Source organism: Rhineura floridana, chromosome 5, assembly GCF_030035675.1.
Source record: "Rhineura floridana isolate rRhiFlo1 chromosome 5, rRhiFlo1.hap2, whole genome shotgun sequence".
Taxonomy (NCBI): domain Eukaryota; kingdom Metazoa; phylum Chordata; class Lepidosauria; order Squamata; family Rhineuridae; genus Rhineura; species Rhineura floridana.
This window is the reverse complement of record NC_084484.1, coordinates 114,243,862-114,315,950: the sequence shown is the minus strand read 5'-3', so window position 1 is coordinate 114,315,950 and position 72,089 is coordinate 114,243,862. Positions and strand designations below refer to the sequence as shown.

The 72,089-nt window shown below is 43.0% G+C and overlaps 2 protein-coding genes across 4 annotated transcripts in view; one reads left to right on the top strand and one right to left on the bottom strand.

The window, feature by feature from the left end:
- Positions 1-27,178: 27,178 nt before the first annotated feature.
- On the bottom strand, positions 27,179-53,511 carry LIPI (lipase I). 2 transcript variants are annotated; one of them, XM_061627927.1, is made up of 10 exons: positions 53,015-53,509; positions 51,273-51,649; positions 49,086-49,194; positions 47,280-47,381; positions 44,018-44,107; positions 41,838-42,005; positions 37,844-37,939; positions 36,268-36,379; positions 35,386-35,559; positions 27,179-28,639 (listed from the first exon to the last, which is right to left on the bottom strand). In XM_061627927.1, exons 1-10 carry the CDS (start codon positions 53,100-53,102, stop codon positions 28,552-28,554), a joined length of 1,404 nt encoding a protein of 467 aa, XP_061483911.1. In that variant the 5' UTR covers positions 53,103-53,509; the 3' UTR covers positions 27,179-28,551. The 2 variants fall into 2 exon arrangements, with proteins under 2 accessions (XP_061483911.1, XP_061483912.1); XM_061627928.1 differs by lacking the exon at positions 35,386-35,559 and having other exon boundaries at positions 53,015-53,511.
- A 12,950-nt stretch (positions 53,512-66,461) lies between these two features.
- RBM11 (RNA binding motif protein 11) overlaps positions 66,462-72,089 on the top strand; it is a 10,647-nt gene continuing 5,019 nt past the window's right edge. The window contains exons 1-2 of one of the 2 annotated variants that reach the window (XM_061627929.1): positions 66,462-66,930; positions 70,750-70,912. In XM_061627929.1, coding sequence (XP_061483913.1) covers positions 66,481-66,930; positions 70,750-70,912 — 613 coding nt within the window. In that variant the 5' untranslated portion in view covers positions 66,462-66,480. The remainder of the gene's footprint in view (positions 66,931-70,749; positions 70,913-72,089) is intronic. The other variant, XM_061627930.1, reaches the window with a different exon arrangement.

Here is a 72,089-nt window from a genome sequence, read left to right as displayed (position 1 = left end):
GATTTGACTATCTGTAATCGTAGCGTTGGCCATTAAAACTGAAATATAAAATTCATCTGAATTCTGAAGGAAGTACTGGGGAGATTAATTGGGCTCTTATATCCCTATAAAAAGCACAACATGGCAAAAGTTTCAACTGAGCCACTTTAACAAGGACAAACTCTCAAATGCCAAAGTAGCCTGGTAAATCAACCTCCTCTGACTGCCAACAGCAAAGCATTGAACCTAGCCATTGAAAATGGACACAACATTCAAGATTTGTTTGCTGTTGGGAATCCAGCCATTACAAGGTTGATGCACCCAAAAAGTAAAGCATGATCAGTCCACAAAACTCCCTGCTGATGGAAATCTGGTAATTTATATTTCCTGCATTGATACACATGTAACTTTGATGGATCATGACCTGTCCTGAGCCATAGCAATGTCAATGGCATTGTTTGTTTTTCCTTCAGGATGCTCACCTACCATAGCCATAGTTTCACAGAGTAGTTCTAAACATTCTGTGCTGACAGACTGGGTTTAACTATTTCCTTACTGATTAAACCTTATACATATGGTGTCAAGATATTTTCAAAACAAGAGGAAGAGGCATTCTGAAAACTATGAATAATAATACATGCATTTCTCTTTCATTCTAATTTTAGTTTGCTGTTGCTGTTTCCTTTGTGAAGTGTATTGGTTGCTATAGAAACCACTATGGCATGAGGGTGGGTGAGGTTTTAAGTATGAAGGTCAACACAGAAGAGTTATAAATCCCAGATTATGGTGCAAAATTATTGTAATTTTTTCCTTGTTTGATATGAAATAGTATGGGTGATATCCATTCTTGCGCAGGTGGACTTTTGCTTGCACAATGGGACTTCCCCTTCCTCTCCTTCCCCTTGCGGTCCCCTCACCTCCCAAGTCTGCTTGTGAGGAGGACCCAAGTAGAAGCAGACTTGGGAGGTAAGGGGGGCTTCAAGGACAGGAGAAAGGAAGCTGTGTGAGAGAAAGTCTGTTCCACTTGCAGATGGACACAGCTGGATGTCACTCTATATAATTTTATTTCTGAAGCAGACAAATAGCTGATTTACATCCTCTATGTAGAGATAAATAGACAGAAATGTGTGCATGCGCACACACATACATATACTCAGTAGTGTAGTGGCAAATTCGGAAGTGCAGGGTCCCTTCATAACAGTCACAGCCATGCCCCTTCTAAATTTATATAACCTACTAAGATTATAGAATAACATGGCCAGGCTTGAATACTGCTTTCTGCCTCTCTATCACTGTCATCATTTGACTGTCTTTTCTCACTGTCAGCATTATTGCTTGAATTCAGTGTCTACACATTTATCTCCTGCTGCTACTAAACTGCTTAATGGTGTAGATGGGATACTATTATCAGGATTCCCTGTCCCTTCTTCTGCAGTTGCAGAATTCTCACTCTCCACAACTTGTCGTTTTGAAGTAGGAACTAAGAGGAACTCCATTCATTCTGATTAGCTCCCATCAGCAGGAAAGGACAAGGAAGCAAGTTAAAAGATTCTTCTCAACGGCTAATACATTCCCTTTTCATGCTGATTGACTAGTAGGATGCTGGAGACATAGGAACCCTGCTGGGACCTGGCTCCCATAAAAGTAAAGGATCTAAGACCTGACACTCTGGACGACTACAATCCTGCATATACTCAGCCTAACATACTGCACGGGGTTGTTGTGAAGATAAAATGGGAAGAGCCATGTAAACCACATTCAGATCATGGGGGGAAAGGTGTCATATAAATGTAATATATAATAAATTAAATACAAAATATTTCTCTTGCTGTCTTTCACACACATACACACAAACACAAAAACACACAAAATAAAGTATAATGCTGCTTCTGTCCCTAGCTTGGTTTATGCTAATCCGGTTTACCACACCAAGCTTTCATTGCAGTAAGATAATTCATCTTTTATTCATGCCAGCAATACTTTATTTATTTATTTCCTTTATTTATATACTGCTTAATATTCAGAATTTCTAAGCTGTGTACATAAAATGTAAAAACAAAAACAAAATAATAAGAACAATTAACATTCATCATAGAAATAGAAAACTACTTTAAATAGGAAAGTCTTTGTCAAGTGCCTGAAGTTCAACAGGGAGGGGACCTACCTAATCTCACTGCAAGGGTCCTATCCACATCATCAGGCTACATAAGCTGAAATCTATCCCCTAAATTATAGGAAGGTGCTGCATTGGACACCTTGATTGGACTTGCAAAAACTGCTAAGGTACTATGGAACTCAGTGAATTTATCCACGAAGTGCAGTACAAACTGCTCACAGCATGCTACAAAGTGCTCCAGAGGGCTATGCACAACATCAGGTACAGGTAGCCACTGGACCACCAAAAATAACTGCTGGGCGGCTCATTGAAGATGTGAAGCAAGCCACCTTCACCACCACTGGGTAGTAGGTATGGAAAGAGCTGTCAATTTAGGTTCTCTTCTTTTCTCATTTCTCAAATCTTAAATTCAGTTCACCACATTTCTGCAGCCGTTTGTGGATTTTTGAAAAAATCCTCATGAAAATTCTCCAGCATTTTAGTGCAAATTTCTCCTAAGAAACACATTTTTGTATTCATGGATGTGAAAGTTGGACAGTGAAAAAGGCAGATAAGAGAAAAATCAACTCATTTGAAATGTAGTTTTGGAGGAGAACTTTGCACTACTATGGACTGAGAAAAAGACAAATAATTGGGTGTTAGAACAAATTAAACCAGAACTATCACTAGAAGCTAAAATGATGAAACTGATATTATCATCCTTTGGACACATAATGAGAAGACATGATTCACTAGAAAAGATAATAATGCTGGGAAAAACAAGGAAATAGAAAAAGAGGAAGTCCAAACAAGACATGGATTGATTCCATAAAGGAAGCCACAGACCTGAACTTGCAAGATCTGAACAGGGTGGTTCATGTCAGATGCTCTTGGAGGTTGCTGATTCATAGGGTCGCCATAAGTTGTAATCGACTTGGAGGCACATAACAACAAACATATTTTTGCAAGCAATTTATCATCATATATTTAATGTTATTTTCACCCATATATCTATTTTTATGCACACTTTCCTCTAACATGCAGATTTTTTGTAAACATTGGTTGTTGGAAAACTGCATTGGAAAATTCAAATTAGTGCAAATTTCAAAGGATGGCTGTTTTGGTTCTTACATTGTTTCAGAAAGTGCTAATTTGATAGATTCAGCTTGAAATGTGAACTGAATCAAATTTGTCACCCACCCCTACTTGATAGGCAGAATTCTGTGACATAACAAGTGTTCGGTCAGCTATAGAGTGAGTCTTCCAACACACCTTGGTAATTCAAGGCGCAGTGCAGGCCCTACAGATTAGAGAGGACCCACTGGAGTGATCGTGTCATTAGCCCACTTCATCTCTCCCATCCCACAGTGAGACCAGGGTCTTAACAGGATCACTGGCTCTATCAACTGGGAAATCCCCCAGAGTGTTCAGGAGACTTCCATTAGTGTCCAGGGGTGGATAATCTGAATCAGTCCCCCACCCCTGCAGGGTGTGGTTGCTGCCAAAGGTCCCTATAGTGGGGTTTTACCTCTGGATCCTAAACAATGGTTTTGTCCTTTAAGTTTAGCTTTGGGGGTGACAAAGTCTGTTATCAAATGAACTAAGAAAAAAAGATGTACTCTCACCTTCTAGAATAGTTTTAATCATGCCTCCTACTGAGAACAGAAAAAATTAACAAAAATGCAATATGTTAACAATCAGGTAGATTGAGTTTAATGTATGTAATCATCTCCTTTCCACAGTTGTTTGTGACATATTAGATCCGAATGAATAGAATAATTTAAGGGGATGTTTTCTGCATTGTTTGTTTACAATATATGTGAAAAGGCTGCCCTCTTCTGACAGTACAGCTTTAATTCTTTAAGGAGCCATTCCCTTTCACTTGTCCCTTTTAGTCTGTTTAATTATCTGTGTGGCTTTGTAGGGAAGAAAACATTTTAAAACAAAAGGGTATACTTGGGGGCAGGGACACCTCCCCCCCTCCCCGCAGCACTGTAAGAATCGATATCTTGCTTTCCTTTAATCTTTCTATGTGGCTATTGTTACTAAATATGCTGAATAAAACCCATGTACTCTTTGTTCCTCAGAAGATCTTCCTTTAGAAGATCAATGTCATAAGAACATAAAAAGAGCCCCTTTGGATCAGTCAAGAGGCCTTTCCGGCCAGCATTCTGCTGACAGTGACCACCAACATGCTCATACAAACCCACAAGCAACACAATAACTCTCCAGTTTCTGATCCACAGCAACTGGTATTCTGACGCATATAATCACCATGACATGTATCCAGCAATGGCTATATCCTCCATAAACCTGCCCCTTTTAAAGTTGGTGGTCATTACCACATCTTGTGGTAGTGAATCTGATGGTTTAACTATGCACTGTGTGAAGAAGTACTTCATAATGTGGGGCTGCCCTTGAAGATGACTCCAAAGTTTCAACTAGTCCAAAATGCAGCAGCCAGATTACTGGTGGGGGGTTCCTTTTAGAACTCGTATAACCCATTTTAGAACAGCTGCATTGGTTGCCAGTTTGTTTCCGGGCCCAGTTTAAAGTGCTCACATTAGTGTTTAAAGCACTAAACCAGAGCTTGGAAAAGTTACTTTTTTGAACTACAACTCCCATCAGCCCCAGCCAGCACCATGCTGGCTGGGGCTGATGGGAGTTGTAGTTCAAAAAAGTAACTTTTCCAAGCTCTGCACTAAACGATTTAGGTCCCAAATATCTGAAAAACCGCCTCCTTCCCTACAGACCCTCTTGGGCATTGAGATCAGCAGAGGGGGCCCTTCTGGTAGTTCTGCCACCCTTGGAAGCTCGGGGACTGGTGCGGGAGAGGGCATACTCTGTGGCAGCCCGTAAACTGTGGAACTCCCTCCCCACTGAGGTGTGTCTGGCAATTTTATAGTACAACCTTCGGTGAATGCTGAAGATGCACCTCTTTACCCTGGCCTTTAACACCTGAGATGTATATTTTTAGGACCCACCCCATTTTTGTGATGTTTAGGTTGTTTTTAACTGTTTTAATTATGAATTTTAAAATTGTTGTAATCTGCCCTGGGACCTCTGGGTGAAGGGCAGGTAATAAATAATAATAAGAATATAAAAAGAGTCCTGCTGAATCAGAGAGAAAGTCCTGTTGTGTGAGTGCAAGTCTGTTCTACTTGTAGATGGACACAATTGGATGTCACTCTATATAGTGGCCAACAAAATGTCTATGGGAAGCCCACAAGCAGGACCCGAGCACAACAGCACTCTCCCCACTTGTGAATTCCAGCAGCTGGTATACAGATGCATACCGCCACCAGCAGTGGAGGTAGAACTACCTTTTGTCTGTCCTGAATCTCCAAACACTTAGCTTAATTGGATGACCCCTGGTTCGAGTATTATGAGACATGATGAAGAACATCTTTGTATCCTCTTTCTCCACACCATGCATAATTTTTAAGCCTATATTATGTCCCTTCCCTCCCTATCATGTTCATTTTTATCACTGTTCCTTCTGTTTCTAGTGGTGGCGATCCAGAAGTCTCTGGAAGCTCATTAATGTAGTATGGGGGCAGTGATCTGCCCTTGCTGGTTATCGCCAATAAACCACCTCCTTTTTTTATCCATGCAAACTCCCAAGTTTTTAAAAAGCATATTGAGAAAGTGCAAGAGGATCACAAAGAAACGAAGTAAATGTTGCAATTTATTTTAGCCAGAAAGCGAGTAGGTCAATCATTAACTCAGACATAAAATATTTTTTAGAGAACCCATCAAAGTTTACAACAAACATTGCTTGAGGGAATTCTCATAATGGAAGACAAGTTGGTGAATAATATAATTGGAGCAGAGTTTTCAGTCATATTTTAAATGGTGCTCACCCTGTGGCTGTTTTGAATAATATTCTCTGATGCATACGAGGACCTCTCCTCTTATCCCATAACTGCTAAGCTTATGCAAGAGTCTTTGGTGAAATACTTTTTCAAATGCTTTTCGAAAATTATTCAAATATGTTAAGTCTGGGCAGTGAGAGCTACAAGGGACCCAAGTTGTCTGCTCACTGGATGAGTGAAGACTGAGCTCAGGGGGGTTGTTGATAAAGTGGTGATAATGAAGCATAAGCTAGAGTCTGGTTGACAGTGACCCCCCCACTGAGGAATGAGCCTCTTCAAGGGCCTGACCATGGTAACTGTTGATCTTTAGGCATAGGGTTAATTTTTTTTTCTGATGAACTGCGTCTGATTATATGAGAATCCCAGAGTCCTACACAGCTATAGTCTCCCCTTCCTTCCTGGGCTCAATTCTGACACACATTTTGATTCTTTATTTATTTATTTACTCTACTTATATACCACCCCATAGCTGAAGCTCTCTGGGCGGTTTACAGTAACTAAAACATTAAAACAAATATATAAATTGAAAAACATCTTTTAAAAACAATTTAAAACACAATTTAAAAATTTAAAACAATTTAAAACACATGCTAAAATGCCTGGGAGAAGAGGAAAGTCTTGACCTGGCGCCGAAAAGATAACAGTGTTGGTGCGAGGCGCACCTCGTCAGGGAGATCATTCCATAATTTGGGGGCCACCAATGAGAAGGCCCTCTCCCTTGTTGCCAGACTCCCAGCTTCCCTTAGAGTAGGCACCCGGAGGAAGGCCTTTGATCTTGAACCTAGTGTACGGGTGGATTCATATCGGGAGAGGCGTTCCATCAGGTATTGTGGTCCCAAGCCGTGTAAGGCTTTATAGGTCAAAACCAGCACCTTGAATCGAGCTTGGAAACATACAGGCAGCCAATGCAAGCGGGCCAGAATCGGTTTTATATGTTTGGACCGTCTGGTCCCTGTTACCAATCTGGCCACTGCATTTTGCACAAGCTGCAGTTTCCGAACCGTCTTCAAAGGTAGCCCCACATACAGTGCATTGCAGTAATCTAATTTGGAGGTTACCAGAGCATGGACAACTGAAGCCAGGTTATCCCTGTCCAGATAGGGACGTAGTTGGGCCACTAACTGTTGCGCTGCAGCCAACTCAGAAGGGACAGGAAGGGGGGAGGCATGAGTTTCAGACACCTCCGCAGCCAGAAGAAGCCGAGTTAGGGATTGTTGTGTCTGAGCAGGATCGTGCGGGAGGGGGGCAGCCTGCTCTTCAGCCAGTTCCCACGAGTAACGCCCTTTCCGAGGAGCCGAGCGCACCGCCCCCAGTTGATGCAGAGGACTTGGGGGAGGAAGCTTCAGAGTCAGTGCCAGCTCCTCCTTTTCCAAGCAGTTCCCAGGAGGATTCCAGCGTGGCACCGCCCCCTGACCTCGAGCCCATTGCTCGGGAGCAGGTGTCTTCAGATGAGCTGTTGGATGCACGTCCCCTGTCTCCTCGTTCCCATCGCCACGAGAAACGGACAGGGCAAAGACAGGAATTACGAAGGAGTCAGAGATTACGTTCAAAAACATTTCCTTTATAAGCCTGCCGCTCCCAGTGGGGGGTCGTTGAGTCAACTTCCTTCACACACTGCAGAGCATGTCTAGAGTATAGTTAGGGACTTTAGTGAGTTAGTGTAGGGTTTCCTATGAAGTGCAATGCCTTTGATGTAACCATTACTCTAAAATGTGCAACATGGCAGCAGGAGTAACAGCTATGGGCAAGGGAGTTCCGCAACAAACAGCTTTTATGCGGTAATTTCTCCCTTGTTGGAGGTTACAATGCATTGGAAAATACGGGGTAGCCTCCCCCCCCTCTTATGTCACCACCCTCGGACCCGACCTGGATTCCAGCTATCAGAAATACGATGTAAGACTTTCACCTACGCTGGGCCGCCGCCGCCGCCATTTCCTGGTTGCCGGATCGGAGCTGGGGATGAGCTGCGGCCCTTCGGCAAGCCTGGGGCTGCGGCCTCTATTCGGGAGACAGCGTTGTTTGCCACGGCAGTTTTTCCGTTGGCTGCTGGGGTTGGGGCGCGCCCCTGTGGCCTCCGTTGTCCTGCCGTGCTGGCCTTGTTCGTTTCGCCTTGTGTTGGCCGCGTTTTGCCTCTCATCACCTTTGCTTTTGGCTTCTCGGGGAGAACTTTCCTGTTGGTCGCGTCTTCGTGGGGCCCGTTTGTGCCGCCTCTCGCTGTTTGCTATGCTGGATGCTGGATCCTGAGAGTGAGAGGAGATGCCGCTTTCGGTTTTGCAAATGACGCACCTTGTGGACTATACGGGCCAGAAGCTTTATTGAACTTTACTGTAGTAACCTTTACCTGTTGTTTTAGTTTTATTGCTGTTTTGATGTTGTGATACTTATATATTATGACTTTGCACATCGCTCAGAGTGGCTCGGTTTCCAGCCAGATGCGCGATAAATAAATCGCAGAAATAAATAAAAATAAAATAAATAATAAAACGAGATTTACTTGCACACACACTCCAGCCTCATTCTTTCGGCTCTGAACGGGACAGTTTGACTCAACCACCATCCCTACTCGAACCTGTTCCCATGGCGGATGACATGGACCAGAACGGAGCCAGAGGGGGAGTACCTATCACCATTGAAGTCTTGTATGCCGAGATCCAGAACCTCCGAGTGACTACGCAAGCCCTACAAGCCGAGAATCAAAACCTCAGAGCCGCAATGCAAGCCTTGCAAGTGGATAACCAGAATCTCCATGCCTTGGTCGCCCAAGTCCAGGCGGCGCCTCCCGGGGTGGCCGCCCCTGTGAAGTCTCCAGTGGGGCTACCCGTGCGATACAGGGGCCAGAGTGAACAGTTTGCCACGTTTCTAGCCCAATGTGAATTGTACATTCAAGTGCACAGAGCTGAGTTCCCAACTGATGATGCAAAGGTGGCGTTCATCATCAGTTTATTGGAAGGGGAAGCGGCAAAATGGGCCACTCCGTATTTGATTCGCAATGACCAGATATTGCGCCAGTTTGACGCCTTCAAGAATGCGATGGGGGACAGGTGTTGGCAGGAGCGTCTCCCCCAAGGGAGATAACCTTGCCCGCCAAGTATGGGAGTTTTCAGGATGTCTTCGATAAAAAGGAAGCGGAGCGACTCCCTCCTCACCGGCCCTATGATTGTGCCATTGATTTGGTGCCTGGAGCACACATCCCTGCCGGGCGGATCTACTCTCTATCTGAACCAGAGTTGGCAGCGTTAAGGGAGTTTCTGGACGTCAATTTGAAGAAAGGCTTCATTCGCCCTTCGCAGTCCCCCGCTGGTGCACCCCTGCTGTTTGTCAAGAAAAAAGGGGGGGAGTGTGATGTTCCTATATTAATGTATATATGGTAAGTGTTGTTGTTTAGAAGATACATGGTAAGTGGAGTGAAAGAGGAGGGGGAGTGAATGGGCAGTAGAATGCAAGATGATTGGCTGAGTGTTTAAAATGGCTGAACGTATAAAAGGAAGAGGGAGAGTGGAATCTGGGGGGAGAAGAGAAAGAGTGGATGGCTTGGTGGGGTTTAGAGAGTTGTTTGCCAGGAGAGAGTGGAGAAAGAGGGGGGTGGAGTTCGGATTAGTATTGAGTAAAACCATATGCTTATGTGCCTTAAGAAGAAATCTTGTTAATCTTGTTAGCTTTGTTATCTTTAATAAATACTTAATTTGGTTTACCAAAGGCCTGATCCTTGGCTGGGGTTTCACAGACCAGAAGGGAGGGTAAGGTAATGACCAAGGCTGAAGGGAAACTGTAACAAATGGTGGCAGCGGTGAAGAGAATAACAATACCAGTATTCAGAGTCTCTGGGAATACTAGTATTAGGACGTGACTGGTGGTTGCCTAGCAGGGGGATCTGTTGAGATCTGTGCTAGAGCGGGGAGAGAAAAAATAAAATAAAGGACAGTCCGGACTGGTGGAGTCCCTGGTGGTGCCTAGTGACAGGCAGTAGCCACGCGCAGGTAGGAACCTGACAGGGAGAACCAGGGAAGGGCGTCACATGTAGTGGCAGTAGCGGTGGGATACGAACAACAGAGAATCCAGATACGAATACTAGAGAATCCAGAACAGTGGTGTGGCAAACAGAAATAACAAAACAAGATTTCTTGTGAGAGTGACTGGCAAACAGTGTGTGGCAAAGAGTGAGTGAACTCAAACACCATGGCTGAATACATAAAAATGAAAAGAGAGGAGCTGTTGGAGAAGTGCATAACATTCAATTTACCTCACGAGGGTAAAGGGGTAGATGAATTGAGGGTAGCACTTATAGGATTTGCAACTGCCCAGCAAAAACAACCTGTCAGGGAAGAGACCCCAGAAGGATATTTAAGCAATCCCGCTTATATAGAGTATTTGAGAGAGAAGTTGAGGATGGAAACTGAGAGAATGAGGATGGAAGCTGATGGGAAAGACAAGCAGAGGGAGTTGGAAGCTGAGAGATTGAGGAGGGAGGCTGATGAGAAAGAAAAGCAGCGGGTCTTTGAGGCTGAGGAAAAAGATAAACAGCGCGAGTTAGAAGCTGAGAGATTGAGGATGGAAGGTGCAGAGAAGGAAAAACAGAGGGAGTTGGAAATTGAGAGAATGAGATTGGGGTTTGAGGAGAGGGAGAAGCAACGAGCATTGGATGCTGAATTACAAGTAGAAAAGTTAAAATTTGATAGAGAGAAATTTCACTCTGAGGAGGCAAGGAAAGAGAGAGATGGAGCAAAAATAAAAATTACTCCAAAGGACTTTGCTGTCTATGAGCCTGGTCAAGATCCTCAAATTTACCTCAGCACCTTTGAAAAAGCAGCTCAGTTGTGGGGGCTACCTGAAGATAAATACATGCAGTATTTATCAAACCTGATTAAAGGGGAATTGGCTGAGGTATACCAATATTTCCCCTCAGACAGGCCCGTCACCTATGCTGAATTCAAAGAAGCAGTGTTTAAAAGATTCAGACTGGGGCCTGATTATTTTAGAAAGCTTTTCAGAAACTGCCAGATACAGACAGGGAGGTCTTTCGTGGAGCTGGGGGCAAAACTGATGGACATATTTGGGAAATGGCTGACAAGTGCAAAAGCTCAGTCTGTGGAGGAGGTGAAAAACCTCATGATATTGGATCAATTATACCATCAGTTACCACCAGAAATAAGGCTCCTGGTCAAAGACCGTTCCCCTACATCGGTGCAGGAGGCCGCAGAGATGGCAGATCACTTTGCCTCCAACAGAACTGGCTGGGTGGGGAAAACATCAAGAGATTTTAAACCCAGACCATATAACGCTGGCAGAAGGGATGTGGTACCACAGAGAGTGAGTCCTCCAGTAAAATCTGAAGGGCACAGGACACCCCAGAGTGGATCTGTGTACCCTAAAAGTGAGGAGAAATTATGCTACAAATGTGGTAGACTGGGGCACCTACATTTTCAATGTGAGGTTGCCAACCCCAGTAGTAATCCTGCTCAGACAAGGGCAGTGAAAACAGAGCCCAAGGCATTAGAAACAGCAAAAAAGGTTCAGTTCTGCCAGATAAACTGGACAGAAGTAACAGACCTTGATTCAAGTCTGAGAGAGGAAGTGAGTGTACAAGGGGCAAATTATTGGGCATTGCTTGATACTGGTGCCGCTCAGACATTACTGAGGCCAGATTTAATAAAATCTGAGGTAATATTACCTCAGGAAACTGTGACTATCCAAGGAGTGAGGGGTCAACCAGAAAGTTTGCCTGTGGCACTGGTGGAAATGACTTGGAGAGGCCGAGAGGGCCGATATAAAGTAGGCATTAATGCCCAGCAACAAGAACCAGTAATACTGGGAAGAGATGTAATGGGCGCCCAAGGAAAGATATATGTAGTGACCAGACAGCAAATTGGCAGAGAAAAAGAAGCCATATTAAGGGGGGCTGAAACAAACAGGGTGGAATCTGTTAACCAGCCTCAGGTCACCATAGCAACCACTAGCAGGCCTGCTGAAAGAGACAAACTGTATCAGCTGGTCTCTGAGAAAGAAGCAGAGCAATTCAGGGAAGAGCTGCATAAAGATATAAGTTTGAAGCAGATAAAGGAACAAGCCCTGACCCAACAGATTCCTTTCACTGACAAACTAAGGAATCAAGTTGTGTGTGAGAATGGGATTTTATATAGACTGTGGATGCCTGCTGAGAGAAAGGGTGAATGTGAACCAGTGAAACAAATGATGGAAGTGGTGAAAGAGAATTTGAGTCAAGCACAGGAGAAGCAACGTTACTGGTATGACAGAACAGCCAGGGAACATGTGTATGATGTGGGAGATATGGTTATGGCGTTCATACCCAGGAAACATGACAAATTACAGGCTAACTGGGAAGGACCATATACCATCAGAGAAAGGCTTGACACAGTGACGTATGTGATCACCACAGACCAATTAAACAAAAGCAAAGTGGTTCATGTAAATATGTTGAAGCCTTACCATACCAGGGATGCACAGGTGTTGCAAGTTACCTTATTCCCTGAGGGAAGTGGGCCTGAACTTCCAGATTTGGTACAGGAAAGCAAAGACAAAGGAGGGGTAGATCAAGTGGAATGGTCAGAGGAGGTGAAGGAGGAAGTAAAAGAAGAGATTCTGAGAGTTTTGAAAACCTATAGGAGTCTCTTTAGCAACAAACCTGGCCGAACCAGTATAGTTATACATTCCATTGATACTGGAGATCATGCCCCAATCAGATCTGTTCCGTACCGTGTGAATGGGAAAGTTTTGAATGAGATCAAAAAGGAGGTGGAAGATATGCTGGAATTAGGAGTGATCAGGGAATCCATCAGTCCCTGGGCCTCAAGTATTGTCCTGGTTCCGAAAAAAGATGGAACGACAAGGTTTTGCATTGATTATCGGCTAATCAATAAAATTACTGTCCCAGATGCGTATCCTATGCCTAGGGTAGACGCTATGTTAGAGTTATTGGGGGCAGCAACCATTATCTCTACACTAGAACTCTGTAAAGGATTTTGGCAAATGGAACTAGACGAGCAATCCAGAGCCAAAACTGCCTTCAGTACACCAGATGGGTTATATGAGTTTGTGACCTTACCCATGGGACTAAGGAACTCACCAAGTTCATTTCAGAGGCTAATCAATACTGTGTTGCGAGGCATGTCAGATTTTGCAGTGGCCTATATCGATGACGTGGCCATTTTTAGCAAGTCGGTGCCTGAGCATGTCCAACACCTGACAACAGTATTGGAGGCCTTAAGAAAAGCAGGCCTCACAATAAAAGCTAAGAAATGCCAGTTTGGACTAAAGGAAGTAATCTATTTAGGACATAAGGTGGGGAGTGGGAAAATCACCCCCTTATGGAGCAAGGTGGAGGCAATACAAGCGTGGCCGATCCCCTTAACCAAAAAACAAGTAAGGGCATTTCTGGGTGTGGCTGGTTTTTATAGAAAGTTTGTGAGAAATTTTGGAGAAATAGCAACCCCCTTGCATAAATTGACCAAGAAGAAGTGTTCTGAGCGTGTGGTATGGACGGATGAATGTCAGAAGGCTTTTGATCTACTGAAGCAAGCCTTGTGCCAAGGACCCATATTAATAGCACCAGACTATGAGAAACCATTCATCGTGGCTATAGATGCGTCGGACCTCGCGCTGGGAGTCGTCTTGCTACAGGAGAGAGAAGGCACCAGACATCCAGTGGCGTACCTGAGTCGCAAGCTGACGCCGAGGGAGAAAAACTATTCGTCGGTCCAGAAGGAGTGCCTAGCGGTCGTGTGGGGACTGAACAAGTTGCGCTCATACGTGTGGGGACGAAGATTCACAGTGACTACGGATCATCGGGCCTTGTTATGGTTGCAGACTATGAAAAACCATAACACTATGCTGCAGAGGTGGTCCTGGGCCCTACAGGACTATCAAGTGGACTTCCAGTTCATCAAAGGCAAGGACACTGTACTGGCCGATGGACTTTCCAGGCAAGTGGCTGGGACTGCAGTGACGTGACCTGACGGAGGAACAAAGAAAGACATTTTCCCCATAGAGACTTTTATTTGTTAACGCGACGTATAAATCCTGGAACAGGAATAATACTCTGCCGTTGTTTTAAGGGGGGGGAAATGTGATGTTCCTATATTAATGTATATATGGTAAGTGTTGTTGTTTAGAAGATACATGGTAAGTGGAGTGAAAGAGGAGGGGGAGTGAATGGGCAGTAGATTGCGAGATGATTGGCTGAGTGTTTAAAATGGCTGAACATATAAAAGGAAGAGGGAGAGTGGAATCTGGGGGGGAGAAGAGAAAGAGTGGATGGCTTGGTGGGGTTTAGAGAGTTGTTTGCCAGGAGAGAGTGGAGAAGGAGGGGGGTGGAGTTCGGATTAGTATTGAGTAAAACCATATGCTTATGTGCCTTAAGAAGAAATCTTGTTAATCTTGTTAGCTTTGTTATCTTTAATAAATACTTAATTTGGTTTACCAAAGGCCTGATCCTTGGCTGGGGTTTCACAGACCAGAAGGGAGGGTAAGGTAATGACCAAGGCTGAAGGGAAACTGTAACAAATGGTGGCAGCGGTGAAGAGAATAACAATACCAGTATTCAGAGTCTCTGGGAATACCAGTATTAGGATGTGACTGGTGGTTGCCTAGCAGGGGGATCTGTTGAGATCTGTGCTAGAGCGGGGAGAGAAAAAATAAAATAAAGGACAGTCCGGACTGGTGGAGTCCCTGGTGGTGCCTAGTGACAGGCAGTAGCCATGCGCAGGTAGGAACCTGACAGGGAGAACCAGGGAAGGGTGTCACAGGGAGCTCCGTCACTGTAATGATTATTGGGCCCTAAACCAGCTCACTATCCCCAATAGTTACCCGCTGCCGCTCATTAGGGAAATGTTGGAGAGGTTGCGTTCCGCCAAAATTTTCACGAAACTGGACTTGAGAGGAGCTTACAACTTGGTGAGGATTAAGGCAGGCCATGAATGGAAGACAGCGTTTAAGACCCGTTATGGTCAGTTTGAGTATTTAGTACTGCCATATGGGTTGTCGGGAGCACCTGGAGTCTTCCAAAGTTTCATGAATGACATCTTTCGGGACTTTGTGGACCGCTTCATGATAGTTTATCTGGATATTTTGATTTACTCAGATACTCCCGAGGAACATGACTCACATGTGCGTGCAGTGTTGCAGAAGTTACGGGAACACCATCTTTACGCGAAACTGGAAAAGTGTGGGTTTGACCTAACCACGTTGGACTTTCTGGGGTATCGGATATCGCCAGCAGGAGTAGAAATGGACCCAGAGAAAGTTCGTTGTGTACTCACGTGGCAACCCCCCAAGACCAAGAAGGATTTGCAGCGCTTCTTGGGCTTTGCGAATTACTACCATTGTTTCATAGCCAACTACTCCCATCAGACCGCACCGCTCATGGATTTCCTGAAGGGCTCAGGACCTTTCCACTGGACAGAAGCTGCACAAGAGGCTTTCGAGAGCCTGAAGCGAAGGTTTGCTACCGAACCCATACTACAGCATGCCGACCCGGCGCTCCCTTTTGTGGTAGAAACGGATGCGTCGGACGTCGCGATCGGAGCGGTTCTTTTGCAACCGGCCCAGAAAGGGGGAGAACTGATGCCTTGTGCTTACTTTTCCAGAAAGCTAACTGACTCTGAACAAAACTACACTGTGTGGGAAAAGGAGCTATTAGCCATTAGGGATGCCTTTGAAGCCTGGAGACACCATCTGGAAGGGGCGCAGCATGAAATTGAGGTGCGCATGGACCATCGTAATCTAGAGAGTCTTCATACCGCCCGTAAACTCAACCAGAGGCAAGTGCGCTGGGCTCAGTTCTTCGCACAGTTCCATTTTAAAATTCATTATATCTCCCAAGCACAGAATAAGCGGGCTGATGCCATCTCGAGGAAGCCAGAATTTCTGAGGGATCACACCCCAAGACCGTTACAGTACATAATCCCTCCCGAGCAGGGAGTAGTAGGGGCCTGCCAAGATTCTTGGGAAGCTGAAGTGCGTGATGCGCAACAACAGGATCCTTTCGTGCAGGAGCAGCGGGTCGAAGAGGGCACGTCACCTCAGGCAGAACAGAAGGACCTTATATGGAAGGATGGCATACTGCACCATCAGGAAGCTGTTTATGTGCCCCCCGGAGAACTACGAGGGAGAGTACTACATCAGTGCCATGACGCCCCCACGGCAGGCCACTTTGGGGTTTTTAAGACCATTCAAGCTGTCACTCGGGAGTTCTGGTGGCCGAAGTTGAAGAAGGACGTAGAGCATTACGTTCGCTCTTGCCCCACTTGCATGAGGGCTAAACATGCCACCGGGAAGCCACTGGGGCTACTGGAACCCCTCCCTACCCCAGGAGGACCTTGGCGAATGATTACTATGGATTTTATAACAGACCTTCCACCTTCGCAGGGGAAAACCACAGTTTTGGTGGTCGTTGATGCCTTCTCGAAAATGGCTCACTTCATTCCGTGCGCAGGGCTCCCAAGCGCTCAAGACACTGCCAAGTTGTACATGCAAAATGTGTATCGGCTGCACGGTCTGCCAGACAGCCTGGTTTCTGATCGGGGCACACAATTCACCTCGCGTTTTTGGCAAGCGTTGTGAAAGTTGCTGCAAAGTGAGTTGAGATTGTCGTCCGCCCATCATCCCCAAACGGATGGGCAGTCCGAGAGGGTCAACGCAGTGTTGCAACAATATTTACGTTGTTTTGTGGGATATCAGCAGGACAACTGGATGTCCTACCTGCATTTAGCAGAATTTGCCTATAATAATGCTGTGCATTCGCACACGCAACAGACTCCTTTCTTCGCCAATTTGGCTACCACCCCCGAGCCTTCCCTGCCCCAAAGGACAGTCTCTCAGTCCCAGCCACTGAGGATTACTTGCAGGAACTCCACGCTATGCAACAGCTACTCCAAGAGCAACTAGAACAGGCCAAAGCGGATTACAAACGTGCAGCTGACCAGCATCGGAGAGAGGGGGACCTCATACGAGTGGGAGACCAGGTCTGGATCTCTACACGTTTCCTAGCTATGCCTGGCCGGTGTCGTAAACTGCAGGATCGGTGTGTAGGGCCCTTTGAGGTGGAGGCTCAGATTAACCCAGTGGCTTATAGACTAAAATTGCCACCCACCTTCAAGATGCATCCAGTCTTCCACAGGGCATTGTTGACCAAGGACGCTGCCCCCGACCCTCACCGTCCGCGAGTGGAGCCTGCGCCGCCGTTGTTGGTGGAGGGGGAGGAGGAATACGAAGTAGAACAGATTTTGGACTTGCAAAAACACCGAGCACGTCTTCAGTACCTGATTCATTGGAAAGGGTACGATCCAACTGAACGTTCCTGGGAAATGGAGGAGAATGTGCATGCTCCGACTTTGGTGAGAGAATTCCATGAGGCTTATCCAGAGAAACCTAGACCTCAGGGGTGGGAAGGGTTAAAGCATGGAGGGGGGGATTATGTTGCGCTGCAGCCAACTCAGAAGGGACAGGAAGGGGGGAGGCATGAGTTTCAGACACCTCCGCAGCCAGAAGCCGAGTTAGGGATTGTTGTGTCTGAGCAGGATCGTGCGGGAGGGGGGCAGCCTGCTCTTCAGCCAGTTCCCACGAGTAACGCCCTTTCCAAGGAGCCGAGCGCACCGCCCCCAGTTGATGCAGAGGACTTGGGGGAGGAAGCTTCAGAGTCAGTGCCAGCTCCTCCTTTTCCAAGCAGTTCCCAGGAGGATTCCAGCGTGGCACCGCCCCGACCTCGAGCCTGTTACTCGGGAGCAGGTGTCTTCAGATGAGCTGTTGGATGCGTGTCCCCTGTCTCCTCGTTCCCATCGCCACAAGAAACGGACAGGGCAAAGACAGGAATTATGAAGGAGTCAGAGATTACGTTCAAAAACATTTCCTATATAAACCTGCCGCTCCCAGTGGGGGGTCGTTGAGTCAACTTCCTTCACACGCTGCAGAGCATGTCTAGAGTATAGTTAGGGACTTTAGTGAGTTAGTGTAGGGTTTCCTATGAAGCGCAATGCCTTTGATGTAACCATTACTCTAATAAAATGAGATTTACTTGCACACACACTCCAGCCTCATTCTTTCGGCTCTGAATGGGACACTAACCAAAGTTGGTAGAAGGCACTCCGTGCCACAGAGGCTACCTGAGCCTCAAGTGACAGACATGGTCAGAAGAACCACCCACTAGCAGCCTCTCAGTCTTGACTGGATTGAGAGTCCAGGGTGCTGAGCAATGTTCCCCAAGCACCACCTTCTGGAGGCGACCTGCCAAGTAGGAGCAGAACCACCGCCATGCAGTACCTCCCACTCCCAACGCAGCCAGTCTCCCCAGAAGGATACCATGATTGATGGTATCAAAAGCCACTGAGAGATCAAGGAGTATCAGCAGACTCACACTCCCCTGTCTCTGTCCTGACAAAGGTCATCATACAGGGCAACCAAGGCTGTTTCCATGCCAAAACCAGGCCTGAAACCCGACTGAAATGGATCCAGATAATCAGTCTCATCCAAGAGTGTCTGGAGCTGGCCCGCAACCACTCGTTGAAGGACCTTGCCCAGGAATGGAACATTTGCCACTGGCCTATAGTTATGAAGATTTTCTGGGTCCAGGGAGAGTCTCTTCAGGAGTGGTCTCACTACTGCCTCTTTCAGGCAGCCAGGGACCACCCCCTCTCGCAGGGAGGCATTAATCATTTCCCTGGCCCAGCCAGCTGTTCCATCCCTGCTAGCTTTTATTAGCCAAGAAGGGCAAGGATCCAGCACAGAAGTGGTTGCACGAACCTGTCCAAGCACCTTGACAACATCCTCAAGCTGCACCAACTGAAACTCATCCAAGAAATCAGGACAAGGCTGTGCTCTCGATACCTCGCTTGATTCACCTGCTATAACACTGGAGTCTAAGTCCTGGCGGATGCTACAGATTTTATCCTGGAAGTGCCTAGCAAATTCATTACAGCGGGCCTCAGATGGTTCTACCATGTTCCTGGGGCCAGAGTGTAATAGCCCCGGGACAATTCTGAAGAGCTCCACTGGGCGGCAGATTGATGATTTGATAGTGGCAGCAAAATATTGTTTTTTTGCTGCCCTCACTGCCCCTAAATACAGCTTACCATAGGCACTTACCAGTGTATAACTGCATCCACTAGGAGTTCATCTGCACTCAAACCATCTCCTATATTGTTTCATCACTCTCAGCTCTGGGGTATACCATGGAGCCGTATGGGCTCTACACATGAGAGGGCGCTCAGGAGCAATTATGTCAACTGCCCGGGTCATTTCTGTATTCCACAGTTCAACCAGGGTTTCGACAGGAGCGCCAGCCCTATCAGGCAGAAAACTCCCCAGAGCCCTTTGGTAACTATCCGGATCCATTAGTCTCTGGGGCGGACCAACTTAATAGGTCCCCCACCCTTGCAGAGGGGAAAAACCACTGTAAGTCTAAACTTCAGCAAGCAGTGATCTGTCCATGACAGAGGGACTGATGTAAGGCCTCCCACATTCAGATCACCAACTCCATGTCCATTTGCAAAAAACAGATCTAGAGTATGCCCTGCTATATGTGTTGGGCCAATGGCATATTGGGACAGTCCCATAGTTGTAATGGAGACCATGAATTCCTGAGCCACCCCAGATAAGGTGGCCTTGGCATGGATGTTGACATCCCCCAGAACCAACAGTCTGGGGGATCTCAACAGTACACCCGAGACCACCTCTGTCAGCTCAGCTAGGGAGTCTGTTGGGCAGCAGGGTGGCCGGTACACCAACAGAATCCCCAGTCTGTCCCGCTGACCCAACATAAGGTGCAAACACTCCAGACCAGTAGTCACATGGACACGGTGCTTGGAGAGGGAGAGGGAGCTCCTATAGACCACAGCAACCCCCCTCCCTGACCCTCAGGTCTACCTTGATGCTGGACCAGGTACCCTGGTGGACATAGCTGGGAGAGACTGACTCCTCCCTGCTCACCCACCCAGGTCTCAGTTATACATGCCAGATCAGCTGCCTCATCCACAATTAAATTGTGAATGAGGGAGATCTTATTATGCACTGATCTGGCATTTAGGAGCAGCATCCGGAGGCCTGAGAGCTGGCTGATAGGACAACCAACAAACCTGCGGGTGTGGGGAGGACCGGAACAAGGCACAGCTGTTAACTGCCTGGGCTGCATTCCCCTTACCTGGCAAGTCCTCCTCACAATGCCATATCTCCCTCTACCCGTCACTACACTAATTGGGGGCCCCTCAAATCTCCCCACTTGGCTCTGAGTCCTCTCTCCCAGGCACATGACTCAAGACCCACAAAAAGGCAGGTAAAGCAGGAGCCGCCTCAGCCAGCCTCTTTAGGAAGGAAATCCTAGCTCATATGCTGTGTGCCACAAAATGAGGCCAGGTGTGGGGTACCTTTGGCCCTCCAGATGTTGCTGAACTACAACTCCCATCATCCCTAGTCATTGTCCATACTTGCTAGGGCTGATGGGAGATGTAATTCAGCAACATCTAGAGGGCTAACCTGATCCACACCTGATCTAGCCTGATATAATCATGCCACACTGCCTACTCCTTAGAGTGAAGAGTGTGATATAATTATCCTAATATATTCCATTATGCTTAATTCCCTTTCAAAGCCAGTTAACACTCATTAACCAGAGAATAAGCTTCTTCCATATGTCTTGTGATACCTTTTGCTCTCTAATTTGCTATAGGAAAACCTAGGTTGTCTAAGACTATTTTGGATTCATTGAGGAGGGGGTATTGACATCAAAAATTTAGTTGCAATAATATTGTCAGATGTGTCCATTTCCACTTCCTTGTAAAGTGTTAAATATAAACGTTGCCAAGCCCCCTAGCATATGGAAGTAGAGCAGGTTTTAGTACAATAAATATGTGCTAATGAGGTCTCTTTGTTATCACTGTAATAAACTAGCTACAGATTCCACATTTACTCCTGGGATACACTTTCTTCAGATGAACAGACACTTTCCATCATGGTTAAAATGGAACACAACTTCTTTAAAAAAATTAAGACTTAGAGCTGCTGCCAAATTCCAGTTTTGCTCTAGACAGAGCTAAGGTTTTGCTCCTTAGATTGTGGGTTGGAATTTCAGTAAAGTGGGACAAATTCCCAATATTGACCACACTTCCACTTGGCTCTGCTCCTGGGCTATGCATTGTGAGTCCACCTGACTCTGAAGAGATAACAAAGCAAAACCTTCATCATTCAAAACCCACACCACAATCAGGAGATGAGGGATGTGTACAGTTCTGCAACAAGAAAAGGTTGCCCATAGGAAGCCTGTTGCCACAGCAACACTCCAATATAGAAACACACTTCCCACATTATCATAGCTAGATAGCATAAGATGTCAGAAGATGAAAATGAGCATTTGCAAGCCACACAGGGTGACAGACATGTTTAGGGCTCTCAAGTATATTAGACCATTAATGATCTTCTCCTGACCGCACCTGCTAATCAGTCCAGAGGCTTTGGCTTCCAAACCAATTCTAGTGGTCCCTTTCCCAAACTTCTCTGTTTCTTCTGCTCTGATTCCCCCCCACCTCCACATACCACCTCTTTTGTTTTCAGGTTGCCCCAAGTTGTTTGCCCATGGCTGGTACAGAGCTTGGTAGAGTACACCAAGCATTTGTACACCAGCATTCTTGTGTCCTCTGGGAATTGCCCTGTTTTGTTCCTGGCTGTCAAATGTTTTAAGTGTAACCAAGATGAGCTATATAATTTCTCTGACCCTTCTCTTGTAGCCAGTCTAGGGGGGTTGTATCTACAAGACTCTGGCCTTTACCTGCATGCGTTGACCCAGAGAAAGAAGCTGTAAGATAAAAGCAGTTGTCTTAAGAAATTCTGTTCCTAAGGACTGTAAAGCTGAATCAAAGCAATTAAAAGGAGTGTGTGGGAGCAATCTGACAGAAGTAGAAATAAAGAAACTCAGTTGCCAGAGTAGAAGATTCAGCCAGATCTAGGGTTGCCAGGTCAGAAGCATCCCAAATCCTGAGATTTCAGGGGCGGGCCCTAGTGAAGTCACAGGGCGGGCCCTAGTGATATTAAGCACGATACATTAAGCATCAACCACTGCTGCTTGGAGCATACCATTCAAATAAAAACATTTCTCTGATTAGAAATTAAGATAGAAATCTTAGCTAAAAGATTGTTCCCAGGTCCAGCTGAAGTGACAAGATCATTCCTTCTCAGATGCTTAGGGAGCCTGGGTAGAGAACATTTAAGCTAGCCTACTTGTGGCTAGCAAGAAGGGTTTAAGTGCCGCCAGGCCAGGCCAGGCCAGTCACCAGAAGGCCATTGTAGGAAGAAGGGAGCCTAGTGTTGTGGATATGTTAGATAGGAACACTCATGAGTAAAGATGGATGCCACTGAAGGCTGCAATTCTAACTCTTACTAAGGGACCCACAGAACTCAATAGGATTTACTTGTGAGTAGATATGGTTAGGATTCTGCTGTCGGTAAGGCTTGACTAGGGATCCTCTGCAAAGATATCCACATGAAAGATGTGAAAGTTGGACAGTGAAAAAAGTGGATAACAGAAAAATTAACTCATTTGAAATGTGGTGTTGGAGGAGAGATTTGCAGATACCATGGACTGCAAAAAAGACAAATAATTGGGAGTCAGAACCCAGAACTATCACTAGAAGCAAAAATGATGAAACTGAGGTTATCATACTTTGGACACATAATGAGAAGACATGATTCATTAGAAAAGACAATAATGCTGGGAAAAAGAGAAGGGAATAGAAAAAGAGGAAGGACAAACAAGAGATGGATTGATTCCATAAAGGAAGCCACAGATCTGAACTTAGAAGATCTGAACAGGGTGGTTTATAACACATGCTACTGGAGGTCACTGATTCATAGCATTGCCATGTCATAATTGACTTGAAGGCATATAAAAACAAAAATGTTGTAAAAAACCACATAAATAATTGTTAGAGTCACTGTGGTCCTTGGGTCTCTTTCAGGAACAAAGAAATCTGCCTTATACTGACTCAGGCTATTTGGTACTATCTAGCTCTGTATTGATGACATGGACTAGCATTGGCTCTCCAGGATTCCAGGCAATAGTCTTTTCCGGAGATTGAATTTTGGACCATTGCATGCAAAGCATATGCCTTACCACTGAGCTACAGCCCTTCCCCTATTTAAAAAAATACCTTTTAACATTGTTCTTTTCCATTCTCTAATGCAGCCTTTCCCAACCAGTGTGCCTCCAGATGTTGTTGGACCACATCTCTCATCAGCCTCAGCCAGCATTGCCAATGGCCAGGAAAGATGGGAATTGTGGTCCAACAACATCTGGAGGCACACTGGTTGGGAAAGGCTGCTCTAATGAATGCACAGCATACCTCGGACAGATCCACACCAATCATTTAAAGTACATTCAACACACATTTGAATCACATGAATCCTACCACAGAATCATGGGAACTGTGGTTTGTTATGGGTGGTGGAAACTATAACTGTGAGGGGGAAACTACACTTCCCAGGGTTCTTGGGGGGACGTTATGTGCTTTAAATGCGAGTTGGATGTTAATTGTATTATGTGGGTCAGCATTACTTCATAAACTTTGCCGCATATAAATCATTTTAATTATTTTTTAAAATGGAAATCAGCTACAAACTTTACTTAGTGACCATCTCTCAGCTTAATCTGCCCCTCAGCGTGAAAACAACAGAGGGGGACCTGACCACCCGAAGGAAGAAGGGCACATTTCAAATGTAGAGGAAATAATAATGTACAACCATAGAATGAAATCAGATACTCATTGGGCATAGTGTGAAGAAATATTTATATAAGCATGACTGTCAAAGATGTTTATTATTTATACAACCTATAAATACTGCAAGAGCCAGTGTGGCATAGTGGTTAAGGTATTGGACTACAACCTGGGGAACCAGGGTTCCAATCCCCACACAGCCATGAAGCTCACTGGGTGACCTTGGGCCAGTCACTTCCTCTCAGCCTCAGAGGAAGGCAATGGTAAACCACCTCTGAATACTGTTTACTATGAAAACCCTATTCATAGGGTTGCCATATGTCGGGATCAACTTGAAGGCAATCCATTTTCTTTTATAAATACCATATCTTTATAGTGCAATCCTATGCATGTTTCCTTAGAAGCAAGTCCCAATATATTCAATGAGGCTTACTCAAACAGGGAGGGGTGCACAAGACTACAACCTCAAGTGATAACGAACTTCCCTCACCCAACCTAAAATTCAGAAATCATGCCATTTGAAGTTGTTTTGCAACTGTTTTATATTTGTTTTTATGGTTTTTGGCTTTTAAATATATTTATTTCATGTTGTAAACTGCCTTGGTTTCCAATTGGCAACCCTATCTCATAGGGTTGTTGTAAAGACTCCATATACATATGCATTGGAGATGTAAAAATACATACACAGCCTAGAATAGTTTATTGTCAAAACCAGTTGGTCATTGCAGAACATTTTTAAAAAATAAAAATAAAAACAGTAATAGTTCCCTACAAATTAAAAGCAGTGACACCTAGGTAAGCCCTGCCTAATTACTGTAAAAATAGGATTGGAGAGGGAAAGATTTACAGTACAAACACAATCCTTTTGTATGTTCCCTCAACAGTCCCATTGATTTACAGTACAATCCTAACCATGTCTACTCAAAAGTAGGTCCTACTGAATTCAATCAGTGTTTACTCCCGGTATGTTTGCAGCTTTACTCCCAGAAAAGCGAGTATAGGATTAAAGTTTCGTATTGGGAAAGTTTTCAAAACAGGCTATGTATTAGACAAATAAACCGGTCTCTTCAACAAAATTTAAACTTGTTTGAATCTTCATAATTAAAAAGTATAACACATTGTAATGGCATCATAAGCTGCATGTATGCTTTTTAAAGTTTCTGTTCAAAATTTATTTGAAAGATAAAATGTGTAATATGCTATTTTTGCAAGTAATTAAAAAACCCTGCATGTACATTTTATTGTAATCATAACTGAAACTGTTTACTGGGCATGCCTACCCAGAGAGAAAGGGACTTTTTTACTGCTGAAAGCTATAAACTTTTTGGACAAGCAGGAAAACGCACCAGTTTTCTGGACATTGCAATGGGTCCTATTTCCTGGAAGTCAACAAATCCGTTGTCAATCACAACCCTGACTTCACTTATTGGCTACAAAACTGAAAGGGTGGGGTTAGAGCAACCAGCTATGAGCTAATTTAACAGAAGTTGTGGGGGGGCTGCTGATGTTTTGGTGTATATCTCTTGAACCAGATCACCTAGGAACTCATTTTTTTCCAAGTGAAAGCTGAGAGTCCAGAGATTGGGGTGACTCACATGGAGACCTGGAGAAGACCACAAAAAGACCCCCAAAATCCAGAGTGGAGACCTGGCAGCCCTTGCTGGATCTCTCAGCCCTGCCCTCTCACTCTCTGCTTGGGAATCTAATACAGTTTATTCTAATATGGATATGGTGCCCTCAGGTATTTGTAGAAGGTGGCTGTGCCAGTGCCAGTGGCTTATTCTTGCAGCTAACCGGCGAAACCACAAGCTCAACTCAGCTATGAATATACAGGATGGCCATTGTATCTCAGCCTCAGGCCCACTTCTATAATATGGGTATAATAATACCTCCTACTTTACAGGGTTCTCATAAGGATTACTGAACTAATTATGTGAAGTGCTTTTAGCCCTTGAGAGAGAGATATAAATGACAATCAATTAGTTTTATTGATTAATATAATCAGGGCTTTTTGTGTGACTGTACTCATTGGTACTGAGTACCGGCATCTCTTTTTTTGCTGACCATTGCAGCTGTTTCGTGCTGGCACTTTTATCAAGATATGAGTACCGGCACCTTCTTTTTTACCACCATCCCCATGCTGAATATAATTATATAATTTGGGTGATATCCAATGTTGCACAAGTGGATTTACCCTTCCTCTCATTCTACCTACACGACAGCCCCATAAAGCTGCCCCAATGAGTTCTCCAACCCTCTGAAGCTGATCTGCTGTGTGTGCGAGGGCTGCAGAAGGGAAGAGAGGAAGGGAAAGTGGGAGCAGAAGTCTGTTCCACTAGCAGACAGGAACAACTGGACATCACCTATTAGATTTATTTATTTATAATAAAGATTCTTAATCAGTTTTCAACATAATGCTATTTTCTCTTTCTTCATGAAGGAGAGCTAGGGGATTGGATGCTCAGAATTCTATGCTTCTTTGAACAACAGAAGTTAGTGCTCTTGTAGCTGTGGCAGCCATTTCCTGTCATGCCATTCCCACACTGCAGCCGTTTCATTACAAGCACTCATGGCATTTTCTCAAATTTCTAGAAATGCCCACTGGCTCCAAAAGGCTGGCAATCCCTATACTACACTCAGCATCTATTGGGGCCAAACTAAATGCTTCTTTTCATGTTTCATTTTCTTTTCATTTCTAAGTTTCTTTTCATGTTCTATTTGAATATAGACATCATAGTGAGAGTAGCTTAGTTGCTGCCCTGGGCTCCTTAAAATATAATAACAATAATAATAATAATCAGTGTAGAAGAATGGATGGAATAGTAGCACTGAATGCTCTCCCCTCCCACATTTTACCTCCTCTCACTCAGTCTTGTAATAGAGCCAGGAATAGATAACAGTACCTGGAGCAGCAAACCGTGGGAGAGTGGAAGGTTCAGCACTGTTTCTGCAGGTTTCTATTACTATTATAAGTAAAACAACAACACCTCCATTCCTTCACTTCACTTTATATGTGAACAAGACAGACACATCATAGTCCCATCATATTGGTTTTATTCCTTAACACTATCCATGGCTACTACGTGGTATCTAAAACAGTCCTGAAAAATACATTCTATGTTGACTCCACGTTCTTGTAATTGGCTCCCAAGAGAAATGTCATGTTTATTACTTTGTAATCAGCTATTTGCCCACTGCTTTAAAAAACCAAATCTTTATTAAATGTATATAGAAACTAATAATGCTCAGATGAGGCTGGTAAGCAGACATCCAAAGCATTAACCCTAAACACACTTGTTAGGAAATAAGTCTCACTGAAATTCATAGTGAGTATTTTTGAAAAAGCATGCTTAGGATCAGGCTGCATGGTGAAATATGTGTGTGTGTGTGTGTGTACGTACACACACACACACACACACACACGTTAGACACCTGTTTAGGTGCACATAGTTAGTGAACACACAGTGTATCTGTATCTAGATCACACAGGCTAGGCCAGGAGCAGGAAACTTCAGGCCAGGAATCCACAAATGCCCCTCTCCTATCTAACTGGCAATAGCATTATCTCTACCCACACAGCTCTCATCAGTACACCCCCCCCTCTTTGCAGGACATGCCCCTTACTGGCCTTGCTCACCACTCTCCTTGAGTTATTTTTTTCCTGGCTCTGTCCTTGGACTGTGATAAGGTTGCCTGGATGCAGGATGTATGTGTGTACATGTATGTAGACCTCTGATTCTTGCATGTCTGGAATGTAGCCAACTGCACAAAGGTAAGTTTCACGTCTATTGCTCTGCACACTTCTAGTCCCATCCACATTTGCCTCTGGCTCTGCGTACCACCGGCATATGGCTGCTGACAAGGATTGTCCACCCCTTGACTAGGTCCACCCCCTAGGCCAGCCTTTCTCAACCAGTGTGCCTCCAGATGTTGTTGGACCACAACTCCCATCAGCCTCAGCCAGCATTGCCAATGGTCAGGAAAGATGGGAATTGTGGCCCAACAACATCTGGAGGCACACTGGTTGGGAAAGGCTGCCCTAGACACCAAAGCATACACTGACCAAATTATGGCACTGATGGATGATCAGCCAGAGCATATGGCTGGCATGTGCATTGGTATCTTGAGGAGGATGACTAGCCCATACATCCGAATAGCACCTTCATACACTTGGTATCTGTGAGTTCCAAACATCTGAATGGGGCTAAAAATTGGCTTCTTCATCTTGATTGCATTGTTTGTGTCACAAACTAGCAACTTAATCCACTTACCATCTCAGCTTAGTAAGTCTTTGTGGCTCTGTGGGCTCCAAGAAGCACAAATACTTCTCCACCAAAGTCTTTTACAGTTCTTCACAGACCCAAAGGAGAGTCTTATCAGCTTGTTTCCCTGATTTCTGGTATGGTAAATTCACCTCAAAAAGCTGCTACATCTGTCTAATATGAAAGGTATTGAGAAAAAAATACACTGTATCCAATGTTAGTCATACTCATACACTGAAATTAATAGGTATGACTAAATTAGGTCCATTCATTTCAATGGATCTATTTTTTGGGTTGCAACCCATTTTTTGTTTTTTGTTTTTGCTGTGGTAATTTGATTTCAGCATGACATCAGTTAGCACCATTGTGTACAGGACTGCAGTCTAAGTCTATACACAATATGATTTGCAGTATTGATTCTATTCTTGTTAATTAGAAATGGATTGCTGGTCTCATATGTAACTTAACACATCAGAAATATCCTATTTTCTTGTAGATGTTCATTCTATGATCCTTAAAGGAAGCCATGATGTTTGAAAATTTAGCCTTCTTGAAGGGAGCTTGAGTTCTATGCCATTTCTTATTGCTATCTAACTGTATGCCTGCCGGCAAGCTTAATAAATGCTATTGTTTCACACTGCAATATCATGGCATGGAATAGGTCTGAACGTTGCTTCAATATTCTCCAGTAGAATAAAATCATATCTACATAGCTGAATCCTGTAGAGAGAATAAGGAGAGAATATACTGTCAACAGAAAGGCAATCGATTGTTTTTTAAAAATAGCATAAGAAAGCAAACACAGGCTTGTCAGTTTCACCTTAAAGCAAAGGCATAGGCTTGAAGGTTTATCCATAGCAAAGCAAAGGCGGTCAGTTTCACTTTTAAAAAAAGCCTTCCTTAAAATGACTTTGGGTTCCTGGAGGATTATCTAACTCAAGTATTACTGTATATGCATATTTATGCACACTTTTCTATTACAAATTCATTGTTGTATTTGTTCACTGGATAACTGCATTGCAACATTCAGAGAAGTACAAATTTTGGAGGATAGCTGCATTTTGGTTTGTATGTTGTTTCAATAAGCACAAGCTAGGTAGGTCCACATTGAAATGTAAATTGAAATGCATTTCTCCCATATTCCTATTTTGGAAGCAACTACAGAGCAATTTCCCTCCAGCTGTCACCTTTTAAACATTTTTACATTTTAAAATCACAGATCCTATGAACCATTGGTAAGTGCACTGCAAATACAGCTTTTCCCCTTTTTTTTGAAATTATTAAACTCAAAAACAGGAATACAAGGTGGAGATAGAACCCACACACCTCTAATAGAATCCAGTACTTGTCTATTCCCCTTCTGCTCCCCCTTTCCATATTAGGTGCTTTCCCACACTTGCTAGAAGATGATATAGTACATGTTTGCTTGTCCATTTAAACCATATTTACATATAATTGTTAATATCTACTTAGAAGCTACTTAGAAGCCATCTGGGCATTAAGCTGTAAAATAACAACAATAACAATATAAAATACTATTGTTCCTTATTAGCATTTAACACCTTAATGAAAGTATTTACATTTTTTTTTAAAAAAAATCTTTTTATTGCTTTGGAAATCTTTGTCTGAGGCTTCTGTTATTCATCTTAAATAAGGGGGCAGTTCTTAAGGATACCTGTTGATTCAAAGTCTCAGATGATCCCCTACATGTTTCTCAAATGATCCCCTATGTGTGCTCAAGTTGAGCTTCTTGCACGCACGATCACAGTGCAATTCTATACATCTATCCCTGTGTTCCACCATGATACTTAGAGAACATTCCAAATTGATCTTAAGGACACAACCAAGGCACCAAATCAGATCAGGAAGGATGTAAAGAAAAGATTGATTTTATATACCTATATTTATACAATGCTGAACCTGCACTGTACAATTCTGTATCAAAGAACTGATTCATACAACTATTTTGTGTGCAACACTCAGCTAAAACCAACATTTCCCATCAATATTCACACTGCAAAGCCTCTTATGAAAAGTCCTCTTCCACAAAGTATACACAGATAAAGGGCAGTCATACAACCTGGGATCCCTTTCTCAAGACCATTTTGCTTTGAACATTGTGGTAAGGGAGTCAGATTGTCTTAATTCTTCTTCCAGTTCTTATCAGCTTTGTACTTTATATTGTTGGTGCATCATAAATTAATACAATTTTTGGAGCATTATTCTTTCATGCCTGTGCAATTTCTTATCTATTTTTATTTATTTATTTATTTATTTATTTCGTTTCATTTATAAACCGCCCATAGCTAATAGCTCTCTGGGCGGTGTACAAAACAGGATAAAATACAGGAATATTACAATAAAATCAGATAACAAATAATTAACACAATCAACAAAATACAACATAGAATATAAACAATTAAAACATTAAAATGCCTGGGAGCATAACCAGGTCTTAACCTGGCGCCTAAAAGAAAGCAGCGTAGGCGTCAGGCGTATCTCTTCAGGGAGGCTATTCCACAATTCGGGGGCCACCACAGAAAAGGCCCTAGATCTAGTAACGGTCCTCCGGGCTTCACAATAAGTTGGTACCTGGAGGAGGGCCTTATTTACTGAGCGAACTGTACGGGTAGGTTCATAGCGGGAGAGGCGTTCCACAAGGTATTGCGGTCCCACACCGTGTAAGGCTTTGTAGGTCAAAACCAGCACCTTGAATCTAGCTCGGAAATGGATAGGAAGCCAGTGCAAATGAGCCAGCACAGGTGTTATATGCACGGACCGGCTGGTCCTCGTCAACATCCTGGCCGCTGCATTTTGCACTAGCTGAAGTTTCTGAACTGTCTTCAAGGGCAGCCCTACGTAGAGCGCATTACAGTAATCCAGTCTAGAAGTTACCAGAGCATGAACAACTGAGGCGAGGTCATCTCTGTCCAGATAGGGACGTAGTTGGGCTACCAACCGAAGATGGTAAAATGCATTCCGTGCCACCGAGGCCACTTGAGCCTCAAGCGACAGGGAAGGATCAAAGATGACGCCCAAACTACAAACCTGTTCCTTCAAGGGGAGTGTAACCCCATCTAGAACAGGATGAACATCCACAATCTGGGCCGGGAAAGAATTCACCAACAGTGTCTCAGTCTTGCCTGGATTGAGTCTCAGTTTATTAGCTCTCATCCAGTCCATTATCGCAGTCAGGCAGCGGTTCAGCACATCAACAGCCTCATCTGAAGAAGATGAAAAGGAGAAATAGAGCTGCGCGTCATCAGTGTACTGATGGCAATGCACTCCAAAACTCCTGATGACCGCACCCAGAGGCTGCATGTAGATGTTAAAAAGCATGGGGGACAGAACCGACCCCTGAGGGACTCCACAATGGAGAGTCCAGGGTGCCGAGCAATGTTCCCCAAGCACTACCTTCTGGCGACGATCCGCCAAGTAGGAGCGGAGCCACTGCCAAGCAGTGCCCCCAACTCCCAACTCCGCGAGTCTCCCCAGAAGAATACCATGGTCGATGGTATCAAACGCCGCTGAGAGATCAAGGAGAATCAACAGAGTCACACTCCCCCTGTCCCTCTCCCGACAGAGGTCATCATACAGGGCGACCAAGGCTGTTTCAGTGCCAAAACCGGACCTAAAACCGGATTGAAACGGATCCAGATAATCGGTTTCATCCAAAAGCGCCTGGAGCTGGCCGGCAACCACCCACTCTAAAACCTTGCCCAAAAAAGGGACGTTTGCCACCGGTCTATAGTTGTTTAAATCATCTGGATCCAATGAAGGTTTCTTTAAAAGAGGTCTCACTACTGCCTCCTTGAGACTACCAGGGATGACTCCCTCCCTCAAGGAGGCATTTATTACTTCCTTGGCCCAGCCGGTGGTTTCAGCCCTACCAGCCTTCACTAGCCAAGATGGGCAAGGATCCAGAGCAGAAGTGGTCGCCCGCACCATTCCAAGCACCTTGTCCACTTCCTCAAGCTGCACCAACTGAAACTCAGCCAATAATGAAGGGCAAGACCGCGTTCTGGACACTTCAATGGATTCATCTGTCATAACATCAGAGTCTAGGTCCTTACAGATGCCAGCGATCTTATTTTGGAAGTGCTCCGCAATTTCGTTGCAACGGGCCTCAGATGTTTCTATGGTATCATGAGGGGCAGAGTGTAAAAGCCCTCGTACCACCCTAAAAAGCTCCGTTGGGCGTTGTTCTAATTTAATTAACATTTCGAGCTTGGTTAAGTACTGTTGTTTTTAACATATCTCTGAGTATTTATGCAATTACAGTAATGATGAATAGCTACAGAAGCCATATGTGTGTTCACATCAATTCCACATATTTTACCAAACTACAAGATGCAATTATGTAATTACAGCCTATGCTTGTGTAATAAGGAACTTTAAGCAATGTAATAATTCAGTTGTCATTTAAGCCAAAGTTCATAATTGTATATAAGCAAAACACACACACACTATGAAGCACATAATACATAGATAAATATGAAGCATATACAGAACTTAAACCTTCTGACACAGTGACCACAACCCAGTATATAGTTATGTACACTTACGTCTTACTGAAATGAACGGAGCTTAAGCTTGTCTAATTCTCTGCTGGCTAGTGGCCAGTGAGTTCATGCCTGAAGCAAGTAATATTTATGGCCAAGACAAATTTAGGTGAGCACACAAAACACTGCACAGAATACTGAGATATTTGGCTATGGAAATGATCTCTTGAGCAGTCACAGCTCCGCATCTGGCAGATGTGCAATAGTGACTTTAGAATGGGAGACCGATTCTCTCCTAACCTGACTAAAGACCTGAGTCTGCCTGTCAGGATTAGAACTAAAACCCTGGCTTATGACAGCACTAGCAAAGGTTACCTTCTCTTTTTGCATCTTTTTTCCCACCATACTCTCACTGACCACTTACAGAGAGTGTCTTCATGTCACTGCTGCTGTTTCTTGTTGTTGTTATGTGCCTTAATGTCGATACGACTTAGGGTGACCCTATGAACCAGTGACCTCCAAGAGCATCTGTCATGAACCACGCTGTTCAGATCTTGTAAGTTCAGGTCTGTGGCTTCCTTTATGGAGTCAATCCATCTCTTGTTTGGCCTTCCTCTTTTTCTACTCCCTGCTGTTTTTCCCAGCACTATTGTCTTTCCTAGTGAATCATGTCTTCTCATGTGTCCAAAGTATGCTAACGTCAGTTTCATCATTTTAGTTTCTAGTGATAGTTCTGGTTTAATTTGTTCTAACACCCAACTATTTGTCTTTTTCACAGTCCATGGTATGCACAAAGCTCTCCTCCAACACCACCTTTCAAATGAGTTTATTTTTCTCTTATCCTCTTTTTTCACTGTCCAACTTTCACATCCATACATAGAGATCGGGAATACCATGGTATGAATGATCCTGACTTTAGTGTTCAGTGATACATCTTTGTATTTGAGGGGCTTTTCTAGATCTCTCAAAGCTGCCCTTCCCAGTCCTAGGCTTCTTCTGATTTCTTGACTATTGTCTCCATTTTGGTTAATGACTGTGCTGAGGTAATCCTTGACAAGTTCAATATCCTCATTGTCAACTTTAAAGTTACAGAAATCTTCTGTTGTCATTACTTTAGTCTTTTTGACATTCAGCTGTAGTCCTGCTGTTGTGCTTTCCTCTTCAACTTTCATCAGCATTCATTTCAAATCATTACTGGTTTCTGCTAGTAGTATAGTATCGTCTGCATATCTTAAATTATTGATATTTCTCCCTTCAATTTTCACACCTCCTTCATCTTGGTCCAATCCTGCTTTCCGTATGATATCTTCTGTGTATAGATTAAACAAGTAGGCTGATAAAATACACTCATCACACCCTTTCCAACTGGGAACCAATTGGTGTCTCCATATTCTGTCCTTACAGTAGCCTCTTGTGCAGAGTATATATAGGTTGCGCATCAGGACAATAAGATGCTGTGGCACCCCCATTTCTTTTAAAGCATTCCATAGTTTTTCATGATCTACACAATCAAAGGCTTTGCTGTAATCTACAAAGCACAGGGTGATTTTCTTCTGAAACTCTTTGGTCCGTTCCATTATGCAACTTGTGTTTGTGGTTTGGCCGAAAGGTGGGGTATAAATAAAATGTAATAATAATAATAATAATAATAATAATAATAATAATAATAATAATAATATGATTTCTGGTGCCTCTTCCCTTTCTAAATCCAGCTTGGACATCTGGCATTTCTCGCTCCATATATGGTAAGAGCCTTTGTTGTATTTACTTGCATGGTATAGTAAGGCAATAGTTTGATCATTACTGCATTCCCTGGGATCTCCTTTCTTTGGAATTGGGATGTATATTGAACACTTTCAGTCTGTGGGCCATTGTTTAGTTTTCCGTATTTGTGGACAAATTTTTGTCAAAATTTGGACAGTCTCAGTAGCTTGTAGTAACTCTATTGGTATGGCATCTGTTTCTGGTGATTTATTTCTTCCAAGTATTTTAAGAGCAGCTTTTACCTCACATTCTAACATTTCTGGTTCTTCATCATACGGTTCCTCCGTGAATGAATCTGTCATCCTTGCATCTCTTTCAGAGTTCTTCAGTGTATTTGCATCTGCTGTTTAGCTGCCTGTTACGCATGCACACACCCATATATGCACACAAGCAGGCATGCACGCACGCACACACGCTCACTTACTCTACTTTGCAGGTCATGGGTCTAGCAAGTAGTCTTTACCCATTCTGCTTCCATTGTAATGGGAGGTTTTGAAACAGTATTGCCTTCAACATTATTCCCATGCTACCTAATCACCCTCTACTGCAGGGGTTGAGATCCTGTGGCACCCCAGATGCTGCTGGACTGCAGCTCCCATCATCCCTGACCATTGGCCATTCTGGCTTGGGCTGATGAGAACTGGAGTCCAACAACATCTGGAGGGCTGCAGGTTCCCTGTCACTGCTCTTCTGCACCTCCCTTCCATGCTGTCATTGAGCAGGTCTTGTTGGGCTGCTGCTGCTCAGCTATCTTTTCTAAACCTCCTCCTCCAGGCTCAGGCAGTTCCTTTGCACCTTCTCCTGTTGCCATTGGGTAACCTATTCCCAATAACCTACTCTCTGGCCCATGAGTATTGAACACTTAATTTTTCTGTCTTTCCAACAGTTATGTCTTTTTGACTTTGTTTTGTTTGTTTTTGGAAAAATTTGAATAAAAATTATTAAAAAAAAATTTTTTTTCTGTCTTTCCATCATCTCCTGATCTTCATGAGAATTATGTGCGAAAGAAGCACGTGGAGGGGAGAATTATCCTGCCACTGAAATCAAAGTTATGTCTCATGTGATGCTGCCATGAGTCTTAGCTTATAAGACTGGCCTTATTAACAGTCATGTTTAGAACGATAAATATAAAGCTGTAAGCTTCCAAATAAAGCAGTCAATGCAGATTTTATTCAGTTTCATAAACAAGTCTCTGCTTACCTTTTTGAATTTGAAAGGGATTTTAATCTCATTTGGAGGACCCTAAGCTTGTACTTTGGGCCTACTGCATTCCTTGTAGAAAATGTCAAGCCGATTTTTGATACATTGTCAAAATCCAAGTAAAATCCAGCAAGTAAATTGGCTTCTCTATATTGGTGAAATGTGGCTGCTTCACTAAGGAGAAATCAGGATATATTGTTACATCAACACCTATCCCAGGTCTGTACAACTTGCAGCTCAGCAAGTCAAACACAGCCTTCCAGCTATCTATTGCTTGCCTGCCAGTTGATAATCTTCTTATTTTTGCAGTCCCAGGCACGCAGCAAAAAATAGACAGGCTTCAAAATAGGAAGTGAGCCTGGCCAGAGTGGTTGGGGGGCAAGACATCATTTAAACCAGAGGAGAATCATCAGATGGGGAAAGAATCAAGCATCCTGTCCATTAATGCTCAACCACGCATCCTTCCCCACCCCCACATTAGCATTAAGAGAAAAACTACAGTTATGTTCCTTGTGTTCTTTTTATCTCTGAGATTATTTCCTAGCTCTGAACTGGCCATATTTAATGTGTTGGGACCCAGGAAGGTGGTGCACTGAGTCAGCTAACTGCAGCACTGATGAGGCACACTGATTTTTCTTATGACTGGCACCTTTGCCGCTACATCACAATGATACATGACAAAACAGGCACAACTCCTGACACATCCTATTTGTATTTTGTGGTGTTTCTGCATATTTATCTTCAAATGGGCATTCTTTTTCAAAAGTAATTTACTGGGAAATAAGCATCACTAATCTCAATGGGACTTACTTTATACACATAATCGTAGCTGAAATGTGCCTCGCATAAAGAAAAGAAAAGATTGAGTAAAATAAGACCCACCTATTAATTTTTGATTCTGTTGTATTTCCTGCATCATCTGTTATTTTGATGTTTATGAAACCTCTCCTACTATTTTTGCTCCAGGTAATAATATCCACAGAGTAATGATGCACTGAAGGAAGAGGAGGAAAGAAAGGTAAATTAATACAATCAAATACTGTACTCAGCAGAACACATATTCAACTGCCCTTCCTCAAGTGGGGCGAGAAGTCCAAGGACTTCAGTTTGAGAGCACACTAGAGACTTACGATGTCTTTGCATATTTGTAAATGAAACAGATACTACAAACAGAGCTTAGTAGAAGCAAAGAGAGGCTCCTGCAACAGGCATCCAAGCCATTGATCTGGGATCAGATTTCCAGAGGGCAACAACATGGGTTCCCACAACCCCTCAGACGGCTTGCCATTCAACCAGAGTTCAAAATCCTCTCCCTAACTTCCCATTGCCAAATTCAAACTGCCAGCTGCCTCTCTGTCCCTCCCCCAGATTCTGATGGGTGTCACACTCCAAAGGCTTGAGTAAACACTCCAGATGATTAGGAACCATTAAAATCCCTTTGCTGCGTGCCCGTGAAGTTTGCCAAGAAAAAAACCCATCACAATAGATCCAGGCTGATTGAGAAAGCCAAACTCTGTGTTTGTACCATTGTATTGCTGTAATATAGCATTTCAGAATAGCTGTGATCTCAAGGCCTCTTGATTTTTGATAAAAATAAGTTCGGTGGTATTAAAATAATAGTATTCAGCTCATGTTTATTTATTATTATTTATTTAGTAAATTTATATCCTGCCCTTCCTCCTAGAAGGAGCCCAGGGCAGTGGTTGTTGTGATATTCTGTGTTTACCATGCAATATTTATTTATTTATTTATTTATTACATTTATATCCCGCCTTTCTTTTTCATGAAACCCAAGGCAGCTTACATATGGTTCCCTGGTGGTCTCCCATCCAGGCACTAACCAGACCTGACCCTGGTTAGCTTCAGCAGGAAGCTGGCCTTATGTGCCTTTAGACCATGTCTTAGGAAGGAACAACAGTACATCTTACATCTTAAAATAAACAAGGTGACCCCTATGGCCATGTATACAAGCAAAAGCAGTGGTGCTCCTCCTATAATCCCCATCTTTCCTTCTTCAGACTACATGTAGTTTGCAAGGATTAGATGAAACACACATCAAATTCTCAAATGTAAAAACCCACCAAAAAAATTAACCATCTGAAAATGACATTGATATACAAGTCATGACATAATGCAGTAGTAAATGTCTAGCTAACTTGCCCATCTTTCTTTGTAATTCTTGAAATACATCTTTTCCTGATTATCCAATGCAAATCCAGCTCTTTCTCATTCTCATATCCTGCTCATTTGTCATCTTTTACCAGATGCCTGCATAATTTCCTGTTTTTAGCACTTTCCCCCTCCTTATACATAGATCTTACGAACATAAATGATGCAGCAACAAAGAACCAAGTCTAATCAAGAATGTGCAATGTTATCTATACAGTAAAAAGTGGTTTGTTCATAATGTTACTAGATAATGAAAACTGAGGTATAAGCAGAATGGTTAATCACTTACTGCAGAATGGTTCTTTGTCTGAAGTGTCAAAGTAAGCTGTTGTCACAGGAGGTTTCTTTTCAATTAAATGGCTCTTCCATTTATCAGCATAATAACCTGAAATTTAAATTGGAATGTGTTCAACAGAAAATTAACAAAGGAAAGATAAAAATCATGATTTTGTTTTCTAATTTTCTGGGAAATCAAAACTAAAATCACCTCACAAGAACTTGAACTCAAGTTATGCATGCTAAGTTCCAGTACAGTCTGTAGGTTTATGCACAGGAAGCTGAATAAGACTTTGTCCCCTTTGCCTCTCCAGCTAAATATATATGTTAAGTAGAATGTAAGTTGAGCATAATATCCGGCCACTGTGCATATTCACCAGGCCTTATTGAGAATGTGCACATTAACCTTCCATGAAGAGGGAATTGTGCACATTTCTCAGTCAATACACATAATTTCCAACAGGCCTTTGGAAATGTGCACACATCACCTGAATTGTGTACCTTCTCTGGTCATTATGTATAATCCCCCAAAGGGTTTGGGGTGTGTGTATATATCACCTGCATTTTGTACATTCTCCAGCGATCATAAATAATTCCCAACAGACTCGGGAATTGCATTTCTTAGCTGAATTTTGTACATTATGCATAATCTTCAATAGGCCTTGGGGAATGTACATCTCTCGACTACATTTTGTACATTCTCTGAGCAACATGCACATTCTCTGGTCAGTATGCATAGCCCCAAGAAACATGCCTTTTTTCTATTCCTTGTTCAGAGATGTACAATCCATGTCCCCTGCCCCATCTTACAACATACTTCCCACTGACCAGAACAGCAACAGGAAGGAGGAGTTCCATATAAAGATTAACATTTTTCTGCAGTCCAGACCCCTTTTCACCATTCTTAGTCAGCTGAGCAGCACAAGGGGGGTTGCAGGTTTAACTTCTAAACCTTAGCTCTCGAACTGAAGAAAAACCTTAATAACAGCATGAGGTCAATCTTCATGGGAATCACAAAGGAGGGAAGATTTAATCAGCTGAGGAAGACAAAAGAAGGCTGGGAGAGAAAGTGTGTGAAGTACCTCTGATCCTACCCACGGCCATTTCTGACCCCCCCACTCTGCTGAGAGATTGCTTCAAGAGAATCTAGCTCTTGATGGAAAAAAAAGTTGCCCGCTCCTGCTCTCATGGCTGTCGTCTTTTCATGGGAGACAAGGTTTAAAATTCATACAAAGCCTGTTGAGGATTATGCAAAATGTCCAGAGAATGTACATAATTCAGGCAATATATGCACATTTCCCAAGGCCTGTTAGACATTATGAATATTAACTGAGAAATGTGTATGATTCTTCTTTATGGAAGGTTAATGTGCATATTCTCCACAAAGCCTGGTAAATGTACACAATGGCCAGTTATGATGCACATTAACCGCTCAACTTACATTTCCCTTAACATATATATGCATTTGTTTCTGTCTTAAGTCACTATTAGTTATCTTGCTTTATTGATTTATCAGGATTCTCAACAGAATCCTATGAAGACGATGGGCTGGGTGGTGAAGGAAATCTAGTAAGAGAATGGCCACAGTTGCTCTCAGATGACTTGGAAAGCAGGGTTGTTTGCTTTTCTTTCGTCTTGTTCCATAAACAATCTATGTAGACAAGAACATGCCCCAAAATTATCTGCAAAGAATAGAACCAGCTAGGACCGCTTTCTGATCAAGCTGAGAGAGCCTTCCAGAGTATGTATTTGGGGAAGCACACTATTATGCTTTACCTCCCCTTCCAGCTTCTAAGCTCAGTAGAAAGACCAGGACGCAGAAACAAGGAAAAGGGGATTTAACTGATTATGTCCTCCAGTCTCAAAGCACAGGAGTGGCCTCTCCCTGCAAAGAGAAGCTGTAGCTGGAAGCCAATGGTGGAGGCAGTTGGTAGGTCCATCACCATGCCACATGAGATTTCTAGTGTGCACATGGCCAAACAATGATCACACATTGGATGTTCAGCTTGACCAACACATAGACAGTAAAAATCACCTTTTAGAGTTAATGCGCCTCATCAAGTACATTTGATCATTGGCTTGTGTATCCCTAAGCTTACTTTTTTGTACACATTCTGCATCTCATATTCATGTAATTTTTCTTATGGAATTATACACTCATGTAAAAGTTATGTTATGTATTTATATTTATTTAAAATATATACCCTGCTTTTCTTTATAAACTAAACTCAAAGTGGCTTACAATAACAATATAGTTACCATACAACAAAAGCAGTCCAAATTACTAGCATCAATTTCACACATTAATATAAAAGAAGTTCACTTATTTGTTAGTTTTTTAAAAAGAAAAAATAAAGAAAGGCAGAATACTGAGATCCATTTTTTTCTTCATTCCCAACAGGGTGATTAAAAAAAAAAAATTCATATGATTTTTAGGTTGCCCTTTGCAGTCACAGGTGATAATATGAGACTATTAAATAAACTACTTTTCTCTTTTGGAAAGATTTGTCAAATCCTACAAAGCACTCACACAGGACAGGATAATAGTTACACAATCTGACTCTGCCCACAGAGAATTTTACTTTAGAATCCAAGCTCTATAAAATCCAGATGGATTGTCAGGGAAAACATGACACTTCTGGCCATTTTCCCACAAGTTAATGTCACTTATGATCAATGCCATATTTCACACAGTAGATTAACTTAGTGTTGAATTTCTTGGCTCTGTAGTATTTACTTTTAGGTGTACACAGTTGCTCTTAATTAGCAAGTATGCATTCATTTAAGCTATGTAATCAGTAAAATGAAAAACGAACATTACATCCTCTATGTTTCAGTGTTCTGGGATGTTATATTAATTCAGGATACACTCTGCCTTAAAATCAACAGCTACTAGGAGTTGCAATAGTGAGGTGATCACATTCACGTTCACGGTTACATGACACTCCCCCTCTCATAAGTCATATTTATTAGAATGCTATGACAATAAGGAGCTTTTCATTATTTGGCAATCTTTTTGTATATAAAATATCTATAGAATCAAATGTAATTGTATCTCAGCCCTACAAGAAATCTGGTGATTGTGTTATTTGATCGCATAAATCAACTATCTGTTCATTCTGGAAGGCATTTTGATGAAGTGCCATCTTGCTCACTCCTGTTCTTTGATTGCAGTACGCTAGGATAATGTGGGTTATTGTGTAGGAGGTTTAGCCATAAGGGTTGCACTGGATCTTCAGATCCTGCCAGCCTTTTGGTTCTGTGATCCTATAACAATTTAACATCAGAAGGTGGCCTATTATAATTAACTTAAGATCTCAGAACAATCACCATAAAACCTGAACACTTTGGCTTGAATTCAGTTTCTCTTGCACCAGCATGAGCATCAGAGGATGCAATTGCCAGTGGATGGAGGCAGGGACACTTTTTCCAGTTCCCTCTATCTCCTTGCATCCTCTGAAAATCTGCTCTGGAGGGTTGGAGGACCCCCTCTGGAACAGTGGTGGTGGTACCACTGGAACCTTCAATGGAAGAGAATTGGCAAAAGTCACCTAACCTTCCTCAATCAGCAGGAGCCCTCCACTGGATCAACAGCCTTCCTGACCTGGTAAGTGCTCAAGCTTCAGGCATCTGCATGCAGATCCCTTTTTCCTCCCTCACCACCACTCCTCACATGAGTGGAAAAACAAATCAGATTCAGAAGCTAACTTAAAATCGTAGTTTAATCCTGGCTTGTTGGGAAGACTTTAACAGTAGTTCCTGGTTCATGTGTAACAGAAAACTATGGTTAACTGCAGCTTCCTGGTTTGATGCCATGCTTGCACCAAAGGAGGAGTGAGATGCGTGCAAAGAAGCTCTTTGCAAGTATATGGAACTCATGCATAACCTGGTTTATTAAGCCAAGATTTGATCATCAGTACATGACGAGCAGCATCTTCATTACTAGGCAACTAGGAAACTTTCCATAATGTGCTATTTCCCCTTACAGGATAATTAATAATTCTTACCCAGTACCGGGCATGGACGTGGCTGAAAAGCTTCACAGTGCATACATTTTCCATTCCTATAATCTGTGTAATTGTCACAAGGGTATGCAGTTACATTACAATTCGGTTTCAAGGATGACATGTACAAAAAAACAGATCTCTGATGATCACATTTGAAATACTGAAATCCTTAAAGTGGAGAAAGAAAAAAATGAAACAATACAATGTCAGTATTATACAAGCAATACTAATATTATTCAGCAGCAATATTTTAGGCTGTACACATCTTTTTCTTTTATGGATTATCAGACTGGCTTGTCATTTTAGCACATATGAAAGCTTGCAAAATTAATGTGAATCTGCCCTAAAAAAAGGCTGCTTGGCAAATGCCAGGGCACATGTGCTGAGCATTGCTATGTTTAAAAGTGCCCAATTGCCTCTAAATGGAGAGCTGGGCCTGTTGATCATTATATGTTTACCTACACACAGTTCTTTCACAGACTCCCATCATCAAACAGAATGATCAACTCAACAGAAGCATAATTGTATTCTGTGTTTGCTATAGCAAGTCTCACCCCTGCTCTATGTTCACTCGGAGGGAGACCAAGGTGTCAATTTCAAGGCCACAAATAGTGATATTGCAATAGAGACAAAACCTGCAAGTTTTGCCTCAGCCATGTCCAGGTGGCAGATCTTTATAACTTAGATTATGTATTCAATGACTAGAGGCTCTTCTTGCTGAATTCTGTATCTGGCCTCTTAAAGGCTCAGTGCCTTTCTCTGCAGCCACTGGCTTTTTCTAGGCCTTGTGGTTTCTTATGGTGGGAATATTTCCTCAGGGCTGTCCTGATATCTGAGGAGCCTGTGGACCAGTTATGGTAATCTGGTGGCAGAGGTGCTTTTTGGGGTTCAGAGGAGGATATTTGGGGTCTGATGCCCACGGCTTCCTGGGTGGGATGGATCGGGGAGTGGATCTATCTCCTCCTTGGGGCTGCCATCATTGGAGGACTCTGCCTCTGATGATTCCCACTCTGGGGTCAGGCCTCTCTATTCTTTCTCACCTTTCAGTTAAGGCCAGGTTTAAAGCAGATAGCTACAGTTATCAAAGAATGCACACTGGTGTAGTAAACAGGACACCCCACCCTCATACAGCAGAAAACATGCTATTCTGACTGTAGTGCCTGTGCAGGCTCTCCTGTCATATCTTTGCTGAAGCCCTGGCAGATGTTATGGAAATTTCTGATCCCCCAAACAAGTGCCAGGCAGGTGTTCCTTCACTTAGAATTGCTTCTCTCTTCCACCTGGACTCATTATGACTCTGCTTACTTCAGGGCCACTAGCCTTTTATTATATAGTTGTATCAGTGCACAAGACTGTAAACAGATGGTGTTCATAAAAAGCAATATGACATTTTTGAGGCTGTATCCAACGCTGCCCTCCATTCACACAACAGACTTCTGCTCGTGCAATGGAACTTACCCCACCTCAACTCTGCAGCCCCCTGTGCAACCTCAAAATCTGCTCCAGATGGTTGGGAGACTCTCCGGAGCAGATTTGGGGGGCACATGGGAAGAGGAGAGGAAGGGAAACTCCCATTGTGTGAATGGAATGGTGCTCACATTGGATACCGCACTGAGGGTTCAAAGTACTTCACAACTATTATCTCAGTAACCATTATCTCTGCAACAGGGAATTTGGAGAGGTACATATATTACACACTTATTTAGAATACCACAACTCATGAAGGCTTTGAAATAAACTTAAGTAAAATCATTCAAAAAAGCCCAAATGCTTTAGCTCAAAATCCAACCAATTTCATTTCCCAGTACCAAACAGCACAAAATTAAAGTGCAAGGCACAGAAAAGTAAAGATTTTTTCTTTTTCCTCTATATGTGGCAGCCCTATTTAGAGATGAGCAGGTGAAACCAATATATTAAAGTTCTGCTTCCTGCATTGGTACTGAATCCTTCCCTTTGAAAATGGAAATTACACCATCAACGGGGAATATAAAGATTATCACTCAGGATGACTTCAACAGCCTGCCAGGAAATTATTTATCTGAGTTAAGCCACAATGGTTTCCTAGTGCTATTAACTGATTCAACAGCAGAATGGTTAAATAATTTCACCAGCCGCATTTGAGGAGGACCCTTCCTGATGTCTTCCTCTATTATAATTACTTTATCTGTATTTATATTTACCACCAAGTATTGTTTTTGGGCATCCAGGTTGATCTGTTCCTCCATTTGGGTAGAAATCGATGTTTCCCAAAGGCTTCCTGTAACCCAAAGCTAAAAAAAAAAAATCATAGTGAAGAAAAATTCACTAATAGGCAAAAAAAGCTCCTATAGTCAACAGATATTTCTATCAAACTTTAAAAAGCAGGGAAATTGGGCAGCTATAGTGAATACAGCAGGGGAGTAGGAGACCTGACCTCCTCTCTGAGATATCGTACCGCTCTACAAATTTGTAAAAAATGCAAACACCATTTGGGTTGGTCTTTCATAGTCCAATCCACTTGCTGTGTAGCTTGGACAAATTTGATAACACGTGCCTTGTGCCTCTAAGAGTATGGTGAGTGGTGGCAGGGAGCAGGGAGGGAAAGGGGGAGGAGGGGAGAGGTCACAGGGGAGGGGAGGAAGGAGGAAAGAAGGAACAGAAAGGAGACGAGAAGGGGAGAGGGGAATCCCATGCAATCATGCTTAGGATAGGTGAAACTGATCATGGGGTAAGAGGGGGGACGAGGACAGGAGGAAAAGGAAGGGGGAGGATGTCATGAACCCCATGGAGCATTCCTGAAGTTATGAAGAAGAAGGAAAAGATATATAATGGGATCCAGGGAAGGATAATGAGATCCCAGTGGCCTGCAACCAGGAAATGCTGAAGCAGAAGTCTTCAGCACTTTTAACAGTGACCGCTCCAGTTACAACAGAGGGAATGCTGGCTGATCAGAAACCAGCCCCTTCTCCTCCACTCCACTCCCCCTCTTTGCCCAAGCCACTGCCACTGTGCACACCTCCTATAGAGAAGGAGGATCTTGATGAGGTACCACCACTGCAGGCACCCCAGATATGCAGACAACTGCGCCGGCAGGCTCAGCTGGCCCCTACTTTTCCAACTAGGAAGAGCACTTGTTTGCACACACATTTCTGTTCTGTGACACCTTCCTCACACAAGTAAAGAGTCCACGCAGACCTACTTAAGGGTCGTAAGGGTGTGTGTCTAATTGCTTCACTTTGAGTTGCCATGCCTAATTATGCTGTGTAGAGATGCAGAATCTTGTGTGATCCATGAAGTTTCTCATTTAACATAATGGAGAAAAATACACCAGCGAGTCTGATTCCAACAGGCTTGGCCACGATGGGGGGGAGGAGAAGGAGGAGAGGAGATTGAGTAGATGGGCAGTGGGCAGAGGGAAAGCTCCTTTACTTTCCAAAAGGTAAACATTATCATTATTTTTTGGGTTTCCTCCCATCTTTTTATTCTACAGCAAACATAAGTAGTTGCCCACCCAAATTGCTGGTCCTGATTAGCCAAGCCAAACAGCTCTTAGTCTGGTTTTTAGAACACTGACAGCTGGTTCTTTACTGAGCATGCCCGGCACTATCATAGATTCCAATGTTAATTGTCTTAAATTAATTATTTAATTAAATTAATTTAAACTGCAGAAGACGAAGGTCAGACTATGGGGCAAGGTCAGCAATAGGATTATAGGTACTCTGAACATGTCTGTTTTTTAATTAATTTCAACAAATTATGAGACTGCTGACAGAAAAGAATTCACCAGGGTTCTGGATTTTTTTACTCGTGTTTTAGACTTTAAACTGTGGATTCTCTCTGAGTGTTTTGTGTATCATCATGAAAATCTAGAAGGTTGTTAAACGAGTGTTTCTCAGTTTAGAACTATAAAGATTTTGTTCTGAAATGAGCTTATGGGAAGCAGCAGAATGACATGGGGGGTCTGAGTTGGAATTGCTTTTTAAGATGTTTTTAAAGCTTTTTAAAAAATAAGTTTTAAAAGATGATTTGTTTTAATATGTTTTTCAACGTATTTTGTTTTAATATATTTTGATGTCTGTTTTTATGATATTTCGGAGTGTTTTTAGTGTTTTTCTTTGCCACCTTGGGATCCTACTGGGAGGAAGGGTGGGAGATAAAATAAATAAATAAATAATTTTCAATTTAACATGGTAGAATGTGAAAAATCCATACTGGCTATAGTATACAGCCATTCCTCTGGCTGAATCAGATAGAACTTCAGAATAAATAATAGCCAATTCCCTTTTTAATCTTTTTTTAAATAATTTGTCAGGATTTTTAAAAAGAAAAAGAAGGAAGATCTATTACTCATTTTTGCAATGATGATGGGCTCGTATTACAGAAATGTTATAATCTGTGGATGCACAGGGGGTGGAGATGAAGAGGCATGTGTGTGCCAGCTCAGAAAAACTGGAATTAAGATACTGTCCAGTCCTTAGTCACATGGGGTTAAGTGACAAGTGTGTGGCAGCTATCTGAACAATGCTTTGGCCAGAACATACTGCAGATGTTTTGCCTGGGATGGCTGGATAGAATATAAATTGGCCAAGGATGGTTATGTTGTCCCTGGAATGTAACATATGGACCTTTCCTTAGACCAACAGAATGCCCTGCCAAATGTTATCACTGGTCCAACCTGAAAAATTGTATGATTGTTTGGGGAGCCAAACATAAAGCATGGAATGCTCTCCTCAGGGAGGCTGGCTTGGCACTGACTGATGTCTTTTCAGCATCAGGTGAAGCCTTTTTATTTATTTACTTCCACAAGCCTTTTAAATGTTGTGTTTTATACCATTTTAGGCTGTAATCCTATACACAAATACACCTGGAGGGTACATTAAACTGAACTAAATGGGACTTATCTCTTTGCAGACATATGTAGGTTTGCACTGTTAAATTTGGCTTCTTATTACTGTTTTTAGTTCTGTTTTAGATCATTGTCTTATTCTAGATAACACACTCATTTATTTGAAAACTCTCAGCCACTCTGGAAGGTTTTTATCTGAACAGTGAGATTTTTCTAAAATAAATAATGTTGCATTTTTACCCTTTAATTAAGAAGTGACATGACTTGCTTTATGTGGCAAGGGGTCATTTTTTCACTAAAACCCACTGAGGATAGTCAGTGAACTTTGATTAATTGCGTTGGGCAGGAACAAATGAACATTTTGCCTGAATGCTGGCTTTGAACAAGTATTTATGAAAGAGCAGCCCAGTGGTATGGCAGCTTCAAAAACAGTTTTTTGGTGTGGCAGGAGACCCTGCTGTTCAAAGATAAAATGAAATAATAAAAATCATATTAAATGTAGTTATAGACAAGCCTTTCAGAACACTATTTGTCTCCTAGCCATACCATAGCAGGTTGTGGGGAAAGGAGAAAACATTCTATTATAGGGTTCTAGAAATTCAAAAGTGTGTAATTACCGTCAATATCACTATGAATAACATCAACAAACTGAGCATCAGTGTGATCCAATCTTTGGCTGGGTGGGTTTCCAGTAAATGATGGCCCTGCTGGGTCAAGACCTGGTGTGAAAAATGAAAATGCTAGTCTTACTGTAGTAGAGCTTTTAGTTTTTTTAAAAAAGAATTAATATAAAGAATACTGAGTGGAGGCAGATCACACCAGGGTAAAATACACAAGTATAAAGTCAAAGAGCTGCCTTCTAACTGTTAAGCTTAATCAGTGCAAACATTAACAGTAACAGGAAACACACCCATTATTTAAACAAATTAGCCTTCCCTCCAGTTTACCCCGGTTTGGCTTTTTCTAACATTCTGGATCTTAAATGCACTGGCTGCAATCTAATGCACGCACATATTTGAGGTTTGAGAAAGGTTCCAGAGGTCACAGAGACATGTAGCAACTCAGCATAGCAAATCTCTACAAGCTGTCTGTTAGGAAAACAGGCAGGCACTCCTCTCCTCAAAGAAAAAAAAGGTGCATTCCATGATCATGGCCATTATATGGAAGGTAAGTCCACTGATTGCAACAGAAATCACTTTCACTGTGGAGGCACAACTCATTGAATTCAAGCTAACTAAAGAACACTCGCTTTCTCTGAATTCTGATCAAAGTATTTAGAATTTGGATGGTAAACTCTCCCTTCATAAACCTGAATGTCTTTGTTCCACTGTCTACAAACAGAATTCATTAAGCTTCCAAAGAACAGTTTTTAGCAGCGACTCAGGGCTTGCCTTCATGACGTGTTTGCTCCAGGTCTGACTGATATTTATTTAAACAGCTGACCTACATAGGTTCTATGCTGAAAACTGTGCTCGGGGTGGGGTCACCAAAATCTGACTTTTCATTGTTTAAGTCAAGAGTAGTCAACCTGGTACGCTCCAAATGTTGTTGATTACAGGTCCCATCATCCCTGACCATTGACCAGCTAGTTCGGACTGATAGGAATTGTACTTCAAGACATCTGGAGGCACCATGTTGGCTACCCCTCATTTCAGTTGTGTCTCTTTGAAGAAGGCCAGATTCCAGCTGAGTGCATGACAATGGTCAATCAACTGAAGCCCATCTCCATCTACTACAGCTTCTGCGGGTTGACTAAATTAGTTTGTCTCTAATCACTTTATGTGAGATATTGAATCAATCAGCAAGTGGATACTAGGCCTGTGCACTGAATCTGGCCAATTCAGGCTAATCCAGGCTTCAGGCTGGATTGTCTCAGTTTGGGTTGGCCCACTCGGAACTATCCAGGGCTGTCTAAAGACAGAGCAGTTGGGCAATGGAGGTGGGTGGAGAGGGAGAGGTGGGTGGAGAGGGAGAGGTGGGTGGAGAGGGAGAGGTGGGAAGCGTCTGTAGGGACTGCTTTATCAGCACTTCCCTGGAGGGAATGCACTGGTGCTGGCAAAGCAGCACCAAGCATGACTGAATTATCTGCTCATCAGCTGGTGAGTGGAAGGTTCAATCATGCTCCCTTCACGGGTCTGCTTCACCAGTACATTCCCTGCAGCAATACATTCAGCAGGATGACTGCTGTGTCTCCTCCCCCCAGCCTTGACCACCTGTTTAATAAGGGTTTAAAACCCTAATTAAGTATTAGGGCAGGCCCCTAAATCTATTTAGGGTCTGGATCCAGGTTGGATTGAGGCTGATCTGAAGTGCAATATCAGGCCCCAGATCAGATTGGGGTGATGCACACAGCCCTAGCAGGTACAAGAAGGGGAACACAGAATAAAACACTAACAGCAGGATGTCCAGTTTGGAAGGCTTACCGGTAATTCTTCCAATTTTGCCATTGTATGCCTTTCCGACAAATCCAGCTATGTGAGCCCCAATGCTTGCTCCAATCATATATATAGAGTCCAGAGAGGCTCCATTTGCCTGTCAGCAAACATGCATGGATAGAAGGTTATAGAAATGTGAACTATAGAGCACTTGGGGTAGTAAAAAAGAATGCTTTTTTTCCTTCTTAAAGAGCCATGTTCCAGTTTTGGAAGTTCAAAAGACACTGAGCAATTTTTTCAGAAGGAACAACTTTGTAACAGAGAATTAACATCTTTGTGGCCTCTGTATAACAATACAAGAATGCTACGTATTTATGACTTGGCAATACACAGTGCCTTGCAAAAGTAACCAGACCCCCAGTTTCAGTGTTTCAAAATAAAATATCATACAGAACAAAATTACATTGTACCATTTGTAATGCAGTAATATGACAGCATTGGTCAGGGGGGTCTGATTACTTTTTCAAGGCACTGTATACCCACATTGACTCTGTTTCTGAGTACTTCTATGTAGAGTAAGTAACAATTTATTTCAGAGCAGTACACAACGGCAACACAAGCCTGGACTAGTTGTAAGTAAGAAAGCAGGCAGGTGGGGGCAAGATAAGGGTAGGATGAAGTTGATGGGGCAGTGCCCCATTCGTCCTAACTGACCAGCCTCCATAGCTGTTGAGATACACCAGACACCTGCTATTTGTTCTTTCTGCAAACAATGCAAGACTTATGTTTCAAGAAGCTTTTCCATCTGGATGAAAAGGTCTGTGTCTTAGGTATCTATTTTGTACTGTTTTAAAATCTGTCTTTAGTTGCTTTTTGTAGTTTTGTAAAATGATTGTAGTTTTTATGGTATGTTTGTAAATCACCTTCATACCCATTAATTAATAACATAACAATTGGTGGCAAGCTATTCCTATGATGGGCCAGCATGCATCATGCATCAGACTGTCTTATACCAAGTCAAACCACTGGTCAATCCAGCTCAGTGTTATCTACATTGACTAGCAGTGGTTTTCCAGGGTTTCAGACAGGAATCTTTCCTAACCCTCGCTGGAGATACTACAGATTGAACCTAGGACTCCTTTGTATACAAAGCAGGCGCTCTTCTAATGAGCTACAGCTTTTCCAGGTTATTTCTTGTCATTGTAAATCTAAATGTGGGAGTACAAGACTGTCTGCTATTGCACAAGGCAGCAAGTGCAGAATAATGTTTCACCAGGAGTTTGGAGTCACAGCACAACCCAACATAAAGCAACCACTACTTGGCATCTGATAGGGCTGTGCACCAGATCTGACCAAAGCCTGTATCCTGAACCAAATCAACCTGATTTGGGCCAATCTGGACTACAGCTGGATTGGGTTGAGACAGCCCAAGATTGTTCCGAGTTGTGTCAGACCACCCAGAATGATCTGAGACTGTCAAAAGCTGGGGCAGCCAAGCTGCAGGAGGGAAGAAGAGGCAGGCATGCAGCCTAAGTTTATGAGTATGCTTTAAGTTGTATTCCTGCACTGAGCAGGGGATTGGACTTATAAAACATGCAGTTGGGAGGGGGAGATGGAGATGGAGAGTCAGCAGCTCCTTCTCCCTCCCTCTTACTGACACATGTTTAATTAGGGTTAGGGTAATTAGGGTTAGGGTTGGTCTGCAAATCAATGCAGGGCCCAGATCTGTGTCAGTACCTTTTGTCTTGGGTCGGATGAGGCCTGATCCAAAGTGCCAGACTGGGCACTGGATCACAACGGGGGAGGGACTGTTCACAGCCCTAGTATCTGTGGTTTGTGTGCCTCAGATCTAAGGACTTCTTCCCACATTTTCCTCTTCCTACGTGGCAAGAAATTTCACATAGGGGAAAAGTGTGAAATCAACGTAAATCATACACTTGCATTGTCTTCTGTGTGTGCAAATCCTGGGAAGTTATAATTGGCCATGGGTTCCTGCTACATATACAACTGTGCAATCATTGCAAATGTCAATCGACATGCAAGCTCACACATTTTTCCTGCACAAAATGCCTTCCGTATAGAAAAGTGTAATGTGTAAAGGCAACAGTTGGCACATCTCATTATACCCTTGTGCTATGTACATTTCCCAAGAATTAACCAAGGTCATGTCACCCTTGTAAGACAGTAAACTGGGTTAGACAGGCGAAGAAGAATGTTGTGTCATTACTTGCTTACCAGCATTTGATCAATAAGGTTCTTCAAAATTTCTACGACTTTCTTGGCACTGTCAACAGCTTTAAAATAATTCACATTTGTGGCACCTCGATTCCAATCTACTATTATGACATTGATGTCTTCTTTTTCAAGCAGAAGCTCTGTAATGTTATCAATCCATATTGGTGGAGAACCTGTAAGTCTGTAGCCATGGATAATAATAATAGTTTGCTTGGTCACATTTAGATAGGTAGAAGCTGTTAGGTTACGTTCACTGAGATTCTCTGCACAGTTTTGGTTTCTCCTTGTGTACAAAAGCAGTTGCACTTTCAGATTTGTACCAATCAGAGAATTGGCAAAATTAAGATCAGTAAATGTAGGGCATTCTTGTCCTATATCTGAAAAATAAAATAAGTGAGAGATAAACACTTGGTCAGGTCTCACCTTCCCCCAAGGTGTACAAGAAAGCTTGCTTGAGGATTATCCTGTTTTATGTTCTCAACAACCCTGTAAAGTAGCTTAGGCTCAGAATATGTGACTTCCCCAAGGCCACCCAGCAAATGTCATTGCCGAGAAGGATTTGAATCTGGGCTAGCTGATCCAAGTCTCCCACTCTATTACAATACTGGCTCTGATTGAATTGGCCATATCTTGCCAACATTTCAATGGATTTAACCATTATGAAATGCTTTAATCTTCATTTTCTGTACCTAAACATGCATTCAAATTGCTATCATTCTAACAAGCAGGTTCTTTCACACCACTATTGCAAAGAATGAATATTCATCTAGCCTCCTTAAGCTGTGCTAGCACTTTTAGCAGGTTGGCTGTATTTTTATAGTTAGAGTGGCTGTTTTTACGAGACTGTTTGGTTCCACCTCTTCCTCCTCCCTTCCAGTCATAAAATGTTCCTGTAGTGTGAAAGATAGTGCCTTGAGGCTGAAAAACTTTACAATGTAACTTTTACTTAAAGCGGCAAAAATGCATTGTATACATACAACTTAAAACAGACTAGTGACACTGCAAACATAAATTGTAAATTGTTCCATAGTATAAAGTCAATACAAATGTAAAATCTCACATCAATTTTCAGTCAGTTTTGTGTGCCTGAGACACCAACATCTTTTAGAGACCTAATTCATAATCTAACTGAATGTGAGGAGTAAATAACTGTTATTGATGTATTTATGACATGCTGAAGCTTCAGTTCTATGTATACTTTCTTGAGAGTAAGTTCCATTATATCTAGTAGAACTTATTTTTGAATAAACATGCTTTGAAGAATCAGGGTCTTAGATTTTTAAGTTGTATGAACCTGCTTTATACTAAATCTCAGCATTGGTCCATCTAGCACAGTATTGCTTTTTCCATCTTTTTAACTGGAGATGCCATGGTCTGTTTCTGGGAACATCTGCATACAAAACATGTACTCTACCACTGAGCCAGTTCACTATACTATATGCTATATACTATACTCAGTGGTAAAACTACTCTATTACATCTCAGTAGGAAGGATTCTTTTTTCCTGTTTTCTTCTACCACACAGAGTAAATCTAGCTGCATATCTCTGTTCAGAGTACAAAGATAAAATATCTTAATTTATTTTCACAGGAGGGTAACCTTTGTACTGTTTGTGAGAGTCACGTCCGTCCGACTGGCGCTTAGAATCATGACTCACACAGTACAGTACAGCCCATTTCAAAGTTTGAAATGTACGTTCTCTTTCGTTACAGTAAAAAAAAAAAAGCAAGAGGTAATCTTACCTGCTCTCACAGACCATGCCACAAAACAGGTGAAGACACATAATCCCAACATTGGAACTCTTTGAAAAGCAGCATGTAACTGCCACATTTGGAAGGATGTGGTTTTTCTCTTCTAACATGCTGCCTTTTGCTTCAGTATTCACTTGAGTCACTGATAAAATAGGTGTGGTGTACATAAGGAAGTACCTGGCAGGGTGAAACCCAGTCTTTATGTTTTTGCAAGCCGTGTGGCTCCTCCTTTCCAACTCACTTAAGTAGGTGAGGCAGTTTCAGTTTCTTCAGAGTTATCTTTTAAATCACAAAAACTCCTTCCCTCTAACTTCTTGGAACCTGGTTTCACAGGACTCTGCATCTTGACAGTAGACGATGTAGTATGCAAAAGGCAAAACTGTCCATTCTGCGGAATGTAGAGGGAATTGCATCCAGACAACCTGTTCAAACAGTATTCATCCAACATTTGTTTGTGTGGTGATTAGATGATGTTGCATCAAGCAACTGTTATCCCACACTTTCCAGTGCATTTTCCTGTCCCTTTTCTTATCAGGTGGTGGCGATGTCCAATCTTTTGGACGCAGGCATGTTTCATAGGAGCTCCAAATCAGCTTTAATTGCTGATGCCAGCAATAGACTGGAAGTGTACAAGTGTTGCTTTTCAAACTCTGAAAAACAAGTAGGAGAATAGGAAAAAAGGCATTTTCTTCTTCAAATAGGTGAGAAAACCTTAGTTTCTTCAAGAGTCTGCTAAACATCTAGAGCTTTATAAATATTAAAATTAAAAACATGGTAAGATATGCATTTGTAGCAGAAAATCATTATGGCAATGGAATTACCTTTTTGGAAAAACAAAGTTCTTAGGCATTCGCTGGGAAATGATGTGGTTCCTCTAGGTATTGGTCTTCAGCTGGTGGAATGGCCTGATCCAAGGTGGGTTGCAACAGCACTACCACCATCACCATGCAAATATATGGTTAAAAATTATAGCTAGCATACACTTACGCTAAGGCTGCAGATACACTAGCCGCTTCGAAGGCAGTAAGACCATTTTCTCTGGCTTTGGTTTGAAATGGGTTTACAACGTGTTTGCCCATGGCTGGACACATCTCCCTCCACCGCCGCTGCTCTCGGACCTTTTAGGATCGCTCACAGCCAATCACCTTCTCGGGCGAACCCACAGCAAAGCATTTTCATTGGACACACCATAGAGTGGCAACAGGTTAATCAAACAGTGGCAAACACGTTTTGATTTCAGCTTCAAGCTGATTTCATGGATAAACGCACTGGAGCTGCATCTTCCCCTGGTTTTAGAGTAAAAAGGGTCGGAGTTGTGTGTCTGACCAGCGTTGTGTGACTTCAGAAAACAGAGCTGGAAGCCAGCACAACTGCAAGTGTGTCTCTGCTCTAAAACACTGAATTGCAAATTGCTTCAGTCAAGCTACCAGCTATTGTATTTTGGGGACAAACTCTGAAATCACTAGGACTGAGAGAGAGCTTACATGGGGGGGGGGGATGAAATTGATGGACCACTGCTATTTATTTCATTCCTTTGTTTTTAAAATGGCCAATTTCCCCATTTTACTGAGAACATACTCTTTACTAAAAAATAAATAAAATAGGGACCAATCAGGGATCTACCATTTTTGCCTGGCCTTGGTGATCAACCTAAAACATGCGGTTGCCATGATCCTGCACCTCCCTTTGTCCCTGATCTTGTCCTGTACTTCCATGTGAGGTCAGGGACAATCCCATGCCTAGTAGCAGCAGGCAAAAGTGAGAGGCATCAGTTTGGCCCTTCACTGCTAAGGAAAGTGATCTAAGTTCTCAGTAACGCATTAGCCAAAAAGGCCCCTCTACCCTCAGAGCTGGAAAGGGTATGTGTAAGCATGTGGAAAGGGGTAGAATTTTAATTTGGTTCACATTTAAAGCCAAATTTATCAAATTTGCACTTACTGAAACAATTATGACTGAAACATGGGCATCCTTCAAAATTTGCATTTATCTGAATTTTGTGATGAAGTTCTCCAACCAAACAGGGTTTACAAAAATTCATATATTTGAGGAAAATGTGCATAAAAATGAACAAACTAGTGAAAATAACATGCAAAAATGCAAAGAAGTATCACCCTGGGCTCCTGCTGGGAGGAAGGGCGGGATATAAATAATTTATTAATAATTACTTATAAATAAATAAATTAAATAAATTATGAGAAATTGCTTGCAAAATGTGTACATTACTCAAAACTGCAAAAAAATTATTAGCTGAAATTTGCACTAAAATGCTGAAGAATTTCATGACCCTTTTTTAAAAAAAATGAAAATTGCTGCAGAACTGAATTTGAAATTGAAAAAATTAGAAACCGAGACAACCAAAACTGACAGATGCTTCTAGCTCTAGGAGATGAAGGGCTAGCTGTGTCGGCCCTGCACTTCAAAGCACCTTGGAAAACAGCAGCCAAAGAACCCTCAGCCTTCCTCCAAGGTTGGGAGAAAGGCTGGGGCTCATTTATTTATTTATTTATTTGTTTTTTATTGCACTTGTATACTGCCCCATAGCCAAAGCTCTCTGGGCGGTTTACAGCAATCAAAAACATTAAAACAAGCATACAATTTAAAACACATATTTTAAAAACAATTTAAAACACATATTTCAATTTTAAAATTTAAAACAATATAAAAACAATTTAAAACACATGTTAAAATGCCTGGGAGAAGAGGAAAGTCTTGACCGGGCGCTGAAAAGATAACAGTGTTGGTGCCAGGTATACCTCGTCAGGGAGATCATTCCATAATTTGGGGGCCACCAATGAGAAGGCCCTCTCCCTTGTTGCCACCTTCCCAGCTTCCCTCGGAGTAGGCACCCGGAGGAGGACCTTTGGTCTTGAACCTAGTGTACGGGTGGATTCATATCGGGAGAGGCGTTCCATCAGGTATTGTGGTCCCAAGCCATGTAAGGCTTTATAGGTCAAAACCAGCACCTTGAATCGAGCTTGGAAACATACAGGCAGCCAATGCAAGCGGGCCAGAATTGGTTTTATATGTTCAGACCGTCTGGTCCCTGTTACCAATCTGGCCGCTGCATTTTGCACAAGCTGCAGTTTCCGAACCGTCTTCAAAGGCAGCCCCACATACAGTGCACTGCAGTAATCTAATCTGGAGGTTACCAGAGCATGGACAACTGAAGCCAGGTTATCCCTGTCCAGATAGGGAAGTAGTTGGGCCACTAACCGAAGTTGGTAGAAGGCACTCCGTGCCACCGAGGCTACCTGAGCCTCAAGTGACAGAGATGGTTCTAGGAGAACCCCCAAGCTACGAACCTGCTCCTTCAGGGGGAGTGCAACCCCATCCAGGACAGGTTGGACATCCACCATCTGGTCAGAAGAACCACCCACTAGCAGCATCTCAGTCTTGTCTGGATTGAGCCTCAGTTTATTAGCCCTCATCCAGTCCATTGTTGCAGCCAGGCACCGGTTGAGCACATTGACAGCCTCACCTGAAGATGAAAAGGAGAAATAGAGCTGCGTGTCATCAGCATACTGATGGCAACACACTCCAAAGCTCCAGATGACCGCACCCAACAGTTTCATGTAGATGTTGAACAGCATGGGGGACAGAACTGACCCCTGTGGAACCCCATACTGGAGAGTCCAGGGTGCTGAGCAATGTTCCCCAAGCACCACCTTCTGGAGGTGACCTGCCAAGTAGGAGCAGAACCACCGCCATGCAGTACCTCCCACTCCCAACGCAGCCCGTCTCCCCAGAAGGATACCATGATTGATGGTATCAAAAGCCTCTGAGAGATCAAGGAGAATCAACAGAGTCACACTCCCCCGTCTCTCTCCCGACAAAGGTCATCATACAGGGCGACCAAGGCTATTTCCGTGCCAAAACCAGGCCTGAAACCCGACTGAAATGGATCCAGATAATCGGTCTCATCCAAGAGTGTCTGGAGCTGGCCTACAACCACTCATTCCAGGACCTTGCCCAGGAATGGAAAATTGGCTACCGGCCTATCGTTTTTAAGATTTTCTGGGTCCAGGGAGGGTCTCTTCAGGAGTGGTCTCACTACTGCCTCTTTCAGGCAGCCAGGGACCACCCCCTCTCGCAGAGAGGCATTAATCACTTCCCTGGCCCAGCCAGCTGTTCCATCCCTGCTAGCTTTTATTAGCCAAGAAGGGCAAGGATCCAGCACAGAAGTGGTTGCACGAACCTGTCCAAGCACCTTGACATCATCCTCAAGCTGCACCAACTGAAACTCATCCAAGAAATCAGGACAAGGCTGTGCTCTCGATACCTCGCTTGATTCACCTGCTATAACACTGGAGTCTAAGTCCTGGCGGATGCTACAGATTTTATCCTGGAAGTGCCTAGCAAATTCATTACAGCAGGCCTCAGATGGTTCTACCATGTTCCTGGGGCCAGAGTGTAATAGCCCCCGGACAATTCTGAAGAGCTCCACTGGGCGGCAGATTGATGATTTGATAGTGGCAGCAAAATATTGTTTTTTTGCTGCCCTTACTGCCCCTAAATACAGCTTACCATAGGCACTTACCAGTGTATAACTGCATCCACTAGGAGTTCGCCTCCATCTGCACTCAAGCCGTCTCCTATATTGTTTCATCGCTCTCAGCTCTGGGGTATACCATGGAGCTGTACGAGCTCTACACAGGAGAGGGCGCTCAGGAGCAATCATGTCAACTGCCCGGGTCATTTCTGTATTCCACAGTTCAACCAAGGTTTCGACAGGAGCGCCCACCCTATCAGCCGGAAAACTCCCCCGAGCCCTTTGGAAACCATCCGGATCCATTAGTCTCTGGGGGCGGATCAACTTAATAGGTCCCCCACCCTTGCAGAGGGGAAAAGCCGCTGTAAGTCTAAACTTCAGCAAGCAGTGATCTGTCCATGACAGAGGGACTGATGTAAGGCCCCCCACATTCAAATCACCAACAGTCTGGGGGATCTCAACAGTACACCCGAGACCACCTCCGTCAGCTCAGCTAGGGAGTCTGTTGGGCAGCAGGGTGGCCGGTACACCAACAGAATCCCCAGTCTGTCCCGCTGACCCAACATAAGGTGCAAACACTCCAGACCAGTAGTCACATGGACAGGGTGCTTGCAGAGGAAGATGGAACTCCTATAGACCACAGCAATCCCCCTCCCCGACCCTCAGGTTTACCCTGATGCTGGACCAGGTACCCTGGTAGACATAGCTGCCAGCCAGGCAAATACAGGTTCCTACAAGACTTGCGCATTATTAACAAGCAAGTGCAAGAGGATGTCCCTGTAGTTCCTAATCCACATACGCTTCTCTCTGGAGTTCCAGCTGAGGCAACAGTATTCACTATGATAGACTTAAAAGATGCCTTTTTCAGCATTCCTATACACCCTGAGAGCCAAGATTTGTTTGCTTTTACCTTGGAAAACCCCCGAACAGGGCAGGCTTCCCAAATGACTTGGCAAGTCCTGCCCCAAGGATATGTGGGGAGCCCCTCGGAATTTACTAAGGCCTTGCGAAAAGACCTAGAGGAATGGCACCAGCAGCCAAAGGAGACTGTCCTTTTGGTTTATGTTGATGACCTTTTGATATGTAGCCAAGATAGGCCCTCCTGTGAGCAGGACTCTGTTCCGTTGCTTAACCACTTGGCTGAAAAAGGGTATCGCGCCAGTCACCAGAAAATACAGTGGTGCCAAAGTGAAGTTAAATACCTAGGGTATAAGATATCCCACCATGGCAGAATGCTGTCCCCTGAGCGAAAGGAAGCAATTTGTAGCTTGGACCCTCCCAGAAATGTAAAAGAGTTACGCACAATATTAGGACTATTTGGGTTCTGCAGGCCATGGATTCCCGAATACGCCAGAATAGTGCAGCCTCTTTATAAAGCATTGGAAGCAGAACAGTTAAAAGAGACTTGGCGTTGGACCAAAGAGCAACAGCATGCCTTCCAAGTACTTAAGACTTTGTTAACTCAAGCGCCTGTGCTTGCATTGCCAGATGGCAACAAGCCATACTGCCTTTATATCTCAGAAAACAAAGGAGTAGCGGATGGAGTGTTAACACAGAAGTGGGGGCCCAAACAGAGGCCTGTAGGATACTATTCCTCAAAATTAGATCCTGTAGCCCAAGGATGGCCTGCTTGCTTAAGAATTTTGGCAGCTGCTTCCATCTTACTTAAAAAGGCTGACAAAATCATGGTCAGAAGCCCAGTTGAAGTCCTAGGACCTCATGATCTGAGGAAGATAATGGGAGCTGATGCAGCCAAAGTTTTAAGCCCTAGCCGTTTAACCATGTTTGAACAGCAGCTTCTTGGAAGGCAGGGAATCACTCTTAGCACCTGCAATACGCTAAACCCTGCAACCCTGATGCCCCAACCAGGACAATTGTTACACAACTGTGAGCATGCCCTTGAAATTGCCACAAAGCCCCGAGATGACCTCTCTGACTTGCCACTTCCCGATGCCCATGAAGTTTTTATTGATGGCAGTAGCAGAATAGTGGAAGGCCGCAGGAGAACCGGATTTGCCATAATAGAGGGAAGCCAAACATTATCCAGTGGAAGGTTGCCAGACAACTATTCTGCCCAGCAAGCTGAACTGACTGCACTCGAGAGAGCTCTCTCTCTGTTTGAGGGACAGAGGGTCAATATCTACACAGACAGTAAATATGGTTTCAATGTGATTCACGCTTTTGCGATGATATGGAAAGAGAGGGGTTTCATAAATAGCGTGGGAAAAACCATTGAACACTTGGACATTATAAAGAGACTTTTAAAAGCAGTTACCCTCCCTCAAAAGGTAGCTGTAATACACATTTTGGCACACGGCAGAGAAAAGGAAAAGAGACTAAGGGAGGGGAATAATTTGGCTGATCAAGCGGCAAAGAAAGCAGCTCTCTCTGAAAGAAGCCCCACAGTTGCTCTCCAGCTCATCCCTTTAGATGCTCTAAAGCCTTATTATTCACCCGCTGAAACAGAGGATGCTGCCGCCAAAGGAGCATCTCTGACACCGGAAGGGTGGTGGAAATTGCTAACAGGACAAATCATAGTGCCACGGCCCCTCCTAAGACAAGTTGTATTGGCAGCACATCAAAACACGCACCTAGGGGGGAGCGCCTTAGGAGATTTGTTAGTCAGACAAATAATGGCACCGGGACTTTATGTTGAAACAGCACGGGCGGCAGCGCAGTGTACCATATGTGCTGCCACTAATCAAAAGGGGCCAACTGCACCCGCACCAATGGGAGGCCGCCCTTGGGCATACTATCCATTCCAGAGACTCCAGATTGACTTTTCAGAGCTTCCTAGGAAGAATGGATACAAATACCTCCTTGTAATAGTAGATCAGCTGTCCGGATGGATAGAGGCCTACCCCACAAGGCAAGCTACTGCAGCGGTAGTGGCTAAAATACTGATGAAAGAAATTTTTCCCCAATATTCCCTTCCTGAAACAATAGACTCTGACAGAGGGACACACTTTGTTTCAGAAGTGGTTCAACAACTCCAAAGGCCCCTCGGATTCAAATGGCGCCTTCATACGGCGTGGAGGCCGCAATCAGCTGGGCAAGTAGAGAGGGCTAACAGATCTTTGAAGGCCACGTTAACCAAGCTTTGCCAAGAGACTGGACAAAATTGGGTAAACGCCCTACCTATGGCATTGACAATCTTTCGTTGCACTCCCAGAGGACAGACTAAGTTGACCCCATTTGAAGTTTTATATGGGAGACCGCCAGTACTGGCAGCTCTCAAGACCCAGCCTCTTGAAATAAACCAAATAGTGGGAGATGCTGTGATCAAAGAATATGTTATTGCCCTGCAGTCTGTTCTTTCTAAACTCTACAGATATTCTCAAGAGTTCCAGAGATTGCCACTGGACGCCGCCATTCACCCCTTTAAACCAGGAGATTGGGTCCGGATCAGGACGTGGAAGAAGGAAACGCTCCAGCCCGAGTGGAGCCAACCGGTCCAGGTGCTGTTGACCACAGACGCAGCGCTAAAGATTGACGGCAAGGCCAAGTGGATCCACCATACCAGAGTCAAGAAAGCAGCCGCACCTATCGAGGTGCAGGAGCCAGAGACGGGAATAGCCAAGGATTCCCCAACAGGTGAGGGGCGGAGGAAGACCCCAGAAGAAAAGTGGCTTTCGCAGACTATTCCCGGTCTGGGCCTGAAGTTACGTCTCCACAGAACGCCCCAAACTTAGCTATTGATCCTGCTGCTCAGAATATAGTTAATCCATACTATATATGCATTGCCATTATTATAGCATGTATGCTTTTTATTATGTTGCTTTATCTTGTATTCTACTTCCGGCATGGACGCGTCCCTTGACCGGAAATGGGTCTTTAACACAAACTAACACCTTCCTAAAGCTGGTACAGGAGGTAGTTAGCCAGTTCAAGCTCACCAGCTGTTGGGTGTGTTCCCCCTTGCAGGTGCAGCATGGCCAAATTCCACTATATCCTCTCCCGCTTAACATACTGGAGTTGGCTGTGGACCGTCCAGCACACAACCAGACTTGGCCGTGAGGGGACCAAGTGCAGGTCAAGAGAAGGAAAGGCTTGTGGTGTTGGGAAAACTATGATGGGACGGGGCCCCTGTTGGGACATTCTTCTTGTTTTTACACACATAAGAGAGGCCCATGGCAAAAGTGGCCAGGGGGAATCCCTTGCCTTAATTTGCACTATAATAGTACCCACATCAATAAGACCAGATGTAATTGCACACCACAAGGCATGAGGTACACGTTCCAGAGAAATCCCCCTTGTCATTGTGGCCACACAGGATTTGATGACTATTGGCAATGGTATGGGTTAACCTTATGTCGTGCTAATGGCTGGACTACCAACATACCAGACCAAACCACTATGCTTAGATGGTACAAAGGGGATCAGCCCCAAGCTTGGTCTGAAGTGTATATAGCTTCTGACTCTTGGTACGCCAGAGCTCGAATGGGAAAGGGGATAGAAACCTGTGCCCCTACAGCCCCAGGAGTAACTAGATGCAATGCTAGTGGCCCTATATATACTGAGCCATTATTCATGAGCTGGTACTTTGCCCCACAACATGGTTTTCAATCCCATTTGAATGGAACTATACAAGCCCATCATTCACAGATATGGCCCTTGGGTAAATGTGCACTTAGACATCATTGGTTTGTTTGTGGAACCACTGCGTATACATGCTTGCCCCCCGACTGGAGAGGAAGCTGTTACGTGGCGTACTTGATACCTAATATCAATGTTAAACCCAAAGGGCAACACATCTTCAGGCCCTTATACACAAATACCAGAGACAAAAGGCATGCTTTACATGCTGGAAATCATAATTGGGGGAGTAAAGTCTGGACCCCCCAAGACTTGATTGATGGGTACAAACCATTAACGTGGAGCTCTATTGGAATTGTCGGAGCTAGGTCTATGACAAATGGCCTGTTAAGGTTGCAAGCTGTAGTTGAAGTGGTTACTAATGCCACCGGTGAAGCAATACGCACCTTAACACAAGAAACTGAGCAAATACGTAAAAGATTGATTATCCACCAACAGGGTCTCGACCTGCTCCTTGCCAGCTCAGGTGGACTCTGCGCCACCTTAAACACAAGCGGTGAGTGTTGTGTTGAAATTGGAGATGAATCACAGGTAATTAATCAATTGGTAGACCATGCAGAAATAACAGCATATGTGGGTGACCAGCAATGGAAGGGCCTAAGCTGGGATTGGTTTACCAGCTGGCTGCCAAACTGGGCCTGGTTGAAGCATCTCTTTGTTATTGGCTGCATTATATTCCTTATTCTCATGTGCTTACCATGTATCATATCCTGTGTATCTGGCATGCTTATTCGGGTCTTGAAAAGAAAGGCCCAACTAATGATGTATCAGCAACTAGCCTTACATGAAATGCAGGGAGATTATACTGAAATGGCACCATCTCATGAAGAGGTATGGAACCACACTGTTTATGCTCCCCAGTCAGTTATTACTGGAGAAGGAAACATTTATGCCACCATTGACAATTAAGAAGATACTTTCTTACTTGGAAATTAAGAAAGTATCTGAGGGGCAAATGTTGCAATGAGTTAAAATTAAAATGTTATGCTGAAATAAAATCAAATAATGCTAAATGAAACATATGCTTGCCTCCCTTATGAAAAGTATGGGAGTTTTCCGCTTATCAGCTTCATTCGCAATTAAAAATGTTGTTCCCAGCTTACCGGACCAAAGGTCAAGGATAGAGGAAGTTTGGAGGGGGAACAGAGAAGTGGACCAGAATAGACAGATGCTGAGAAATCAAACAATGATGTATTTCTGATTAGCTATGCATTTCTAATGTTATGTATGTGACGCATCTATAGCCTATAAATATGATGGCTGTCAGCAATTCTGGAGAGTCACTTGAGAGTGGCCCTCCCTTTGCAAAGGTTCAAATAAAGGCAAGTATTTGCGGTACTCTGGTCTCGTCTCTATTCCTTATTGGCATCTTAGGGAATATAGAGTTCCTATCAGTCTGGCCTCCATTCAGGCCTGGCTCCTTTTGTAACACCTGCATAAATATTTGTTCTATTGTTTATATTACGGCCCAGTCCTGCACCTGTTTATCAGAAGTCAACCTGTTACTTGAGATTTACCTCCAAGTAAGTACGAATAGGACTGCAGCCTTCCATTTTAAAGTATTATGCATTTCAATGAAGGGGGGCACTACAAGACAAATTTTTAATTGAAATTCTTATTTGTTTTTTCATTTTTATACAGCCAAATGTGTCTAGACAGCACCTTTGGTCTACTACTCATACAGTCAGAGCACCATAGAATCAAGCTACATGGATTTTCAGTTGCCTTTTGAATGCAGTGTTTTATAATCTAATATGTGTTGGTTTAGAAAGTCATAAATCTTTATTTTGTCCCAATATTCACCTGGTGCTTTTGTTTACTCAGAAATAAGTCCAAATGAATTCAATTGCAGTTACTCCCACGTAAGTGGGGTTAGGATTGCAGCATAAACCACTAGTAGTCATTCTGCAGGATGTTTACCTCTTCTAAATTGGAGAAATATGAGGTCTGTATCCCATGAAAGTAATATGTATAATATGCAGCCTCTAGTAGTATCATCACAGCAGATACATTACTAAGGGGCTTTAGCTCAGAATTCAGAATCCTATCCAAGGAGGTATATTTGTACTGGGGAAAAAACTTCAGTGTTCACTTAAATTTCTCAAAGCAATTTGTACTAAATTAAATGAGAATATATTGCATCTTTAATTATGTACTTGTGACTAAAAATTTGTCAATACAGAAATCCTCCTAGAAATTCACTCCACTTAAGTGCAATATGAGGATGTGCCACATGATGGCAGTGACAGTTTGGGAATCCTCCAGTTCTAACCCAACATGCTCACATGCATATCAGGTGTCTATCACTGAAATGAGTTTGGATAATATAATACAGTAATTACAAAACCAGCAATATTTTTTTAAATTTTTATCTATTTGAGATGGATCCCTATTTTCTATGTGGTTCTCTGCTCGGAAATCAGAGATGACAGAAACAGCACCTTTCAAATTTGCAAATAAAATAAAATATTTGTTCATTTGAATAAAAAAGCAATTCATATTTATATATCATGTCACATGAATGATGAATCCCACCACTGACTATTAAATGTAACATCTGCTGTATTGGAACTATAACCCACTAATTTTTAGTGGGTTTAAAATAAGAGAGCATGTTCATTTTTTTTTAAAAAAAATATTTATTACAATTTAATAATAACCCCGTCTTTCAGGATACAAATCTTCCCAAGTTGGTTCACAAGTAACATTAATTACTTGTAATTACTTTTTATGCACTTGTTTTAACTGTTTTTATATATGCAGTTGTTTTATATGTTTTACTGCACTGTGAAATCACTTCAAGATGCTTCATAGGAAGGGAACAATAAATACATAAATAGTGCACATTGCACAGTAAGCAGTAGCAGCATACAGCAAGTCATAAGGTTCGTTCCCCTGGGCTCAGGCCTCGATGTCTTTGTGATGTTCCTGCTTGTAGGGTAAATATGGTAAGTGCTGTTTATATAGAAGACATATGGTAAGTGGAGTGAAAGAGGAGGGGGGAGTACATGAGCAGTAGAATGCCAGATGATTGGCTGAGCGTTTGAATGGCTGGGAGTATAAATGGAAGAATGACAGTTGAATCTGGGTGGATGTTAGTAGGGTGGAGAAGAAGGTGTTTGAGGGTGGATGTTGGGAGTGTGGAGAAAGAGGTGTTTGAGGGTGGAGGTCAGGAGTGTGGAGAAAGAGGGAGTTGGAGTTCTGATTAATAATAAGTCAAGTACAAAACAGCAATAGATGAAACCATACGCTTGTGAAACATTCTAAAACTAATCTTGTTATTTCTGATATTTAATAAATACTTATTTGGTTTACCAAAGGCCTGATCCTTGGCTGGGGGATATACATACCAGAAGGGAGGGCAAGGTAATTACCAAGGCTGAACAGCAACAGTATCTAATGGTGGCAGTGGTGAAGGGAGGAATAATAACAATTCAAGTATCCAGAGCAACCCAGAGTTGTATGCGTTATATATAAAGATACAAGGGGGTTGAAAACAGAATAAGCACGCAGTCACAAAAGTAACCAGCTAGAGAGAGACTCAGGCAAAGTCTCTGGGAGTATTGGTTATAGGACGTGACTGGTGGTGCTGCCTAGCAGGGGGATCTAGTGAGATCTGTGCTAGAGCGGAGTGAGAAACCATATAAAGGACGGTCTGGACTGGTGGTATCCCTGGTGGTGCCTAGTGAAAGGCAGTAGCCACAAGCAGGTGGGAACCTGACAGGGAGAACCAGGGAAGGACGTCACAGTCTTCTTCGCCAGTCCACCTGGGATACTAACCACAGAAGAAAAAGGGTCACAGAAATTAGATTGCGGACAGAGATAGAGAGAATGGTGATGAAACTGAGAAAGAAAAGAGGGTTTAATAGGACGAGCGGTTCAGAGAAACTAATGGTGGTGATGAGGAAAAATCCGGGATAGCCAACCTGGTGCCCTCTAGATGTTTTGGACTACAACACCCATCATCCCCAACCAGCATGACCAATGGCCAGGGACGATGGGAGTTGCAATTCACGTCAGACAGGCGGCTACAACGTTGGCTACCCCTACCTAGAGCATCCTATGGGGTGCAGAAAAAAAAAAGAACGTCAAGAGAAACTGATGAAAAGAAAAACACTGACTTACAACTGTCATCTCATTCTTGTAAAAAGTCCTCAGATTATTCGAGCTGTATACCCCGGGGCCGACAGATTACTCAAGGGACAACGATAATCACCATAAAAAAGCATTTTCCTTAATGAAATGCCAAGGAAAGGGATTGCAATCTGACGTCGTTTATTAAAATGGCAGCGCCTAGCTCTGGGCAACGAAGTACTGTAACCGAAGGAGGCAGGTTGGGTAGGAATGACTTGGGGAATATACGTCATTTCGGATGGTGGAGCGCGAGGAGATTTCGCAGCTCGAGGAACCCCGTCCCCTTCACAACAACGTCACACAATTGCTGGGATATCAGAGCGGGGACTTTCCAACCTTCGCTTCCAAAGAATTCGCCATGCCGCAAAGCGTGCTAACGTCATCTTCCACCGACATCTCGGGACGAGAGAAAACCAGGCTGCGGCGGTCGCGCGGCGCATGCTTTACAGCCTCTCACACTGCCTTTGGTTCCTCGGCAGCCCCGCCCCCTTTCGTTCTCCTCTCCCCTCCCCTCTCATATGCCAGCACACAGACTGGCTCTTCTCGCGCCCAACCGCGCAGCAACGCCGTTATCATGGCAACCTCGGGGAAGGCAGACGAGCCGGACCGGACCCTTTTCGTGGGTAACTTGGAGAGTCGCGTGCAAGAGGAGATTCTCTACGAGCTGTTCCTGCAGGTGCAAGGGACGGTGGGTCGGGGATAGATTGGAAGCTGGGTGTGGCGAACTGGAGATGGGCGTGGCTAGCAAGCTGATAGCAAACCCAGAAAGAAACGCTGCGAGGAGCAGTGCAAGCGTTGGTCTTGTACCTTTAGGACTAGAAGGGCAGAAGGGAGGGGGCTGATCTGGTTGAAAAGAAGAGGGTGCCTCATTTTTGTCAGTAGATTTGGTCACAGTATGAGACAAGCCTTTAATCCTCTTTCATTCTGTCTAGGAAGTGTGAAATATACCAAGGGTGACTCTTTAAATTCTTTTCATTGTTGTTACAGTATTGGAAAGATAAAATAGTCATTGAATGCTGACTGTGCATAGAACAGGGTTTTATTTACTGATTTTCATCATTTGTACCAAATCTTTTCTGTAAGTATTCAAGAAGCTTGATATTCAAAGTGGTTCCTGAATACTCAGGGTGCCTGAAAATAAACGCAGCACAAACAAAAACAGTAAATATATCCTTAAAACCAAAAAGGGTTGCCACCTTTCCCCCCGCCATAGGGCTGTAGCTTTAACCATTATTTTTGCACACTAGGCAAACATCCAATAGGTAAAGGTTTTTGCAGCACAAACATAAAATTAGGTGAAACCTTGTGTTCTTCCCCTCTTCTCAAACGTTCTTAAACAACTGAAAACTGGGAATAAATGTAAAGGACAGAGGTGTGATTGAGCAGCATAAGAAATGTTAGGAAATTCCCAGCAAAAGCTTGCAATCCTAAGTGAAATAGCTTATGTCTTTTCCCCATACATAGAGCCCATATATCATTCGCTTTTGATGCTTTCCACTTCCAAACGCAGTAGTCAGTCATGGTTCTTGCTGTGTTTTAGCATGCTGGTGAGTTTACAGGCACACCTATCAAGCAGTTGTTAAATATAGTTTACCACACCCTTAACAATAAACACAATATAACTGGGGAAGGTTCATGGCTTTCTTAGGATAGAAACACCCTCACTCTTATGCCAGTTCCAGTGTCTCTTCTGAAAACAGCACAGGATGCTAGTCACACCCCACCCCTTTTTACTGTAAAACCTGGAGGAATCAGCTTGAGTGTTTTTTTTTAAATTACTTCAAAGAGATTTTGCAACTGATTGGCAGATCAGCTGGTTCCCCCTCCAGGTGTGGCTTATAGAAATGTTTTGATCTGGCAATTAGTCTGTTTACAGCTTTATATTACTTCTCTAGGCCAGTGGTTAACATCTTGTTTGGGCTTATCCTGTCCCTCTAAAGTGATATTGCTGGAACATTTCCCCCTTGCCCTGTGTGCTTGATATCCTATGCATTCTGGTTTTCTTACTCCCATATGGATACTTATATTTCATAAAGCAGAAATATTTTGATCCTCAACAGTACTGTACAAATCATAATAGGAAGACCCTGCCTTCTATTCCACTACTAAAACATTTCCTAAGGCACATGTTGAAATGTACAGTGCATTATTCTGGCACATCTGTATATTCCGTCGTTTATTTTTTCCTACTGAATTTTAATTTAATAAGTTTTCCAGTTTGACATACACTGAATGTTCATTATATTATATCTTGTTCATTATATTATCACCTAATAGCTTTCTGACAGCTTTATTGTCACAAGTATACGCTTTGCCCATCCAGTACTACTTCCTTGTATCTTACAACTGATAAAACAGAAATAATTGTAAATTTGAGTCTTTTTACATTTTAAAAAACTAGTTATGCCAGTAGCTTGCTTCAGCAGATCTTTTTATTTATTTATGAACAGGGAGATCAACATGTTAAAAAGAACAATCGTCAGAATACTTGATTTGCTACTTCCTCTCCTTGAAGAACTCCATCATCTGCAGTAGGCAATCCTCAGCACCTGACTGGAAATTGGTGTTACTTCAGTGAAACTTGTCTGTTCAGGGGAGCAGGGTGGGATAAAACAAAGGGTGATTATCCTTCAAAGTGCTGATGGCTTATGATTCTGTCAGAAATGATTAAAACATGAACATGTGTAGAACCATAACATCGAGCACCGTATTTGACACTACTGAATACTAGCAAAATACAAAGATGTCTTGCATGTTTTCTATGAGTTACCTATTATCACCTTTCCCTTTCTAGTTTCATTGTCAAGAAAGTCAGAAGTGGGTTTTATTGATTAATTCAGCAAGCTTCATCGTGCAGTTCATCGTATCTCAGTTTTCACCAATTGACAAATTACTGTCTGAAGCTGTTATAATGAAGAGATGCAGAAGGCCTAAATAATGTCACTTACAGGTAGCTTTAATGTAGCTATGCCTCAATCATTTCTCATCACAAAAGGCAGCAGTTTAAAGAAGAAATAATATATATTTACCTTCATTTAATCCCAGAGCATCTTCCTTGCTTTCTTCTTTCTTCCATCACTACTGATTTGCACACTACCTGTTGTACCTCCAAACCCACAGGACCTAACAAACAGGTAATTGGTGAAGGCTGTGAAGGAAATTCTTGAACATCACAGTGAATGGGGGCTGAGAAGGTCTTTTAGCTACCTCTTTTCATTGTCTTCTTGTTATGAACAATACAAGATAGCAGCAAAATCTTCATGCCTCTTACCAATGCACCAGTGCTGCTTTTTTTGTCCTGCGGTATGATGGCAAGAGGCTTTACAGTACTTATTCTGCTGAATCTCATATAAATCCTGCATATCTGAGGAGTAAATGTGGACTGGATTACAGAAATACTCATTAATTATTCTCCTTTTTGTGCTGTAGACTCACCTTGGTCTCACAGAACTTATGCTTTTTTGAAGAGTGTCAAGATTTCTTCAGCTTATTTTCAATAATTTAGCAAAGGGGAAAAATATCAGAGCAAGATACATACAGTCTATTGATTACCACATAATTCAATCTATTCTGGATATCTCTTATATTTGCCTATAGATCCCTTGGTAGTTTTACATTTCCTTGTTGTTTGAACAGTTCACTTATGTGCAGTAATCAGACTTCAAGTGGTCCAAAATGCAGCAACCAGATTACCGGCTGGGGTTCCTGTTTCAAACCGCTGCTATGGTTGCCAGTTTGTTTGCAGGCTCAATTTGAAGTGGTCACATTAGCATTTAAAGCCCTAAATGACTTAGGCTGCAATACAATATACACTTACCTGGGAGTAAGCCCCATTGAATCTAATGGAGTTTGCTTCTGAGTAGACATTTATTGGATTGCAGCCTTAGGCCCTAAATATTTGAAAGACTGCCTCCTTCCTTATAGACTTTGGGTGTTAAGATTGGCAGAGGGAACCCTACGAGTAGTTCCACTGTCCTCAGAAATTTGGGTGGCGGTGGGCTGGGAGAGGGCATTCTCTGTGGCAGCCCATAAATTGTGGAACTCCCTGCCCACTGAGGAGCATCATGCACCTTCATTATGTAGTTTCTGTCATATGCTGAAGATGTACCTCTTTACCCTGGCGTTTGACACCTAGCTTATGGTAAAGGGCAGGTAAGATATCAAATTAATAATACCTTTCTAAGTATGTGCTTTGGAGTACCTACATCTTAAAAATCCTTTAAATTGTGTTGCTAGTTGCCAGAGTCCATGTAAATTGGGCTGATAAATTGAATGCGAGATAATTATGCAGGCTGTGAATACATGATTGGAATTGCAATGCATCACCTCTGTATATTAAAGTAAAATTAAAGCATAATGTGATATATGTATTGGGGGTGCTGTAATAGTTGGCACTCAATATTGTATACCCTTTTTATCTGCTGGTCCAGCTAGTCTTAGAACTAGCAAACGAAAAGCTGTTTCCTCCCTGGGATTTATGAGAAAGTAATGCTTAAGTTTCTTGCAGGCTGGACCAGTAACCAAAGTGACCATATGCAAGGACAAAGATGGAAAACCCAAGACTTTTGGATTTGTCTGCTTTAAACACACAGAGTCAGTGCCTTATGCCATAGCTTTGCTGAATGGGATTCGTTTATATGGAAGACCAATTAAAGTGCAATATCGGTTTGGTAGGTTTAGCTACCTGCCAATAATTTTTTACACAAACTGGTCATATGTAAATTCCTGACATGAAAAGTGATTGATCCTATACTAGTGGATCCTTATTTAGTGCATTAAGAAAAATATTGAGAGCAGAAGACTTCTCAAATCAGTTGATATATTGCATATTTACCCTTGGAGGATTTCTACTCTTGCAAGAAGATAGCAAGAAATTAAGCTTTTATCACAGTAAAGGTATAGATATATACTTTTGAGAGCAGAATCTTTCAAGAGATGGTCTTATTTTAAAAGCTACTTTGTTCCTCTCCTACAGAGTGCAACATTGTAATGTGTACGCTTGCAACTGCTGGCCTCTCGGATTACTTTCCTTCAGACTTTCAAAATAGTTTTGTCCAAATCTCTTCCCACACCATTGCCCCCGCTATTCTCCTCTTCCAGCAGGTTAGATGTAGCATTGTTATGGATTCATTCTGTCAAAAGTATGCCTTAATCTTTCCTACCCGTTTGTTTAAGAATATAAAACTTGAAGTCTAGAATAGCTACCAATCATAAAAGCTAGTAAAAATAATCTAGTCTTTGAAGAGTTGCCAGCCTGTTACGTTACAATCTGCAAATCTTGTTTTTTCATCACTGCTCCTCTGTAGTGAATCCAAATAATCACTTGTAAATCAAAATAATTATCGAAAGATGTACCTTGGCCAGGATCCATATACTGCTTGGGCTCACACAAGGATCTTGTGCCAGGAAAACTTGTAACTTTTTGTTTTACAATATAAAACTTGATGTCGAGAGTAGCCACCAACACAATAAAACCTAATAACTTTTGTTCTTTGAATATGATGGTGATGGGCTGCCTTCAAGTCAATTCCAACTTAGGGCGACCCTATCAATAGGGTTTTCATGGTGAGCAGTATTCAGAGGGGGTATACCATTGCCTCTCGCTGAGGCTGAGAGGCAGTGACTGGCCCAAGGTCACCCAGTGAGCTTCATGGCTATGTGGGGATTTGAACCCTGGTCTCCCAGGTCGTAGTCCAACACTCTAACCACTACACCACACTATCTCTTTGAATATACCTTGCCATAAATCATAAACTGTTCTTGAAACGTTCCTCCACTTCAAAAGCAGGCTATCATGTGCTATCAGACACTGATGTTTGATACAAAACAAATCTACAAGCTCCTTGG

Bases quoted from the DNA above. Each gene is read 5' to 3' on its own strand.
- LIPI (XM_061627927.1), bottom strand. From the start codon at position 53,102: ATGTGGCAGTTACATGCTGCTTTTCAAAGAGTTCCAATGTTGGGATTA. The intron at 49,195-51,272 runs GTAAGCAAGTAA...GTTTGCTGACAG, and splicing joins ACCTTATTGATCAAATGCTG to GCAAATGGAGCCTCTCTGGA. The intron at 44,108-47,279 runs GTAATTACACAC...TTTTTTTTTTAG, and splicing joins TATTCATAGTGATATTGACG to CTTTGGGTTACAGGAAGCCT.